Source organism: Vipera ursinii (assembly GCF_947247035.1).
Source record: "Vipera ursinii genome assembly, chromosome: 4".
Classification (NCBI taxonomy): Eukaryota; Metazoa; Chordata; class Lepidosauria; order Squamata; family Viperidae; genus Vipera; species Vipera ursinii.
This window is the reverse complement of record NC_139514.1, coordinates 22,419,775-22,491,863: the sequence shown is the minus strand read 5'-3', so window position 1 is coordinate 22,491,863 and position 72,089 is coordinate 22,419,775. Positions and strand designations below refer to the sequence as shown.

Genomic DNA, 72,089 nt, shown 5'->3' with positions numbered 1-72,089 from the left:
AGGGGATGTATTCTTCTTTATATTATTTGATTGGGGGCAGAGGTGGGCAACATTTCTAGGCTGTATTTGCCTTGGCTGGTATGTTAGTGATGCCTTCCAAAAATTAACGGATGAAAGACAGGATAAAAATTCAACTTTGTTTAATTTCCATGTCAATTTCATAAAACTGAATTTTAGTTTATATGCATATTTAGGTGTTGGTTGATCTCAGAAAGATATGAAGGGCCTGGTTATTAGTTGACCATTAGGAAATTCTAGAGCTATAGGCTAAAAAAAATATCCCTAAAGAAGGCAATGACAAACTACAGATAGACCTCATATAGCAACAGTAACTGGGACTGGAATTTCCATTGCTAAGCAGTGCAGTCATAAAATGCAACAACGTATGATTGTGCCAACTAACAATGGTAATTCTGGGATTTATTGTTGCTGTTGTTAATTCAATCACCAAAGGTCAGTAAGTGAGAACTTTCCATGGTTGCCATTTGCAACCTCCTGCTGGCTTCCTTATTGGATCTGCTTGTCTGAAGCTACCAGGGAAGTTTGCAAATGGTGATCCTGTGATCACAGAATATTGTGACGTTGCAATTGCAACCTGGGCGCAAAGCACCTGGATTGCAATTACATGATTGCAGGGATGCTGTGACTGACATAAGTATGAGGACCAGTAGTAAGCACCACTCATTCGGCACCATAGGTTTGGACAGTTGCTGAACAAATAATCATTAAACAAGAACCACTTGTACTTCTGTATTAGCAGGAATAGATGGTATGGCCAGCATGATCTGGCCATGAAATTAACTGGATTAAGCATGTTTCAGTGCTTTTTCTCCAAATGTGTATTTTAGAATGTCCCAAATAATTTGGTCCAGGAGACACAGTGAAGACTTTGGACAGACATAACCCCAAGGTCCCAATTTGTACACTTAGATTCTGCACCAAGGTCTTAGAAGCAGCCCAAACTATTTGCAACACTAAATTTTCCTGGTGAGTTTTCAAGCAAATATCACTTCACTCAAAGCAGAGATGAATTGAGAATAAAGAAAATGAAGGAAAGAAATGAAAGAAAGAAATGAAGGATGTTAAAACAGACAACTTAAATCTCTTGATGTATTTAAAATACTTACCTAATGTTTCGAGATGAGTACAATCAAACTATAACATATGCTCTTAAATGAAAGTTGTTTTTCCCAAGCACGTAAATGCAAGGAAGACACAAAAACAACAATAAAAGTGCAACCTTTTTGTAACCTACAGAATTTTCCTTCTTTGTTCATTTCACAAACCTGATGAGGCTCAAGAACAGGAAGCTTGTCCAAGAAAAGGCAAGAAGAGGTGAGACCTCATCCATAAATACCAAATCATATATTCAGTGGCTGATGATGGCTGATAATGTTACCTAGTTGCGTAATGAAACATCTGCAAGCAAAGAACTAAGCTCACAGAGCACCAAGAATTCCACAATTCAACGTATATTCTCTACATACACATATTCGCTATGTGAGCCATTCTGGGTGCCCAAAGAAATGCACATATAACAACCTTGCTTCATGAACTTCACTGGGTACCAGTTTGCTTCTGGGTCCAATTCAAGGTGTTGGTCATTATCTAGAAAGCCCTACATGGCATAGGGCCAGGTTACCAACAGAACCAACTTCGCCCACCCTTTGCCCCATCACATCAGCCCATCCATCTTACTCATTCAGGCAGGGAAGGTATGTTACAGATCCCACCAGTCAAGGAATTTCATCTGGTGGAGGTCTAGGTACAGAGCCTTCTCTGTAGTTGCCCCTGCATTGTGGCAGATCTTGTCCCCTTGAGGGGTGGAAGGCCCCCGACTCTCTTGGTTTTCTGCAGAGGGGGCAAAACCTGGCTTCACAATCTTTCATGGGGGGCACAGATAACCACGTAATCGTGGGGCTGGCTAGTTCCTCTTTAATAATGAACGTTGAGTGCCATATTGGAATTTTTACCTTTTTTTGAAGTTTATGTCATTATTCTATAATTTTTTAAAAAATAATAATAATCCCAACTCAATTTTAATGTTAATTTTTATACGTTATTTTATTTATCGATGATATTATATTGTACTCCAACAGAACCTCTCTTTGGTGGATATGGACAGTTTAGAAATATAAACAAACAAACATTGGAGCAAACTCTTAAAAATATAATAGGTATAAAATTTGCTAGGAGCAAATTTTTTTCTGAGCCCTTTTCTAGATTATCTGGACCCTTTTTAGCCCGGGCACACCACTGAAACGACATTGGTTGCACTTGTTGATGACCTTTGGAGGGCCCTCCTGGACCTCTGACTAGCTTTTGATCCCATTGACCATGTTGGCCTTCTGGACTGGCTTTGGAGGTTGGGAACAGGAGGCAGTGTGTTACAGTGGTTCTTCTCCTTCCTCCATGATTGGTTCCAATCAGTGATGGTGGGAAAGGAGAGGTCGAACTGTGGCCCCCTGCAATGTGGGGTGCCTCAGGTGTCAAGCGTCTCTCCCCTCCTTTTTAACGTCTGCAATGAAACCACTAGGGGAGGCCATCCGTGGGTTTGGTGTTCAGTGTCATCAGTATGCTGATTATACCCAATTACGTATCTCCAACCCTAGCCAGACAAGTGATGTGGTGATCCTGCTGGCCAAGCGCTGGAGGCTGTAAGGGTTTGGATAGGGAGGAGCCAGTTTTAACTCCAGACAGAACAAGAAGGATTTTTGCCTGCTCCCTCCAGGATAGCTGGTTTTTCATCTTTGACTCAGGTTGGGGTAACACTTTCTTGGACTGAGATGATACATAATTAGGGGGTCCTCCTGGACTGAACATTCCTGCTCAGGGAGCAGGTGGCAACCGTGACTGTGTGTGTGTGTGTGTGTGTGTGTGTGTGTGTGTGTGTGTGTGTGTGGACTTTGCTCCATATTCATCTTGTGGGCCAAATGCACTCTTTTTTCAACGAGGTTGCCTTGATTATGGCCACTCATGCCTTGGTCACCTCCTGTCTGGATTACTGTAATTCACGTACATGGTGCTGCCCTTGAATATCACCCAGAAACTTCAACTAGTCCAGAATGCAGCAGTGGATACATTAATGGGGGAGCACTAGGTTTGCCCATGTAATACCTCTGTTGCCCAAATTGCACTGGTTTCTTGTTTCTTTTCACTTGCAATTCAATATGCTAGTCATTACCTTTAAAGCCCTATATGGCACAGAGCCAGCCTATCTGCAGGAGCACCTTTCCTGAAGGAGATCTACTGGTCCTATCAGGTCAGATAGGGTGGGCACACTACTGATTCCTTTCCCCAAATATAGTCATCTAATGGGAGCTAGGAAATGTGCCCCTTCTCTGGTAGTCCCTGTCCCATGTAACATCTTGGCTGACAGGTTTCCACCCCTGGAGCTTCTTTAAGGCCTTTCAGACCTCATTTTTTTGCTGCAGTGAACCAGCCTCTTTGGAAACTTCTCAGCCTGTGTTTTCAAGAATAGAAGTGACCTCAAGGCAAGCAGCCTCATACTTATGGAAAGGCTAAGTTTATTATTATTATGGCTAGATGTTCAGACTGGATTTGGCATTTTTGTATTACTTTTGTATTTTTTGTTGGTTGGTTGGTTGTTTGGTTGTAGTCCACACTGATCCAGGACCCTAAGCCCAGATTTAAAAGATTAAAGATAGCAGCCATCACAATGACATACAAATTCTGCCCTTTCAGCTACAGGCCCCTTTATATTTTAAACACACACATACACACACACATGCTCCTGGCCCTTTTTTAAAAAAATATGTGCCCATTATGGAAAAAATCCACATACTGTATATGATGCTTGCTACTTATGCCACACATCAAATGGGAAAGGATATGCAATTTTTAGCTAATTTTTTTGTGGGGTTAGGGAGGGGGGAGGGTTTACAGGTTTGGTTGGAAACTGGGGGGGTTCCACCAACCGTTACTCAGACCAGGCCCAGGATTGATCACGCCGTGACGAGGCTTGGGTTGGGTGCCTCCGGGGCCCCGGAGCGGGGTGTGGGATTGCCTATTCCCACGGTGGTAGGGAATGGCAGCAGGTGTGCGAACAGAGGGACGCATCAATATCTGGGAGTGCGTCCCCACTGTCTCCAAGCGATGATGCGGTCTGACCCTCTGGTTTCGGTCCGTGGTTCCGGGAGCGAGGATGAGCAGCCACCTGAGCTCAGGCTCGTGTATTTTAATGCCAGGTCCGTAGTTAACAAGGCTCCTCTCATACGTGATTTGGTTGAGGAGGAGCATGCGGACCTGGCTTGCATTACGGAGACCTGGTTGGGCCCAGAGGGTGGTGTCCCTCTGGTTGATCTTTGCCCATCGGGTTTCCGGGTGCTACACCAACCTCGAGCTCAGGGTAGGGGCGGAGGAATGGCGGTAGTCATGAGGGAGACCTTATGTCCGCAGGAGGCCACCGTTGTCCAAATAGTCGGGTGTGAGTCCCTTCTCCTGAGATGTGGCCCTAGAGCTCAGTTGGGCTTGCTGCTGGTGTACTTTTCGCCTAGTCGCGCAGCAGCAGCCCTGCCTGAGCTTCTCGACATCCTCTCAGGGTTGGTGATTGAGTTCCCCAAACTTATGGTTTTGGGTGACTTCAATCTACCATCACTGGGGGGATCATCTGAGTTTCTTTCTTTCTTTCTTTCTTTCTTTCTTTCTTTCTTTCTTTCTTTCTTTCCCACATTTCTACTCTGCTGCAGTGTAGAAACAAAAAGCTAATAAAATCATAAAGCTGTCCAGAACAATTCTGTCTTGAAACTTCTGAAATGTTACAAAGGAAGGCAATATAGTCTGAGCTCAATCAGGAGGCTTTTCCATAGCAGACCTCCTTGCTTCAGTGCCCCCTCCCCCTCCATGAACCATCCCAAAATATGGGACTGATAGCAGTTTCTCTCTGTGTGATTGAACTGTTAAGGCTGGCGCTGGCTGGAGCAGGCAGCTCTGCAGATGGCCAGAATCCCAGTGACAGCCTCTTCTACAGAGGCATCCGTGGATGAGTGGTGGTAGGCGAGATGGCAGACGCAGCATCACAATGGAGGCTTCATCTCTCTCACACAAGAGTGCAACACTGATGCACACACAAGAGGGGTGGGATTTGCATGAGGAGGTTGTGCTTACCATCTTGCCTGTTTTCACTCCCTTCCCCCACCTTGATGATACACACCTGACCATCAACATTTAGTAGCAGACTCAAACAGTGGAAACACAATTTCCCATCAATTTTTGAAACAAAGGGGAAATTTAAAAATAAATAAATCAACTATCATATTCACTTGGTAGATCCTCTGAAAAAGTTTTAAGCAGATTGCAAGATATGAAATAATTTTGTGCGTTTTTTTTAATTTATGGTACCCATCTCACTATTAAGCAATTCAGGACATAAGGTTACAAGAAGGCTGAATATTAGTAAATATTTATAGTAAAACTTCCTTGCAGTAACAGATCAACAGGTGAATCACTTATCCAGCAAATGGTGAAATCTCCTTCACTGGATGTTGTCAAAGCAGAGATAATATTTTCATCTGTCGGAGGATGCTTTAACAGAGGAGTATACTGGTGAAAGGGTCTCTTCATCTCTAGCATTTTATGAAAAATCCAGATTTCCCCACAAGATACAGATAGAAACAAAGAAAAGGTAAAAAATCAAACCTCCCTGGAGACAAGTTCAATTCATGGTGGAGTTAACTACCAGCCTTTAGCCCCGTGCTGGCAAACCTATGGCACGGGTGCCAAAGGTGGCACGCAGAGCCCTCTCTGTGGGCACGTGTGCCGTCGCCCCAGTCCTAGGCCTTCAGCTGGGTTTTATAAAACCTTTTCGCTTTAGGCCTCTGCCGCCGTGTGCAAGAAAAAAAGACATTCAATCAATCAATCAATTTCAACTTCTCACGGGGGAAAAAAAAGATCTCGCAAAGTTGGAATTGATTGATTGAACTTTTTAGTCCCACCCAGTCTGCCGTTACCACTGCAGCCACGCCCACCCAATGGGCCATGCCCACCCAAAGGGCCACGCCCACCCGGCACCCGATGATACATAAGTGGGTTTTCGGTTGCAGTTTGGGCACTCGGTCTCTAAAAGGTTCGCCATCACTGCTCTAGCCTCTTAGAAATGTACCACTGGCCCTATACATGACATCTTGGCTTTGTAGATTTCCTTGAAGTCTTGAGTTCTTCAATTTCCACACAGTGGATATAAGCAAATTTATGATGATCAAAACATAGAACATCCTCATTTGGAAACAATTCAGTTAGGGGAAGAAGCTTCTGGAGACAAAGTAGCTGAGGTTTCTGTTCTATAAAAACTGAATTGTGACTTAGATGTCTTGTTCTGACAAACTTGTTATTAAAATATTGTTAATGTAAAAGTCAAACCTCCCTTGAGACAAGTTTAACTTATGATCGAGTTAACTACCAGATGATGGAGATATCCATCTTGGGATTTTTGACAACAGTACAGAAGAAATGGTAAGTGTGTGCATAATTGCACTGGCGTGCCTATCATCCCTGTCACATTTTGATTTTCTTGTTTGTTTGAATTTGTAATTTTTGTTTGACAAAATAAAATAAAAATAAATTTTTCCTCTTCTATCCTCTTAGAAATGTGCCACTGGCATCCTTGTATCTTGGCTTTGTAGATTTCCATGAAGTCTCAAGTTCTTCAAATTCCACACAGTGGATATTGGCAAATTTATGATGATCAAAACACAGAACATCCTCATTTGGAAGCAATTCAATTAGGGAAAGAAGCTTCTGGAGACAAAGTAAGTGAGGTTTCTGTTCTATAAAAACTGAATTGTGACTTGGATGTCTTGTTCTGACAAACTTGCTATAAAAATACTGTTGGAGAAAATTGCATGACAGTTCATTCTTATGTCCTCTACTCCTTTGTCGTTCCTTGTCTGCCTTATCTAAAAGTATTCTGGTATAATCTGCTAAGGATCTGATGTCAGCCATTCATGTTTGTTTATTTTAGATTTTGTTATCTGCCTTTATTATTTTTTTATAAATAATGCAAAGTGGGGCACTTTCTGAATACCCTTTCCTCCTCCTATTTTCCTCAAAGCAACAACCCTGTGAGGTGAGTTGGGCTAAGAGAGAGTGACTGGCCCAAGGTCACCCAGCTGGCTTTGATGCTTAAGGCAGGAGTAGAGCTCACCAACTCCTGGTTTCTAACCTGGTGCCCTAACCACTACTAGACCAACCTGGGTCTCATGGTAGACCAGGCCAAGAAACAGACACCCAAGGAATTCCAGGTATGCTACTTTATTGTTGTAATCTTGAAAGCCTGTGTGAACCATTTTCTGCACCATTACATTCTTAACCAATTCAAGACCAAACCAATTTGAATTATTTTTCTAATCTGAATTTCTTACACTACCTAGATATGAGTCAACTGCTTTTCCAAGTCTCTTCTTTATCACCTTTTCATACCTTCCTCAAGATTGTCTCTAAATTCCTTTGCATATGGATGCAGTGGTGCTGTGCCTGTGGTCTGTTAGAATTGTAAAAGGTAAAGGTAAAGGTTCCCCCGCACATGCGTGCTAGTCTTTTCCAACTCTAGGGGCTGGTGCTCATCTCCATTTCAAAGCCGAAGAGCCAGCACTTGTCCGAGGACATCTCCGTGGTCATGTGGCTGGCATGACTAGACGCCAAAGGCGCATGGAACCTTCCCACCGTAGCGGTCCCATTCTTTCAAACTGCCAGGTTGGCAGAAGCTGGGACAAGTAACTGTTATGCGGCACTCGGGATTCGACCCACCAAACTGCCGACCTTCTGATTGACAAGCTCAGTGTCCTAACCCACTGAGCCACTGCGTCCCTTGTTAGAATTGTAGAACTGTGCAATTGTGCTAGTCTGCTTTGTCAACAGTACAGGAAGTGCTTTCCCTTTATAGTCCTTACCAATTTAACACAAAACTGCAAAGCAAAGCAGTAGAGTGGGTGAAACCACCTTGCATGCATTGGCTGTAGAATAGAAGGTGGAGAAACATAGAAGTGGGCTTTTTTGGGTGGGAGGGGCAGCTTTCAGTCAATGTTGACCGCCAGCAACTGCCTGGAGAAGACCCTTCAATTTTCTTGGCTTGATTTTAGAAATGGCTTTGCCTTCTTCCTAGGGCTGAGAAGGAATGGCTGGCTTAAGGTCCTGCAGCTGGCTTTGAGCCCAAAGCGGAACTAGAACTCACAGTCTCCCAGTTTCTAGCATGATGTCTTAATCACTATGCTAAACTGGTTCTCTAGAAGTTGGCATTGGCTGCCTATATAAAAAAGAAAAGAAAAGAAAAGAAAAGAAAAGAAAAGAAAAGAAAAGAAAAGAAAAGAGAGAAATCCCCAAATAAAAGCCCTTCTTATTATTTCAGACCTTTTGTGACTTTGGTTGGCCTTAAAAATGTCACTCAGCTCAGTTATGACAGAATGGGTGTAGCATAAGAGGCTCCTGGAAGGAGATGAAAGATGGTGGACATCAAACAATCAGATCACTGGATTAAAGGACAATCCATCAGAAACTGCACCAGTAGAAGAATGTCAGCATTAAGTTTGCTGCAATAATAATAATAATAATAATAATAATAATAATAAGAATAAGAATAAGAATAAGAAGAATAAGAAGAATAAGAAGAATAAGAAGAATAAGAAGAATAAGAAGAATAAGAAGAATAAGAAGAAGAATAAGAATAAGAATAAGAATAAGAAGATGACCTTGGAGGTCATCTAGTCCAACCCCCTGCTAAGGCAGGAAACCCTATACCATTTCAGGCAAATGGCTGTCCAGTTTCTTCTTAAAATCTTCCAGTGTTGGAGCATTCACAACTTCTGGAGGCAGGTTGTTCCACTGGTTAGTTGTTCTAACTGTCAGGAAGTTTCTCCTTAGTTCTAGGTTGCTTCTCTCCTTGACTAGTTTCCATCCGTTGCTTCTTGTCCTGCCTTCAGGTGCTCTGGAGAATAGCTTGGCTCCCTCTTCTTTGTGGCAGCCCCTGAGATATTGGAACACTGCTATCATGTCACCCCTCACCCTTCTCTTCATTAAACTACACATACCCAATTCCAGCAACCGTTCCCTATATGTTTTAGCCTCCAGCCCCCTAATCATCTTTGTTGCTCTTCTCTGTACTCTTTCTAGAGTCTCAACATCTTTTTTACATCGTGGTGACCAAAACTGGATGCAGTATTCCAGGTGTGGCCTTTGACACTAGACCCGTTCTGTTGCTGTCCTAACTGATTTATTGTGGGACAAGTTAGGGAAAGTGTCTGCTGGATTTCCCTGGCTTTGTTTCTCATGCCCTGAGCATCACCTAGAAGTGGGAAAAACCACAACAGCTCCTTAGATTCCAGGAATTTCTTGCTCCTAGCCATTCTTCTTGAATGAGTTATGAACCTTTCTTTAAATACAGTGCCCATATTATCACAGAACCAGAGATGGGGACTGATCAGTGAAAGGTATAGTAAAGTTTAGTGATTTGCACCTTATCCTATTGATGTGGCCTAAAATCATGCTTCCAATTTTTTTTCAGCCACGTGATCTTACTGACACATATTCAACTATAGCTCCAACACCAACACCATTTTTATTGGCTAACTCCCCAATTTAAAAACATGTAGTAGCACTATTTAAATATAAATTGAATTCGTTCTTTTTCTTCCAGATCCCTATTAATAGCAAAAAAGAAAAAAGAAAATTGCTTAGCAATCAAAGGAACCTGTTTGTTTGTTTTTTTTAAAAAAAAAGAAAACACAAGAAAAGATGCAACAAAATAATTGCATTTTGGCAGCTTGCTTGAAACTCTTCTATCAAGAATCTTTGCATCTTCCTTTCCATCCGAATTCGGAGGTGGGAAGGAGCTATACTGCAGCCCAGCCCACCCCCACCCCCTCTAAATTACTGCTTTCCATAGGTGTTGGGATGGCAACACTCAGTACTTCTGATAGTTAATTATGGGGAACTTTGGGCGTCGTATTGCCTCTATATCTGAAAACGAGTAGGACGTTTCTCGCAGGAGGCCATCCGCTGGAATCGATTCGACTTTCTTGGCTGTTGCTTTCAATCGGGTTGTTGGAAGCAAGGTTAGAAAGCAAGATGCAGAACTTGGAGCCGCTTCGGAACACACACACACCCTTATGGAGAGGGTGTGTGTGTGTGGGTCCTTTAGACTTCCCTGAGCGAGTCTTCCTTTAAGGCAGAAGCTGTTCCTTTCTGAGCTACAGAAAGAGAGATCGGCGGTAGATCCGCTTGTTTTAACCGGAGCCTGAGGAGGAGAGGTTCAAGGTGCGCAAAAGCGAATGAAAAGACGTCTGAGCTCCGTCTGAGCACTGATGCCATGAGCGCATTTGTTTGGACTTAAGGATCGGGGAGCAGGACTTCACAAATACCGTAGCCTGGCATCACGCATCCGATTTCCAGAGAAGGGGCAAACCTTAAGAAGCTTCCTGACTTCTTACGGCTAATCTTCCTGGAGAGGAAATAGAACGGAACAGAACGGAAGAAAAGGAAATTAACCCAAGAAAAAACCAGGACTCATGAAGAGAATGAGCGCGGAAGTTACTGTCGTTGTTTCAGCTCCCAAGTTGGGGGAATGAAGAACGTGGTTAACTCCTCTTGATATATTTTCGGTGTGGTAGATTTTTTATCCTTTTTTCTACCTCTGCCTCTCTAATAGGACTCGGAGGATTCTAGGTTTCTCAGGTATTTCCATAAAGTGCTAGAAAAGTAAAAAAAATATATCCTTTCTGATGCTTCAGAAAGCCACAAAAAGTCTAAAGCAGGGATGGGCAACTGTGGCCCCTTTATGACCTGTGGAATTCCTGAGCCAGCCATGCTGGGAATTCTGGGAGTTGAAGTCCACAGGTCTTGAAGGGGCCATAGTTACCCAACCCTGCTCTATTCACCCAGCACAGGTTCCAGGTTCCGGGTTCTGGACTTAGACACCACATCGAAGTATAAACCAACAAATGGACTTGCGCAACCAAGTTGTAAAAACAGTCAAGCAAACCAACCAACAGAAACTACATTTAATATTAATGTTACCATCTGGTGTGAATGCAGCTTCTAGGCCAGGGGGTCTTCAAACTTGGTAACTTTAAGACTGGCTGGCTGAGGAATTCTGGGAGTTGAAGTCCACAAGTCTTAAAGTTGCCAAGTTTGAAGACTCCTGTTCTAGGCTTTTAACTGATACAGCTAAGACTTCTGTGTGAGCAGAGTGGGCAATAATGGGCCAAACCTGACCTGTGGTCTAAAATTTGGAGTTACCCAATAAAGCTGCAAACTTTTGGACTGCCACTAGATGACAGCAAAGCCAGTGGCAGTTATATCTCTCTGCTGCCTCTTTGTGGCCATCCAGATCTTTCTGGTCCTTATCAAGTAATCCTAGACATAATTCAGCTTTGGGTATTCATGTGCATCCAGTTGGATAGTCTGCCTTCGATGAGCATTCATTTAATGATTTAATGTTCAAGATGACAATGCCCTTCAAAAAAAAGTGACTTATGATCCACCTTTGAAGTTAGAATCAATGCACCAGCCCCAGAGTCATGTGATCTCACTTCAGATACCTGGCTTGCATTTACAGCAGTGGCAGCATCTTGCTGTCATGTCATCACATTTCCCAGAAGGTTTCTGTCAAGCAAAACTAATTGGGGAAGCTGGATTTGTTAAAAACCCTGCGATTCATTTAACGGCAGAGGTAGAAATCACGGTAAAATTGGATCTAGACACACGATGACCTGCTTTCTGATCACTTAGCAACTGAAATTCCACTCCCAGTAGTAGTGGTCTTAAGTCAAAGACTACCTGTAATGGTTAACGCACCCGGCAAGAAAATGGGAAACTGTGAGTTCTAGTCCTGCCTTAGGTACAAAGCCAACTGGGTGATCTTGGACCATTCACTTTCTCTCAGTCTAGGAAGAAGGCAAGAACAAGCCACCTCCAGAAATCTTGCCAAGAAAACTACATGTACTCACGAGTCTAACTCAAAGGCACTTACACACACACAAACTATCCTAGGAGGAATATGGGTGCACACTGAAGATTCAGGCCCATGTTCCTCTCTAGAGCAATCCAAGGAAACAGCCAGTCAAGTACTCTGAGGTCCTTTTGCTGAACATTCCCATCATATCTTACAGAGAGGCCACAGCATCTTCAGCTCCTTCTCCCCACTGCATGGCCTGGCATGAGGATATCACTAAGAGGCGAAGCCGGGATAGAGTTTTATTTTGGATGCTGTTGTCTACTCTCCTGACCTAAGTCTCCCAAATGGGTCTCTGAATCCAGGCTGCAGAGTTCACTCAAGCTGGAAGAAGGAGCCAAATCATTTTAGTGCAAACTTCAGCCTTCCAAAGGTACTTCTGACGGAAGGAAAGAAAAGACATGAAGAAGAGCTTGGCTCAAGGGACCGCAACTAAATAGTTGCTCCACTCTGATCTCAGGAAGACTGCCATTAACAAGCAATAAGTATAGCTTGTGTTTTGTCATTGGGGGGGGCAGAGACAATAAGTGACCAGAAACACACCCTCCCCCCCCCAATGTTACATCTTTTCCACATTCTTCCAAAGGAATTTGCTTTTTCTGGGGCCAGCAAACAGAGTGCAAGGAGGAGAGGGTCACTCTTCATGATGGGTTCTTTCTGTGACCTCTCTTCAAGCAAACTGAAAACCATGGAAGCATCACTCAGAAGTAAATCCCACTAGGCTGTGGCCCCAGAAGCCTCAGGTAGTTCGGAGCCAGCAAGCATGAAATGGAAAATGTGCTTTGGAGTGCATCACACTTTTTTCTTTAGTGTTACCGCTGCAAACCCTTCTTAAAGTTAATTCTGTATAAACCATTTTTAAAAAAAGAGTCAGATTGTGTAGAGGTTTGCATAGAAGAAGGTGCCAGGTCAGGTGATTTAAGGAGCATCATTTGCTGTCTTCTATAGAGTGGCAGGTCTTATGATTCTGGCTAACATACATGTTAGATGAAGAAGAGTGTGGGGGGGAAGCGGAGAGGAGTATGGATTCTGTGGTGGACAACTGCAGTACATTACAGTATATGGGCCATATTTATCTTTCTTTTTTTTAATTCACGGCAAAGCAGCAAGCCAAAGTTAAGCATCCAGATATAACCTGGATATTTCTCTTATACAGCGTTAGTTTATGGTAGCAAGAAATCAGAATGGTTCTGGTAGCAGGGATAACCAGTTTTATCCAAACGCACAAGCTTTTCACGAGGTGCATAAAGATGGCACGATCTGCCTTTTAACAACATTAGTTAGGGATAATATTTTCCTCCTTATTTTTCACTCATATGCAACATATATTGGATTTGGTCAGCAAGGAAGAACATGTTTCTGTGCTGGTCTGAGGTAGTATTGCCCTAAATGTCTACTCAGAAGTAAATACCAATAAGGTCAGCTCTTGAGTGATGCTGCACAACGGATCCAAGACAAGCCAAGGAAGCAATTACTACATCGCACAGTTTTGAAGGGGGAAGAGTTACCATTCCCAATAAAATCAGTTAGAATTATATCCATGGGCAGTTAAATTGAGAATAATATTATTTAACATTGAGTGGGGGGAAAAAATCTTCCTGATTCTGGTAGGAAAGTCAAAGGTGTTACAGTCTTCCAATTGAAATTAGTGGGAGTCATCCAAGGGGATAAAGCCAAAGCATAGGCAAACTTTCAGTGTGTATATACATTTCTATTATTATTATTTTTTGTAAAAAAAACAACTTTATTTTTGTGCCAGTGTCTTTACATAAATAAATAAATAAATATCTCCTGATTTTTCCAGAAAAACAATACAGCCGTAACCATAATATATTTCAAGAAGGATCATAAAATTGACAACGACAACAACAACAAAAAAAGAAGAAGCAAAACAGAAAGTTTAACACAAGTTAAATCTCTTGCTCTCTGCCCCAGCTTCCTAGTGAAATGCCTTCCAGCTTCTAAAGAAAACCTGTTAGGAAGCAGGATCTAGATTTTATACCCAGAAACAACCCGAAGGGAAGGGGGGGAAGGAGGGGAAGAGGAAGAGGAAGATGCGAGGCTGGGAGAGAACCACGCCCTGGGATTCCCCCAGACACCAGACAGAGGTAAACCAAGTTGACCTTGACTCTTCCCCGCTCTTCAAAGAAAGAGGGTGGTCGGCGCTGTGTCAGCCTCCGCTGGCTAATTACGGTATTGTTAATCTCAAGGAAGAAAAGCTGCCACGGAAAGGGAACCTACGGGGCTCCCCTTTAACCAACAGCTCTGGAACAGAGCGCGCTGGTGGCGAGCAGGGGCCGCGGGGCTATTTACACCGGCTCTATGGGCTCGTCCTTGTCCATCTGCGGGAGACCGGAGGGGCCCAAGGAAGCTCGTCGCCCGGACGGCGTCGTAGTCGTCGTCGTCGTCGTCACACCTTAGGGGGTGACGGCGAGTTCTCTCTCGTCCTTGCCCGAGGAAGACGGAGACATGGGCGAGTCCTCCTCGTCTTCGGAGCCCTTGGCCGCAGCTGAGAGGGAGGCGCACTTACAGCCGGGGGCGGCCGGTCCCCCAGCGCGATGGGAGCCGCCCTTGCCTTCTTTCTTGTGCTTGACCCGCCGGTTCTGGAACCAGATCTTCACCTGCTTCTCGGAGAGGTTGAGGTAGGTGGCGATCTCGATGCGTCTCAGACGCGACAGGTACATGTTGGAGGCGAACTCCCGCTCCAGCTCCAGCAGCTGCGTGCTGGTAAAGGCGGTGCGCATCCGCTTGCTGCTCGGCAGCTGGCCCGACGTGCTGTCTGCGGGGAGGCAAAGCGGAAAGTCAAGACCTGCAGGGCCGAGCCAATTTGGCCCGCGGGGAAGCCAACCCTAACCCCAAAAGGCCCCCCGAGCGAGTAGGGAAGCTTAGCGCGGGTGTGTTTTTACATCGCCACAGCCACGCTCTTGTAGACAGACCATGCTAGGAATCGTTGTTGCGGGTTAGCCGAGAATGCCATTCTAAGCCCCTGGATACAACTAAGCGCCCTTGAGATGCAGTTTGGACTGAGCTTGGAGCTACGGGAGCGACTATCCGTCTAACCTGCAGGATGAGCGTGACAAAGGTTCCTACAGAGGATCCCAGTCGGGCACTCCCCCCCCCCCCCCGCAAAGAGTTCCGCACTACTTGGTAGCTGTAAGTCATTACTCGGAAATGCCTCTACGAGTTGCCGGAGTGAGGGTTAGGTAGGAGGGTCAGGGTAGGTTGACTTCTTTTAACCTGTGAAGGTTCCTTGTAAATGCCGTTGGAATGACAGACCAAAGCACTGCGCTCCTTAGAGGTTGTGCAAAAAAAACACCCCTGTTTTTCGGGACAGCAGGCTGGATTGTGCGAAGCCTAGAATCTCCTAGAATTGAGCTAATCCTCAGCTAACCGTCAAGCGCCGGGCGCCGTTCTCTGCGCAGGCCCCCATCAATTCCCCGAATTCTCAACCATCCCTGCTGACAATTCAACTCTCTCTTCCGCAGTCCGGACTTCGTTTCTAGAACTGCGCTGCCGCTTAACTACGCAACCCAGTCCATCCCTTTAATCCTATTGACTGCGAAAGTACGGACTTTGGTCGGGGCGTCAAATGACCCCAGTCTTCAGCTGCATTTTCTCCTAGGCTGGGAAGGAACAGCAAAAGCTCCCTCAAGTATAACTCGCCTCCTAGGGAATTCGTGGACGTGTCCATGGTTTGGGGCAACAGTACAGGAGTGATTGGCCACTGCCTTTTCCGGGATGCTTTCAAACTTTTTATTCTAACCTACAGCCCCGGAATTCCTGGTGACCGAATACCAACCAATCTCGCTCCACTTCCGAACCCAGAGTATGCCAGCTCAGCCTCCCATCTGCTGAGACAACTTTCTTCAACGTCTCTGTTTTGCAGACTTTGGGCAGGAGGGAGCAGTTTTGTCCCGCTGCCTCGCTCCTCGCCCTCCTATTTAAAACAACTTCAATCTCCTCACACCTATTCTGAAAATCGCTTTTATTCGGAAGCCTATGGCGGGAAGCCACTGTACCCTGCTGCCAAACCAAGCGCCCATTGCATTTAGACAAGCGAAAACGACCTTCCCAGGGTCCGAAGAGCGAGAATCGGTCTCGCCGCTCCCTGCTGAAAAGCTTCGGGTGACCTACGGCGAGATGATCAGCCGTTCCCCCAGCCCGCCCCGGGCCCCAAACTACTTACCCACGGAGATGCAGTGGAAGTGTCGGGGGTCGGGCAGCGGGTAGGCGCTCTGGTAGAGGGCGGCTGCGTGGCCCCCGCTGGAGGCGGACGAACCTCCGGGAGACTGCCTGGCAGCCAGGGGCGAAGGGCAGTACTGGGAGCCGAAGGGAGGAAAGGAAGCCTTGAGGAGGGGCAGGGCGGGCGGCGGCGGCGGCACCGGCGGCGGCGGGTGCAGCTGAGAAGCGGCGGCCACGCAGAGGGGGCACACGCAGAGCAGGCCGGCTTTGCGCGCAGCCGACGTGGCCACGGGAGCCGCGGGACAGGCGCCTCCGGAAAGGCCGTGCAGTGGATGCGAGGGGTGGACGGCATAGGGAAAGAGCGGCGGGGGCGGCGGGCTGCCGGGAGAGACGCCTCCTTTCTTGTCGCTGCCGCCGGCTTCGCGCAGCACCAGCGAGTCCACCAGAAAAGATCGCGGCATGGCTCGGCCCGGTCCAGCCTCGCCTTCGCCTGCCGCCGGGTTTGCGAGCGCAGCGCCTCTTGCCCGCGCAGTTCTTCTCAGGGCGCTGACCAGCGCCAGTGGTGCTGAAAGAGCCGCGCGGCCCGGTTTAAATAGCGTCTTTGGGGGCCATGTGATGAAAGCTGCGCCGGCCCCCGTCAATAGGCTTTTTGTGCCGCGCCTTGGCACCGCCGCTGCACGCTCCCTCATTATGCCCCTTGTTCGCCCAAAGCGCTTCACAATGTCCCTCATTCTTGTCAACCCCACCCACGTTTCTGGGCAGCCTTCCCTAGTTAAACCCCCCCCCCAACCCACCCCACCCGCCTCCTCCCTCGTCCCACCGCTAATCCATTGGCTCCTTCGTTCTCCAGCCCCTGTTGCGCTTCGGACGGGGTCGTACAGTTTCCTACTATGCGCTGTGGTGGAGGTGCGGGATTTCGAAAAGCCTCAAATCTTGGGAAGTGGTGTGGACTTTTGTGAAGATTGGACCGGTGCATCGGCACTGAGTTACACCTCGTAACGTTAAAAACATTCATAGGCTCTGGAAAGAAGAGCATTTTCATCTGATGCTGAGTTGAAAGCAGAAGTGAACAGGTCTGCAACTAAATCAACAGTCTTCATTCCCACCGATGCCACAGGCACTTGGCAAATCTATGGAATTTGCTTCTGTGAAAGCCTATGTCCTCAGAACATAACTATCATTGCTTGATTATAAAATCCATCTATTTCGAATGTTTTGTTGGCAATTGATTTTCAAGTAAGTGGATGTTAATAGCAGATTTGGTTGAAAATTCCTTTATAAAAAGTTGGAGAGATCTAAAATTATTTATTTGTGGTTGAGCCCAGCTAATTTCCAATATCCATGCTTAAAATTACAGTGTTGTGGAAATTAAAAAAACACTATTACCTTTATTTCCTATTAACCTCTTTTTTCAAGTTGCATTTGTATTGAAATATACTTTGAACTAAACCTAGTAATGGACATTTACCTCCTTTGAAATAATTTATGTTTATTAGTCCACCTTGATTTTGTTTCACCAATTTAATAATCAACAAAATCTCCAACCTATATTTTACAGTAAAAAAAATTGGGTGAGGGCAGCATGATAGATGCTTTTTGACAGATAGCATCACAATTTAAAAATCAGAGCAGAAAGTAAATGAGATATTTTATTATTGTAAAAATACCATTTATACTTGGAGAGAGGGTGGAATTCCAGCTGCCATAATTCTGTCCAAATGACAGAACGGGGTATAAATGTTGTTAAGATTTGATCACAGCCCAGGGTTCTGATTTTTAATTTTTTGATGTCACATTTAATGTGTAATGTGTAAATAAATGTATTTATATCACATTTAATATGTAGTGTTTTGTTTGGAATTATCTGGCAAATGTTCATTTTATTATTCTCTATTTACTCATGCTTATGCAAGTTTTTAAGTAGTAAAATAAATATCTACCAAAATAGCAAACAACATGTTAATTAATAGAGAAGTTCATGATTCCATAGAATCTGAAACAGAATGGAGAAGAGCAAAGTCCAAGAGAGTAAAAGACACAATTTTAGCAGCATTAGTTAACTGGGGATGAAGATTAATGGCTTAAAAATAAAATCGTATGCAATAACAGTGATCCTTTCATCACTATTAATACTTACATAAATATGGACCATCCTACCTAGGCTCACTATAGCTTTAAAAATGCAAAGCCAAAGTGTTGCTTTTCCCTGGAGGAACCACCATGCCAATTTTTAAAAGAGAGGAAGCCAATTCAGTGAGCTTTCTTTCCAAGGTGTCACATTTTGGGAAGACAAGGTTGCAGCATTACTTCAAAACCAAGAATCTGGAATGTTTTCCCACAAAACCATTTTACAAAAGGGATGAAATTCACAGCGATTTCAGCCACAGAGTTCTGCTCACCTTCTCCTCTGGTGAGAATCCTCCATTTCCTGGAAACAATCCCCTTGATTTATTGAAGGGATTGCAATGTTAGGATGCTTCCTAATGCAGTCCAGCCTCTACATACCCTCCTTTCCATCCATTTCCAGAATCAAGTCTCCAAAATGATTTAGCGTGCATAAAAGAAAATCGTCCAACTTCCCGGTAACTCAAAAGCTATGAATGTCTTCCCCGCATATCAAGGATAAAAAGATGCTACTCCAGCAGACATATTCAAATAATGAGCAAAGGAAGAGAGACACTCCTCCCCCCCACCCCCACCCCATTCATTTTGGTACCAGTTACTACAGATTGTGGAGATTCAAATGTAAGATCTCAGAGAAGAGGGGGTGAGGAACAGAATTTGTGGGGTGATCAATTTTATTTTTAAGAGACAAATGCAACTATTGTATCTCCAATGCATATCTTTAAAACTATGGAAATGAAAAGCATGACCAAGAGCTGGGATTCTCATACTATTATATGCACTATTTGGCAATGCTGATCTATTTAGCTGAATCAAGCAGTGAAGTTGAAGTACCTTGGCAGTAAGTAAGCTTTAGTCTGTCTCTTCTGTTGTCCAGATCTCTGTTTTTGGGAGGTCCCAGCCAATGAAAGGATCTTTATAAAATTATCTACTAGAGACTCAGAATCAGACCTGATTTTTCTGCATACCATACCAATGAATAAGGGCCAGGGAGATATTGTCCATCATGTAGGTATTGCATAGCATTTAGATGCAGATCTGTTTTGGGAAAAAATGACATGGATATGACATGAACGTATTATTTGAGTGCCATTGGTCACTGCAACCATGGGGCCTTCAATGTATAATTAGACATCACTCCTGAATATGTAAGGATGCTTATGTCCTGGGTCAGAGGTATGAAAGAGAACATTCCATCCACTAGATGTCTGAGTCTGAAGGGACTGTTAGAAACATACAGCAACTGATTCCTAAGCAAAATCTAACTGGAAATCCATAAAAAAATCACCTTTTTTCCAGGCCAGTCCGAATTGATCATTACATGCTATTATTCCCAAACACAACAATTGCAATATGTTTTGGAGCAAACTTTCAGGTATATTTGGACATTAAATCAAATCCACATATAACAGAAGACACAACTTGAATGGAAAAAATGCACTTATCTGTTCAAAGCCAAGAGTAATTAAAGTCTTTTCTGATACTTTCATCTGCCTTCTCTTATCTTTGCTGTTTAAAATTACCAGCTCTCCAATGTGCTTGTTTTAACAGAGAGTGTTGCAAAGTTTCACTGGCCATAATTCAGCAATTTTGAATAACACCCCTTTCCAGAGGAAAACTAGTCATCTACCTGAATATTTCCCACTGAAATCAATGAGACTTAAGGTCTAACCTTGCTGGACTGAACCCACTTCTGTAAAGGAGAAATGGGAAAGATGACAGAAATACCAATGAACAGTGAGACTTACTAAGGGAGTTAGAAAGTTGTACGATTGAATTTTGCACCTAGAGTGAAAGCAATCATATAACTAAATTCGAATGTATAATTATTAGTCCCTAGGCCAGGGGTAGGCAACCTCGGCTCTTTTATGACTCATGGACTTCAACTCCCAGAATTCCTGAGCCAGCTTGGCTGGCTCAGGAATTCTGGAGTTGAAGTCCATGAGTCATAAAAGAGCCGAGGTTGCCTACCCCTGCCCTAGGCACACTCCATATCCTGAGACAAACTGTTAAATCAGAATCACACAGCTTCAGCTGGATGTCTTCTGAATGTTGTTGTGCAGTCTGATGCAAAATCTACTCAGAGATGATCTGGTCAAATACAGTTCCTAATCAGCGTTTCTCCTTTTGAGAATCCTCAAGAAAGGAGACAATCTTTGCAATTTTATCTTGTTGGTTTTTTTTTTATGCGTAGATGCCTGCTTGCTTTTATTTTGGACATAAACTAGCATAGATATGAAAATGCAGTTTCCCCACAACTTCATACAGATCTGAAACATACTTTTTTGGAAATAAGTTTCAGAAATTATACTGAACTGGACTTTTAAAATAAATACATCTGAATTCAAGAACTGCGCCTTTCACTTTTCTTTTTCTGTAAAGACAAAGTTGGGCCGGGAAAATAAGGCCATGTACAGTAGATATTTTTTTTTTCTAAATACCACATAACCATTCTAAGGAAAAGGGTGCTATAGCACCGAAAACTCCTGGCTAAACTATTCATGAATAGTTGGAATAAAGAGAAAATTTGGTCTTGTTCTATACAGCTGTTGTCTTCCAGATATATTGGTAGACAACAATATGCATCTTGTCCCAGTTTTTTTCCATATTAATTGAGGATAAAGAGAGATATAAAACAGCAACACATCTGTAAAGTGCTCAGTTTAGGGAAAGCCTTTTGAATCAAGTCTAAGAGTTATTTTTTTTAGTTGAATGAGCTATTCCTCTTAGACAATTGACCTTTATAGAAAGACATCCTAAAGTATTGCTGTACTTTCTGGATGGAACCCCAATCTATTAGCTCCAGGAGGGAAGGAGTTAACCCTTCTGAATGCAGACCAAGCCCAAAGCTATTGGGAAGAATATGAAGGGGAGAATAACCAGTCCCCCCCCCTTGTGCTCGCTCCCTCCAGCCGCTGGACTTTATTGAATGTCGCTGAAAAAAGTTTTGAATGCCAGATAAAGGGAGGCGAATTAAACTGTGTGACAGCAGAGGATAAGCAAACACAAAGGGAACTCTGTCACACTTTGGCCAAAATCCATGGGCTTTTTACCAAGCCTCTTTGCTATGATTGAATTAAGTAATAGGAAAACATTTTCTTTCAGTTTAGAGCCATTAAACAAAAACTTCAAAGCCAAGAGCACTTTTTAATGTGCAGTCCCCGGACAATGAAATCTCTGGTTGGCGGTGAAATATTGGAAATGGCTTCTTGTGCAAATTCTTGAAGTCCTTGAAGAAGGGAGGAGAAGAGGAGTCACAGGAAAACAGGCACTCTTTCTCTTGTCTTGATTTTGGAAGACTATTTGAGCCCTTGAAAGACAGGAATAGAGATGGAAGGATCCTTTAAAGGGCCTGGATCTGGGATATGGCATCAAAATGGAACCGTAAGAATTCCAAATCTGCTGACAGCAAGGACCACAGAAATGGTGCTTTCCTTGTCCCGGGATTACTTAGTACCAATGCTTTTTTTGTAAAAGAAAAAGGTGCCGGAACTCACACATGTCATACAACCCGCCTTGCCATACAACCCTACAAGGTTTCATCCAAAAAAGGTGCCGGAACTCCGTTCTGAGCGTTCTATGAGAAAAAAAGCCCTGCTTAGTACTGTTGTACTTTTCCCCACATTCTCACCCCCAAAACAGCAGGTGCATCATTGGAGGTGACACTGACTAGACCCATAGTCATCAATGGAGGTACAAGTAAGCTTAGTTGGAAGGAGTGCCTTCTTCCAGTTCTGATTGGTGGGACAATAACAGCTGCTTTTAGATAGGGCTAGTCAAGGAGGAGGAGGAGGAGGAGGAGGTGGTGGTGGTGGCTAACCTGGTCTCAATGGTTCAGGCATTTGGTACCTTACAAACTGGACTATTAGAACATAATGTAGGAGGAGTATCCTTCCATTGGAAAAGAAGTTCCAGCTAATGCTACAGTTAAGTTGCTGGAGATGACCTCCTGTCCCAAAAACGAGCTGTTCACTGCACTGGCTGACAGTCTGCTACTGTGCTAAATTTAAGGAATATACTCTACGTAGTTCACAATTACACCTATTGTAAAGAGCTCTTTTGTTCCTGAGTGAGTGGTGCCCCATAAAAACAACTTGCTCTGCTGCTCCCCTCTGATGTCTCATCACAACTGGCGCAATTTCACTTTTGCATTACTTCTGAATTGCTTTCTTAAAAGGTGTTTCTTCATGCAGCAAGCTGTGGGGTCTTCAGGAAATAGTAGGGATGCAAACCTGCAAACAAAAGGCAGGCTGTTACCACCGAGTAGAAGGCCAGTGTATCGTTTAATATTTTTCCCAGTTAGAATCAGTTTCTTCTGCCCTACTGAAAGAAATAAGTCAGCAGTGAGTTACAAACGCATTAAGAAGGTTGAACGTACATCCAGGTTTGCTTGGTCTTAAGGATGTCAGGGGGAAAAAGGATGACTCCTTTCCCGGTAGGATCAGAAGTCCACCAGCAAAGCAAAAGGTCAGACTTGTTTGTTTCTCACAGCAAGGTTGCATTAAGAACAAGTAGGCATCTCCCGAGCCTTTCACTCAGTGGGTTCAGACCTCTTTGTTGCCCCTCTGGCCTTTTCAGCTAACCTTTTACTTGCCTCTTCTTTTTCACACACGGGGGATATTTAGCCGTGAAAGGAGGGTCTTCAGTCAGCTTGTTAGTTATCATTATTATAGAAGCTTTCTGACCAGTACCATCACTGGGGATGCTCCAAACCAAATGTTTGTGTCATTTATTTTTTTATTTATTTTATTTTTTATTTTAATTCCATTTATATCCCGCCCTTCTCCGAAGACTCAGGGCGGCTTACAAGCTTAGCAGTAGCCTTCATTCTATGTATATGCCTGCTTGTTAGGGCTTTCACACACACACCCCAAGCGGCATTATTACAAAGTCAGCTTAATTGCCCCCAACAATCTGGGTCCTCATTTTACCTACCTCGGAAGGATGGAAGGCTGAGTCAACCTTGAGCCTGGTGGGATGCGAACCTGCACTAATTGCAGGCAGCTGGTGTTACTTAAGGAGGCATTAGCCCACTGCTCCACCAAAATCCTACACTTTTTCCCAGCTTCGTTTTCATCCCCAAATGATTTCAGGATCACATGTGTGTGTGTGTGTGTGTGTGTATCTGTGTGTTGGGACGGAATCCCTGTTTATTCTCTTTGGAATTTGAAGGAATTTAAGTAGAACAGGAATATTATGGAAATCCCATTTGCTTTTAGTTATAGCTTTTAAACTTAAGAAAAAATGTCTTTTTCTTAAATGATTTGAGATTGATCCACTTCTTTAGCCATGAAAAAGTTGTAATTTTTTACTTCAGACGAAAAGGAATACTTTCCATATTTATAGCCTGCTTTATAATGTAGGTAATGTATGATAAAATGTGCCCAATTTACGAATGATTATTAAAAAAAATGACTGCAAGATGATAGTAGGTGCAAGTGAAAGTTATATGATGCTGCTGTTAATACGGCAAGAAGCAAGTATTTTTAGAGAAAAATAAGTATGTGATCTAATTTTCATGTACTGGGCATTCATTAAAGCTGATCAGCTGCAGAATTTGCAGCTTTGCAGTTTGCTAAGTAAAGTTTTCCCCCCCAACCAAAGTACATGCAATTCTCAAAGATTTTTGGGTCCACATTCCAAATATCAGTACCAAAATATGCTTTGTATATAAACAGAAAATTAGGTATAAAATTAATGATACTGTAATGTTTTTTGAAAAGCACATACAAAGACTATTCACCAAAATTTATAGGAGAAGACTTAAAAATGCACAGCCCAGGGTGCATATCATTCTGTCACTTCTGCAAAGACTGGAAAAATTTGATAACAAATGTACTGAAAGCAAAATAATAGCTGCCTGAATACAAAAGAAAGAAAGAACTGTATGGGAGCGGGAGGTTACCGTATATGGGAAACCCCAAATTGATTATGGTGATTCATCAGTTGCAGAGGAAAGACTTTCTCTAAGAAAGAGGGTTGAATGAAATTTAATTCTATTATGGACGCACTTGAAACTGTCTCAGGGAAGAGCAGTATAAACACGGAAGTGATATGCTTAACTATGTTTTCACATTAAAGGCTATGCTATCTAAGTTCACCCTGAACTAGCTGGTGAAATAAAGTATTTCCATGTTTATAAGAAGCAACATTGTTGGAATAAAGAGTATTTTAAGCACCAGGATCTAAACAACCATCAGAAATATCAATAACATGGCTTTCTCAAATATAATATTCCACCTTTTATCAGGTAACAGTAAAAACTGCTTAGGAGAAAGCTCACTATCATGGCTACAAAAGATGAAAAATGATCTATATGCCACGTTGCTGTAAGAAAAACTGTCTGTATGAAGCAGTGGCATAGCGTGAGTTGTCAGCACCCGGGGCAAGGCAAGTGACGTCACGGCACCGCCGAAAAGACGCACCCCGCAGCAGCGTAGACTTTCCAAGAAGAGTCACGCGCATGCAGGATGCTTCCGGGTCCCTCTCAAGGGCGGCTGGGCGGGGCTCTGCCCTGCAAGAGCCGCTGCATTCAAGCTCGCACGTGAGCCCCGCTAAATAAAGCCACGCATGCGCACGAAGCTAGGCCGGCTGGCCGGCGGGTCCGTCTTCGCTCGGCCAAGCCTGCCGGGGCGCCTGCAGGGCGCTTGCGGTTGGCCTGAGCCTGGGCGGAGAGTTGGGCGCTTCTATTTATTTTATTCAGTTTATGTGGCCGCCCATCTCACCTGCCGGACCCGTTTCGCTTTGCAAGAAAGAGCAGCTCGAGAGCGGAGCCAAGCCGACTCTGTGCAGCCCTTGGGGCTCCCTGAGCAGCTCAGTGCGAGCGCGCCCCCCCCAGATGTTGCGCCCAGTGCGGCCGGCCCCCCCTGCACCCCCCACGCTACGCCACTGGTATGAAGCATTATGTGCACAGAAAGTGATAGACATTGTAATCTTTAGAATGACTCCATTAATAACTTGGTTCTTTTTGAAATGCCATAGTAAAAGGTGTTCTGCTTCGATTTAGTTAATTGTTCTCACTGTTAGGAGGTTTCTCCTTAATTCCAGGTTGCTTCTCTACTTGATTAGTTTCCATCCATTGTTTCTTGTCTTGCCTTCTGGTGCTTTGAAAAATAGGTTGGCCCCCTCTTCTTTCGGCAGCCCCTCAAGTATTGGAACACTGCTATCATGTCACCCCTAATTCTTCTTTTCACTAGACTAGACATACCCGGTTCCTGCAAGTGTTATTTATATGTTTTAGTTTCTTTGTCCTTAATCATCTTAGTTGCTCTTCTCTGCACTTGTTCCAAAGTCTCAACATCTTTTTTAAAACATGGTGACCAAAACTGGAAGCAGTATTCCACATGTGGTCTTACTAAGTTTTTAGAAAGCAGTACTAATACTATGCCTCTATTTATGCAACCAAGGTTTGCATTATCCTTTTTGGCTGCTACCACATACTGCTAGCTCATAGTTAAGTGATTGTCCACTAGGACTCCACAATCCCTTTCACAGTTACTGTTTTTGGAGCCAGATTTCATCTCATCTGTATTTGTACCTTTGGTTTTTCCTGCCTAATTGTAAAATTTTGCTTTCTCCACTTTAAATTTCATTTTGTTGGATAAGGCCCATTACTCAAGTCTGTCAAGGTCCTTTTGGATCCCAACTTTTGTCTTGTGGAGTATTGGCTATTCCTGTCAGCTTAGTGTCATCTGAAAATTAGATGAATTCCCCTTCTATTTCCTAGTCAAATCATTTATGAAGATATTGAAAGGTACTGGGCCTAAGACTGAACCTTGTAGAATTCCACTACTTAGTTCCCTCCATGTAGAGGTAGTACCATTAAGGACAACGTGTTGAGTTTATCAGCCAGTTATAAACTCAATGTGCTTCTATCCCACATTTTTCTAGCTTACCAAGAAGTAGGTTGTAGTCTACTTTGTTGAATTCCTTATTGAAATCTAAATATTCTACGTCCACAGCATTTTGCTGGTTTACTAATTTAGTCACTTTGTCAAAGAATGAAATAATATTGGTTTGGTTTGATCTGTTTTTAACAAACCCATGCTGGCTTCTAGTTATAATTTTATTTGTTTCTAGATGTTTGAAGATCTGTTTTTTTATTATCTTTTCCAGGATCTCCCCAGGTATTGATGTCAGGCTGATTGGTTTGTAGGTTCCTGGATCTGTTATTTTCCCCCTTGTTGAAGATGGAAATCACATCAGCTCTATTCCAGTCCTCGTGTAGTTCCCTGGTACTCTAGGATTTTTGAAAGATATGGTTCTGAGATAACATCTGCCAGCTCCTTCAGAACTCTGGGACGTAATCTGTCAGGACCTGGTGATTTAAACTTGCCAACATCAGACAGGTGGTTTCTTATCAGTATTTCTCATCTATCTATATCACCTATCTATATCTGTTAATCTATTTATCATATTCACTGCCTATCCTTTTTCCAACTCGAGGTAGTAAAATATTTTTTTATTAATATAAAAAGTTATGTCTTGTAATGTATATGCTTCACTTAGGAGTGTTCACAAAAATATCTAACATATTTTTTTAAAAAAGCACAGGGGTATGAAAAACATTTATGTCATTATTAGCATGTTGCATCATTGCTTGGAACATCCCAAGGAATAATTGAAAACTGATTATGGAGAATTGAAACAAGTTTTATCCTTTTCAGTGCTGAATGGAAAGACCTCTAAGCCAGTTTTCTCGATCTTGGCAACTTTACGTTATGTGGTCTTCAACTCCCAGATTTCCCCAGCCAAGATGCTGTGAGTTGAAGGCTCTACATCTTAAAATTGCCAAAACTGAGAAGCACGACTCTAGTCTGTCCTTCCTACATTGGAAGGTAGGTGTGATCTGATCAATTGTTCTAAGTAATTCTTCATTAGTTCTCCTCTCCTAAACATTAATTCCTTGTTAAAAAGTTGAAACTATGTTATGTTGTCCATCATTCCATGGTTTAGACTGCCCCCACACTCTTCACTTCCCTCTGCCTTCTTAGCCCCATTTGAACCATGGCATCAAATCTAGTAAATCCCAAATAGAAAAAAAACCAAGACTATTTGTATGAAATCAAGGTTGATGTTGATAAAAATAAAAGGGGGAGGAGCAGACACCAATTACTTGGCTCCCATATGAATTTTTTTTTACTGAAAATTTTCTAATTTTTTCCCCCCTACCCCATAAATGACTCTGGATAAAACATACTTCCTATTCCGTTCCAAATTCTGGTTTCTTGTTGCTATATTTACTGATGGGGAATTTTTAATTGTTTGCTACATTACTTAATTGATTTGATTATTGTTCCTGGAATCATATACAAATGCAACTAAATATACAAATGCAACTAAATAAATAAATAAATATGAAGGAACACTACATTCATACTTAATTAATTAGTTCGGTGATGTTTATACCCATATGAGTATGAAAGTGTTTATTTCAGCACACTGAGATTCTTTTTTGTTATAGGGTGCTTATTTTGATTTCTAGTTTTCTTCATTTTTTTCATACAGAAATGGAATTAAAATATTTATTACTGGTAAGAATATGATTGCACACTGGACTTCACATTCCATTAAAAACTAGAATTTTGTCACTGAAGCTTTGGATAAACATGAGTTGCTTTCTTTCAACTGAATGCTTAACAAATTCTCTGTGTCCTGCTACTTGAAGGAGTATTTGCTGCTCTCTGCAGGTCAAGGCTGAAATCGTCCCAGTTTTTAAAGATGAGGCTAATTGAGTTCAGTATGTTATTTTAAAAAATTACTGCTACTCAGGATTTTCAAGAGCATACAAAACATCCTACAAACCATTGCATATTCTTCTTAAGTAAACAAAAAAGACTTTTACCTATAAAGTGCTAATTAATTCTGAATCAAGGACATTTTTCTCAGCCAACTTGATGTTCTTCCAGTACTTCGAATTAGTACTTCTAGTACAAGGGGTGTCAAACTCAATTTCATTGAGGGCCGCATCAGCATTGCGGTTGCTCACAGGGGGCTGGGTGGGTGTGGCCTGGGTGGGCGTGGCCTACTGGGTGGGCGTGACTAGAGTGCCTATGGCCTACTGGGTGGGCGTGGCCAGCTCTACATCAACGGTGCCTATGGGGGCCTGGGCAGGAGTGGGACAGATCTGAGGGTCTCTGGCAGAAGGAGGGTCTCTGGGCCAGGGCCAAGGCAGCGGGGGCCGTTCCCTCACTGTTTCCAGGATGGCTTCGCGGGCCACATAAAACCGCTTCGCGGGCCGGATCCGGCCCCCAGGCCTTGTGTTTGACATGTCTGTATCTAGTACATCAGACCCAACCATCATGACCTGCTAGAAGCAATAGGGCCTATGCAAGTTCTACCTGGTCATGATATTAGTTGAGGCCATGTATAACTTTGCACGGAATTTGGTTTTTCTTATATAATGTTAATTCTTGGCATAGTTGTTTTATAATTTTATAAAGAATTTGATAAGGCTTTAAACACTTTAGGTAACATCTGCCTTGCTAAATAATTGACCTGTGAGGCCCACAACGGAATAAACAAGAGAGCCACCAGACGCAAAAACACAGCATAGTTCCAATTTTTCTTATAAAGAGGAGGGGAGATCTAGATAAGCAAGTCTAAAATGTAAAATTACTTAATAACACAAAAATTACTAAAGGTAAAGGTTCCCCCGCACACGCGTGCTAGTCGTTTCCTACTCTAGGGGCCGGTGCTCATCTCCGTTTCAAAGCCAAAGAGCCAGCGCTTGTCCAAGGACGTCTCCGTGGTCATGTGGCCGGCATGACTAGATGCCAAAGGCACACAGAGCGCTGTTACCTTCCCACCCTAGTGGTCCCTATTTTTCTACTTGCATTTTTACGTGCTTTCGAACTGCTAGGTTGGCAGAAGCTGGGACGAGTAACAGGCGCTCGCTCTGTTACATGGCACTCGGGATTCAACCCGCCATATTGCCGACCTTCTGATCGACAAGCTCAGCGTCCTAACCCACTGAGCCACCGCGTCCCTTGTCAAAAATTACTAGAATATTCCATTTTCAATCTAGTCTAACCCTCTGGTTTGGAAATTGGAGAACAAATTATCCCAAGAACAATTTCCTATGCAGCTTTTTCTGAGCACCTTCCATTCAGAAATATACTAAATGCCACCCTACAGAACTAAAGAAGAGGAAAAGAGAACTCCAGGGAATCCCAGCGTAATAGACTGGGGAGTTGAAATAGACTTCCCTAAACAAGGCAATGGCAAACTTCATTATTTTGCCAAGGGAACTACATGGAGTTATCAGATGTAGATCTTGAGATCAAAGGAGACCTGAACTGAAATGAGTTGAGTTGAGTTGAGTTGACTTTCACCACATTGGTCACTGAAACTGATTGACAAACTATTTTCCTTTATGGATTTCTCTACCCTTTCCCAAATTATCTGAGAGTCAACCATCAACACACCTTGTGGATATATCAGGGGTGTCAAACTCAATTTCATTGAGGGCCGCATCAGCATTGCGGTTGCCCTCAGGGGGCTGGGTGGGTGTGGCCAGGGTGGGCGTGGCCTACTGGGTGGGCGTGGCTAAAGTGCGTATGGCCTACTGGGTGGGCGTGGCCAGCTCTACATCGTTCTCATCAAGGGTGCCTATGGGGGCCTGGGCAGGAGTGGGACAGACCTGAGGGTCTCTGGCAGGAGGAGGGTCTCTGGGCCAGGGCCAAGGCAGTGGGGGCCGTTCCCTCACTGTTTCCAGGATGGCTTCGTGGGCCACATGAAACCACTTCACGGGTCGCATCCGGCCCCCGGGCCTTGTGTTTGACATGTCTGCTATAGATCCACAATTCACTATGAAAATTTTTTTCCTCCATTGTTCCCAAGTGTGCTATCAAATGATTTCATTGCACTACTTCCCAATTCTAGCATTCTGAAATTAGCGTTTGTAATATTGCAGGAAACAACATTTGTAGAGGTCTTGCAGCTTTCCAGGGGTCATCAAAAACAATATCCCAGAATGTGGTAATTTCATGTCCAGAATTTTAGTACTATCCTTGCCATCTGGTACCCCATTTAAGCAATTTGTAATGGAGAAAATGATAAAGAAGAAAGGAAATTCTCTCCCTGTTTTATTTTACTTTTTCTCGGAAAGGTCTCTATTGCTTTACAAAGCAGGTTATAAAGTACACAAGCTATATGTTAGACATCTGTTCATTTCCTCCTCTTCCTCCCTTTTATTCAGTTATGGCTAGAAATATTTGGAACTGCCCTCCTACCTCCACGAATTCCAGAGTTGCAAAATAACTAATTTGCTTAAGAAAAAAATAATTCTTTATGGGCCAAGATTCAAGGATCAGCCAGATCATCTGTGGACTTTGAGTCTTGTATTTCAGGACTGCTTCTGAATTTCCATGAGCCTCTACATTAAACAATATAAGTTCACATGTCAAGCATGATTACAACAGGCTCATCCCTGGCAGATATGTGGGTTTCGACACCCAAGAAACTTTAATTGGAATTAATTACTATGAAGTTTCTACTAGCAGCTGCATCATTTAATATGGAGAAGCAGCCTTTAATCACTCAGAAGAAACTGTTGCCAATACTCCTGAGATGAAGAGTTATGTTTTTATGTTGTTATAAGAGCATATTACAAATGCTCTTTTTTCAAGCGTAGTAGCAGCCAATATTGTATGGCAGGGATCTTCAAACTTGGCCCTTTTATGACTTGTGGACTTCAACTCCCAGAATTCCTCAGCCAGTGTGCCTGGCTGAGGAATTCTGGGAGTTGAAGTCCACAAGTCATAAAAGGGCCAAGTTTGAAGATCCCTGTTGTATGTCATATGCCTATCTCTTGCCAAAGTTGTATAAATTCCAAATTGATACAAGCGTGAAATAAACTTCTATATCTCATTAAAACTAACATACTTGTTTTCCAATAATTTCACACTTTATTTAAGATTAGAGGGCTAGTCAATCTCTCATCTACATGGTGCATCCATCCTCAGCCCCTCCCCACCTTTTTGCTTCTGGAATCCCTGAGATCATAAAGCCCAAATTTGAGTGTTGATCAACAAATTACACTAACATATTTTTCTTTTTATGCAAATAAAACTAAGGATTAAAACTAAGGTATTAAGCTTCTATCATGTTTTCAGTGGACGTAGTTCCATATTCTGCATGCATATGCCTATGCACCTGCACCCCCCACCCCCCACACACAGACATTAGGACTTTATTTATTTATTTGTGTCCCACTTTTTTATTTTTTACACATAACTCAAGGCAGCAAACATATCCAATACTCCTTCCGCCTTTTATTTTCCCCACAAGAACAACAATCCTGTAAGGTACCTCTCTTTGTTTGTTTCTCAAACTCTGAACATTGGTGTGCAGACCTCTGAGCCACGTTATGCATAAGAAACAAACAGTTAAAGCCCATAGTGCAAAAAAGACCTCAATCAGTGATCCAGTGCCAGAGCTGAAAGTTGTTGCGCACTCACACTTTTGTATTGCTACTTCTTTTTGCTTGATTCCTTCGATGAATCATTCTGCCTTATCCATGGATTACCATTGTCCTATATCTGCAGGAATGAAAATATTTGCAATGTGTTTAATCAAAATAACTGAACTGATTCTAGAAATAAAATTATACAGACTTGTGATTATTTTTTCCATCCTAATGGGACCAGAATTTTATCATTCATTCATTCATTCATTCATTCATTCATTCATTCATTCATTCATTCATTCATTCAGTCTTGCCCATATACTCCTTTGCACAATGTGACATTAGGCTATAAAAACAATAAAAAACACTGCTAAAACCACCCCAAAGTCTATTTAGACAGACATATGTTATAGTAATTGTGTTTTCAATTATTTAAAATAAGCCAGGACACATTATAAGTCTAACCTGTTTATAATTCACAGTTTGCCAGAACAAGATTTTATTTTACAGGTAGCCAGAGGAAGATTGTTCCCCCCCCCAAGTAGGATTTGTGCGATATGTTATGAGGGCTTTTTGGGGAAAGAAAAAAGGGCCACTGTATTAATTTTAAAAATGTATAGTTTATAACTGTTAAAAAAAGAAGCATAGAAGAGGTAATTTTATTAAGAAATGGAAGGATTTTACCAAATGTATATTGTATTTGAATACCCAAATCTGGTTTTCATACTTTTGATGGGAATCAAAAGCAAAGCGTAGCAATGAGTCAAGATACATTGTTGTTGTTCTTAGCGTTTATCCTGCTTTGCTGCAGAGTCCAATTATTTTGCACTGAACTTGTTCAGTTATTAAGATGTATTAATGCATGGTGCAATAAGGTGTTTGTAAAGTGCACACAGTCAGGTTATCACAGCATCAGCTTATCACAGAGTCTGATGATGATTAGGGCTCAGACTATAACAAGATTGCCCTTTTGGCTTCCATGTGTACTAGAAACTGGGCCTCTCTATCCTTGTCAGCACCTTAAATATGATACTATGTTGGCTCTCAAGAAGTTCAAATATATAATCATATTTCTTTATACTGTATTTGCTTCAACTTCTATTCCACTCCAATCATAACAATCCCCTCATAGCCTATATAATACATACAGGGTAGTTAACAATTCAGCTGGCTTGGTTGCTCAACACTGAGAAACTGGTGAAGCAGGCACAGCAGTGGCCGCATTTTCTGCATTGCATGAGAAAAGCACATTTTCCTTCGCCTATCCTGACCACTTTCTACAGGGGGACAATCGAGAGCATCCTGTCATACAGCATCACAGTCTGGTTGGGAAGCATTACTGCCTCAGACAGGAAGGCAGTGCAGAGAGTGGTGAGGATGGCTGAAAAGATTATTGGCAGTTCCCTCCTTTCCATCCAGGACATGGCACATAAGCATTGCTTGAGCAGGGTCCGTAAGATTGTCTGGAACACTACTCATCCTCATCACAACCTGTTTTCCTTGTTACCTTCTGGGAGGAGGCTTTGTGGTATCCATAGCAGAACATCCAGATTCAGCCATAGTTTCATTCCATACAGCATTAACCTTGTGAACTCTCAGGCGTCCACCTTCCATTATGTATTCAAGATGGACAGTGATTAATATTTATATGTTACGTATATGTAAGGGTGTAGGTCTATACATATGTTGTATATAGTATGTTTAAATGTGTGTTATGTATGTGTACAAACAATCAACAAAAAAAGCTTCTTTCAACATGTAAAAAACAAGAAAAAAGTGAAGGAAATGATTGGTCCATTAGTGGGAGAAAGTGGCAAGAAGGTGACAAGCAACAGAGAGAAAGCAGAACTATTTAACTCGTTTTTTGCATCCGTCTTTACACAAAGGGGAAAAAAAGCCCAACCTATCAAAAACAGTACCGTAAAAACCAGATTAGAAACACAAGTTAAAATAGGCAAGAAAATGGTAAGTGAGCACCTGTCCACTCTAGTCGAGTTCAAATCACCAGAACCAGATGGGTTACACCCCAAAGTACTCAAGAAACTGGCAGACGTGATCTCAGAACCACTGAACTATATTTTTCAAAGATCCTAGAGCACTGGGGAACTACCAGAGGATTGGAAAAGAGCTAATGTAGTTCCCATCTTCAAAAAATGAAAAATAAAAATAAAAATAGATCCAGGAAACTACAAACTTATCAGCCTGACCTCAATACCTGGAAAGATTCTGGAAAAGATAACCAAGCAACAAATCAGTGAACATCTAGAGGCAAACAGAGTCATCACCAAAAGCCAACATGGGTTTGTCAAAAACAGATCATATCAGACAAATCTTATCGCATTCTTTGACCAAGTGACAAAATTAGTGGATGAGAGGAATGCTGTGGATATAATTTATTTGTATTTCAGTAAAGCGTTTGATAAAGTAGACCACAATCTACTACTTGTTAAGATAGAAAAATGTGGGTTAGACATTATCACCACCAGATGGATTCTTAACTGGCTGACCAACCACACTCAACGTGTAATCCTCAATTTAACCACATCTACATGGAGGGAAGTATGCAGTGGGGTACCCCAAGGCTTTGTTTTAGGCCAGTACTCTTCAACATCTTCATCAATGATTTGGATGATGGGATAGATGGGAAACCCATCAAATTTGCAGATGACATCAAGCTGGCAGGAATAGCAAAAACTCCAGAAAATAGGCTAAGATACAGAACTATTTTGACAGACTTGAACATTGGTCACTATCTAACAAAATGAAATTCAATGATGAAGAAAATAAGGTTCTACATTTAGGCAAGAAAAACCAAATACATGGGTACAATATAGTAGTAACTCTGAGAGGGATCTTTTTCTTTTATGTCTACTTTATCCAAGATCTAAGCTTCGTACTTCTACAAAACTGATTACATTCATAATATCTTGTCACTAATGGGTCTTTTACTAACTCTCTCAATGTTTCATCATAATCAATCAAATCTATCATACTTTTATACCCATTATTTTGTCCTATGTGCATAGGAATAGTCTCGTGCTTGGCAGCCATTCACCAATCACCATTAACATTCATTCTTGGGTATCTGAATGTCCCATTCTCTCTTTTTATACTCTTGTCTCATTTCTACCCATATTTAATGTCACTAAACAAGAATATTTTGCCCCAGATCACATTTATTCAGAATGGTACGCAATTTTTCTTACAAGTCATCTCTGGTTCTTCCATTACTACCATTAATTAGAACATGCAAGATATTTTCAGATTATGACATAAGCCACCTATGTTTAGTCTCTTGCACAATGCAATGAACCTTGCAATCCTAGCTATTATGAGAGTGTTTCTACAGCTCCACTAAGGCAAGGGGTTTTTGTTTGTCTGGATCCCTAGACTGTTGCATGGTTGTTGCACTGTACCTCATTTGATGTTTCATGCACTTAGAAAGACATAACCAAGGATTTCATCATATGCTCATAATGATCTTCATCAATCATCACTTCAACAAAGGTAGTCATTTTTATATATATTAAACTTCTAGTTTCCCCATCAGACCTTTGGATTCCCCCCCCTTTTAATGGTGATCCAACCATCTGAGGGGGACAGGGAACCTCTAGTTTGTTACTGAATCAGTGGGGTGCATTGCTGAGCAACAATAGGGTCACTTTCATGTGGATGCTGCAGCAGGCAAAGTCTTCCAAGGGCAGGGAGAGACTGAATGTGAATTTAGCTAGTTTTGGATAAAGACGCCTTTCAGCGTCAATAAACACCATGAATGCAGCCACAGTAGAGTTACAACTTAATGAGATGAGGGGAAGTGCAGGGGGTCAGGCCTCCTCTCTGGGCCTCTGTCATGGTAATGAACTGGGCAGCCCGCAGCTGAAAAACTGCTGGAATTTTTATTTGCATTTCATTTAGTTGGAAGGAAATTGACCCAGATGGTCTACAAAGACAAGGGAAGGCTGGCAAATAGTCCGGCCCTGCACACTTTGCGAATGGCTCCCTCTTGTTTGCCCATCCTTTTCAGAGCCCAGGGCATAAAAGATTAAAATAGCGTGAGGGAATTGATTTCATGATTTTTCTTAAAGATAACTTCCCCAAGATTTCAAAAAGGACATTGGGATTTTAAAAAGCCACCCTAATTTAATCTGCCAGGACCTCAATAGTAATTAAAGGGAAGAAAAGCCAGGCTAATGAAGGAGGTGGTCAGGACTTTTTTGGGTGTTGTTGGTGGGAACCTTTCTTAATTAGGAAAAGCCCAAAAATCTAATGATGTTAATAGAGACAACCATGAACACTTATTGCAGAGGCTCCATAGCCATGGTCAGCTTTGATGATTAATTGTGCAAACAGCTGACTGTACATGAAAGCTTGAAATGAATTGCTAAGTCAAATGGTTGTCTGGGGCTAAAGAATATCAATGGTGTTGTTATCCAAAGCTGTTATTCTTACATAACTGCCATGTGGTTCCATACATGTATAAAATTTTGCATTTTGTGGTCATGCTTCTTGAAACAGATGCCTAGAGAAATGCAGGTGAAATTAATAATCTTTCTGATGTAATGTTATAGAAGCAATACCTTAGAAAATTCTGCTTAGATTAAGGGCACAATGAGATTTTGACAACTTCCCTGACCATCAACTAAAGGCAGTTTTCTATGTCCGGTCCAATAATAAATATTTAGCAATGTATTCCATTTTTATAATGCTGTAATCCCAGGGCTGTGAATGATATAAATATAAACCAAGGTATTGTGACAAAACATCCACCGTATTGTAATAAATAGTAGTAGACAAGAATAATATAGATTCCTGCTAAAATATCCATAGCATTGGTGCAAAGAGCTGTGAGTCTAGCGCCAGTCAATCAGCAGGCCTCTGCATTTTGTATCAACTGTTGAGTTGGAGTAGTTTCCTCTAACGTAGAGTGCAGCGTAGCAATCTATATCTGTAATAATGAGAGCATGAGTTACGGTTACAAGAGCCAATCCTACCCAATACGATTGCAACATGCACCAGCTGGGCAAACATTCCCCAGGCAATGTCCGTTACTTGCCCATTCAGCAGGAGGAAAGAGGGATGGAACTTGAGAGCTTCTGCCAGGTACAGCCTGAATTTTAAAATAAAAGCACACTATAAATTCCCCAACACATTAAGAACCAGCTTTTCCCCAGGCAATTCAGGCCAGCTGATTAGAGTCCCTCCTGGTTAATTGTATTCTGGATCTTGGTCACTTTTTATATTCTGCATTTCACATTTGTATTTATACACTGTATATGTTTTAATGTTATGTGGTTCTTTTCTGACTCATTGTTTTTGTTTTTGGATGCCACCCAGAATCACCTGGGGTTGGGTGGCCTTATAAACTCAATAAACAAACAAACAATATTTAAATAAGTGATTGTTTTGAAACGTGTACTGGCTGAAATAGTACCAGCTGAAAAATTAACCTAACACAACCAGAAAGTGATTATTTTTCTCCCAGGTGGCCTCTGCTTTTAGCAATATATTTGAAATTTTCCTTAATCTGTACAAACAACTGTAGAGAAATATTGAATATAGATATTTAAATTTTCTCATAGGACAGTATAAAACCAACATTCCCCACTGCAACTGATTCAACTTGCAGTACTAATAGAACATTTCCTATTTTATAAATGCCCTTCAAATGTTATCGGTTCTGATAGCAAGTTTATTAGCCTTGCTAGAACTAACAACTTGCAGCCTTCTAAAAATATGGACATGGAAAAGGGTTGCCAGACCCTTGAAAGGCCAACTTCAGCCTTCCACTAAAAAGCAAAAGAAGAAAGGGAAGCAAAGCATCAGCTGCAGCTGAAGCTTTTAAACACCTCTCTACCCCATCCCTCCTCCTCCTCCTCCTCCATATAGCATCATTTCACCTTTTTAACTCCAGCCATTAAATTATTGTCATTGAACTGGAGTCTACGCGGGTGATGGATGCTTCTCTTTTTATTGTAATGTCATTCTGAAGCTCCATGCTTTCAGCACCATTCTCCCTGGATGTAGATGGAGGCAGTAGATCACGGCTCTATGTCATGTTTTGTCTTGCTTGAACTACAGATGAGGAAAGAAGCCTGGCAAGTGCTTTCCATCACCGCAGACCCACAGGACCAGACCAGAAACTCATGGCTGTCTTTCATGCATGTGAGTAATGGCACATCAAGACCAAAGTCTTACATGCCAATGCATTTCTTGAAATTTTCACTCTGCACTCTGCATCTCTTAGTATGGCCTTCATTCACACGTGACGTCCTCTCAGAAGTGACTGGCCTGATCTATTGGGTATATAGCAATACAGGGCAGCTGTCAGCCTGTGTTTGGTAAGCTGTAGATTAAGCAGTACAAATCATGTGATAGGCTGGTGAGCTACTGCCAGCATCTAGATCTGGGAGGACGGGTACTGAACGGTGAAGCTGAGGATATGAGCCTCCTGTACACAGTTGAGAGGAGGAACTTCAGCAGCAATTGCTCTGTGGTAAGTAACTTGGTGCTGCAATGAAGCACGGATACGTAGCGAGTATATCTTTGGGGAAGCCCTGTTTTAGGTAACCTTGAGGCACTGCTGAATGTACAAACTGACAGAGCTTGCCTCATGTAGGCTAAGCAAAAAGGTTTATTTTATGTGGTTCAGCGAGCTATATAAATTTATTTAAAATAAATAAATCGTTGTGGAGATATGTATTTAAATATTTAAATAAAGAAGCTATATAAATGTTTTACATAAATTTAAATAAATCTTGTATGAAGCCCATACCTTACTGCTAGTTCAACAAACAATGGTTAAGTATGACTGTATAGTTAAATTATGAATCAAAGTACTTTCTGCTGTGCTTCACTCTGCACTCCACGATCGACATGCATTAGTAGTCCTTTCCTTTCTTTATTACACTTTTAGGTTATTTTTCCTCATGGACCCAGAGACTATTTGTTACTGTGTTGTTTATATGCAAATTCAATACAAAGCGATTAATAATGGGCTAGACCAGGGGTAGGCAACCTCGGCTCTTTTATGACTCATGGACTTCAACTCCCAGAATTCCTGAGTCAGCATAGCATAGCTGACTCAGGAATTCTGGGAGTTGAAGTCCATGAGTCATAAAAGAGCCGAGGTTGCCTACCCCTGGGCTAGACAAAGTGATTTATATATCCTATATACAAGATTTTTTTCTGCTAGATATTCAACTGCAAGACAAATCTAACAGTTTGTTACCTTATTTGGTTTAGGAAATCAGAACTCTAAATAAGTGTGGAGAAAGGAGAGATTCTGAAAATTCTAGCTTCATGTCCAGTTTTCATTCTATGAGTAGTTAGACACCAAGTCACATTTGCCATTGCGCCCATAGTAACTTATGGAATTATATCTCAATAGTATTGTGGAATTCCAACACTGTATTGTCCACCATATGAGTTAGTCCGCTTTTCTTCTCATTTTCTGTCACAAAGACATTGGATATAATACATGCTGTGGCTGAACACATTTGTAGACCAATGATTTGGGAAAGCTGACCTGTATATATCTTTTTTTTTTACAAAGGTCTCCTGGGTATGAAATATGCAATGGATCCTCTCATCCAACTCTGCGCAGAGTGCAGGAAAACCAGTTAAACCATCCACAAGAAGTAGCTCTCCGACCTCTTCTTAAAAACTTCCAGAGATAAGGAGCCATAACTTCCATAGGTAGACTGTTCCACTGTTCCTTAAATCTTACAGACAGGAAGGATTTCCCCGCTTATATTTAAATGAAATCTAGATAGCTGCATAGTGACAGATTTTGTTTTCCTGGGCTACAAGATCACCGCAGATGGGGACTGCAGCCAAGAAATTAAAAGACACTTGCTCCTTGGGAGGAAAGCCATGGCAAAGCTAGACAACATACTAAAAAGCAGAGACATCACCCTGCCAACAAAAGTGTGTATAGTCAAGGCCGTGGTCTTCCCAGCTGCAATGTATGGCAGTGAAAGCTGGACCATAAGAAAGGCTGAGCGCCAAAGAATTGAGCCCTTTGAACTCTGGTGCTGGAGAAGACTCCTGCCAGTCCCTTGGACTGCAAGGCGATCAAACCGGTCAGTCCTAGAGGAGATCAACCCTGACTGCTCTTTAGAAAGCCAGATTCTGAAGTTGAAACACAAATACTTTGGCTACCTAATGAGAAGGAAGGACTCACTGGAGAAGAGCCTAATGCTGGGAAAGGTTGAGGGCAAGAGAAGAAGGGGACGACAGAGAATGAGGTGGCTGGATGGAGTCACTGAAGCAGTAGGCGTGAGCTTAAATGGACTCCAGAAGATGGTAGAGGACAGGAAGGCCTGGAGGAATGTTGTCCATGGGGTTGGGATGGGTCGGACACGACTTCGCAACTAACAACAACAAGAAGAAGATAGCTGCAAGTTATACCCATTATTTTCAATCTCCCTCAATTTTCTGTCCCAATAGAAAATAGTTTTCAACCATCTTCTTTGTAGCATCCCTTTATTTATCCGAATCCAGGTATCATGTCTCACTTCAGTTTTTGTCTCCCAGCTCCTTGCATTCACCAGCAGTCATTTGAGTTTGGACATTGGATTTCATTCAGCTCCGCCAGGTTGATGTTGTACTGTATAATATCCATCAAGACATAATTTTTCTGAGAAAGCACAATGAAATAGTAGTTTGGTGCCTCCTTTTGCTGTTTCTAGTTGCATTTTTAAAAAAATTCCTTGAATTCTTTTTGCTGCCATCTATCCACTGTTGTCATTATTGGTTTGTGAACATGGTTCAGTAATTGGAAACTGGATCATTAAAGCAAATAACCTATAAGATAAGGGGCAACAGGAGTACTACAATTCATTGATAATAGTGAATAAGTTTTGAGTGGAGTGACTGAATGTGACTTCATATGTGCTGTGTTCAGAGGAGCTGATCTAACATAAGCATTCCAAGAAGAAATATGTATAAGAAATATAACTATAAATATCTAAAAAGATATTTCACTGGGCTAGAGATCCACACATCCTTAATCCTCTGTACTGAACTGTATTTGGATTTGGGGAGCAATTCAAAGTTCTAGTTGTCTCCTTTGAACTAGCTAAGTCGTTACATGGCTTAAGAATGATATGTGAATGCAGCTGTTTAGTATATAAGATGCTGTTTTTGTATTGGTCTTTAAGTTGTCTCATTTATTACAGTGCTGAAGGAAAACCAAGACCAAAGGGAATACAATCTAGAAAGGGTGACAATTATTAATACACTTAGTCCTTGACTTACGACCACCATTGATCCCAAAATTTATGTTGTTAAGAGTGATAGTTGTTAAGTGAATTTTGCCGTGTTTTACAACTTTTCTTATCACGGTTGTTAAGTGAATCACTGTAGCTGCTAAGTTAGTAACACAGTTAAGTGAATCTGGCTTCCCCATTGAATTTGCTTGTCAGAAGGTCACAAAATTTGATCATATGACTCCAGGACACTGCAACCGTCATAAATATGAATCAGTTGCCAAGCCTTTGAATTTTGATCACATGACCATGGGGAGGCTGCAACAGTTGTAAGTGTGAAAAATGGTCATAAGTCACTTTTTCAGTGATGTTGTAACTTCGAACAGTCACTAAATGAACTGCTGTAAGTCAAGGACTATCTGTGATGTATTAATAATGACATACTATATGTTTATATGGTATAAGCAGGAGAAACCCATCATCTGGGTGTTTTGAATGTGGTGCTTTGCTAGCTATGCTTTGTAGGTGGATGTAAAAGCAGCATACATCTTTTGTTAGAAGAACACTGAAAGAAAAACTTTCATTCTATGTTAAGATCATAAGACACTGGAGAAAATTTATATGGCCTTCTATATAACTCACAGTTCCAAAGGCTATCAGACATCCTTTTCTATACAATATATAGTTCAAAAAGGCAAAAAAAAAGTACTGCAAAAAGGGTTTTGTATGGGAACTTTAACTTCCCATCCCATTTGACTTTAAGTCTTTTAAAAACAGGTCAAATCAATGAATTTAATGAAGGCCACAGAACACAATAGCTTTGCCTTGCATTTTGACCCAGATAAAGAAGAGTCAGTCTAGGTCAAAAAGCTTTAGCAAAACTTTAAGTGGTTAGTACACAAATGTGACAGAATGTTTAGAATCTCAGAGTCTTGCCATTCCCATTGACAAGCAGTTAAAAGTATTTGAAACGGCTGCATGAATGAACTTCGATAAGGTAGAGCCATTGTCTTCCATTGTTCCTTGCTCTTCATACCAGAACATCTCCCCCAAGAAAAGAACAAGAGTCAATGAATGTATAATGTAGTCCCACTTTTACTGGATTTCTTTGGACTTTTTGTGGGCTGTTCACTCCATTTAAATGCCTTGCTACACATTAAAATCTTTCCCAAATGACTGTGACTGTTGAGTCATCCATGTCCGACAGAAAAGCCTTTAATGATGCCAAGAAAACTATAATGGGTTGGGACACAGATTAATAGAAATGAAGATTTAAATTAGCCATCCTCTGCCTTTCTCACAAAATGAATTAAAAAAAAATCCACTGATATCAGGTTGCTTAGTTACCATAGAGTTAAATATTGAGAAAACAAAATTTGACAGAGGAAAGCTGGGTGTAGATTCATATCCAATGTTTTCTTTGAAAAACAAATTTGATAACAAACCCCCCCCCTCTCTCTCTCTCCGTCCCTCCCTCCCTCCCTCCCTCTCTCATCTTGTGGGACTTTTGTACATAACAGTTTTAAATAAAATAAACGTGTCAGAATCGGGGGGGGGGGGGAGGAAAGAACTAAAGATTCCCACAACTGTTTTTAAATTTTCTGCCAGATGAAAAAGTTGCTTTTCCCATGCAAGCAAACCACCTCAGCAAAAAAACCATGTTCTTGTTATTTAAAACAATTTTGCAGGGTCAAAGACTAAATTGCTCTTTTATGTATATTTTGGATGGACTGCTCCAAAGAACCATATGTTGATTTCACATGTGTTCTGTAGTCTTGAGCGCCATGGTTTTTGGAAGGTTTTCCCTCAGTAATTTTCTATAGCTAGGTTTTTATTGTATTTTACTCTTTTGTCTAGTTTTTTGTGTTTAGGAAAAAAAATCCCCCTTCATTCATAGAATGGCAACTTTCTGTCACCCATCTTTGACTTTTCTCCTTATGTCTGCGGTAAAGCTGTCATTTACTTTTATTCCCCCTCCCTTCTCAATATTTGACAGCCAAAAGCCCTTGTCTGCTTTTATGGCTTTTTGTTCACATTAATGACATAACCTGTGCAAAATGGCAACAGCTCCCTCAATCTCTGCATGTAAAATTTGCAACATTTTTTGAGACGGGTCAATGCCCATTTTGGGGGTCCTTTTCTTTATGTGAGGACCGTGTTAAAAGTTTTTGCAGATGTGAGCCTGTGACTGCATGCAGAGATGGGGGGGAAAAGAAAAGAACTTGCTATTTTCTGATTGCCATAGTAACTCAAGCATTCCCTGTGTGTGTGTGTGTGTGTGTGTGTGTGTGTGTGTGTGTGAAAGGATTTTTTTTTTGTTTTTGTGTGCTTTTTAAAAATGCTTTCTTTGGATTTTGGTTTACTTTTGGTTTACTAGATCAAAACAATTAGGTTTGATTTCCTATGCAATCAAGCATTCTACTGAGGTATATGGCACAGAGGACAATATGGCTTGTATAAAATAAAACCATTTAAGTATAAAATAAAACTGGCTTGAATCTATTTTGTTCAGGATAACAATGGCATTTCCCAAATGTCTCTCTGCTACTATTTCCTTGGAGTACTAACAGAAAATTCACCTAGTTGAAATATAACAGAAGACATTTCAAAAAAAGTGGTGAATGAGGTTTCAATAGGTAGAAGGTTCTAGTGGCTATGAAGATAGGTTACTAAGGCTACAATGAGCACAATCATATTATGGAGTAAACCTATCAGATACTGTGGAACTACAGCAGGGCTTTTCAACCTTTTCACCCATTGTACCACTTTTAGGATATTACAACATCCGAGTACCACCAGTCGCCTAGCAAGGTGTCAAAAACTTGATGACCAAATAAAAAAGGAAAAAAGTGATGAAGTATAGGTAGTCCTCGACTTACAACAGTTCGCTTGGTGACTGTTCAAAGTTACAATGGCAGCTGTCTTCCTCCTGTCCGAGGTTTTCATTATTGTGAGCATTTCTGTTGAGGATTGGCAGCGAGGGTGGGGTGGGTGGGGGTGTTTGGTTTTTATTCCCCCATCTGCTGGGTGGCTGCAGCAGGTTTTGGTCACTTCACATGACCCTGGGATACTGTTACCGTCATAAATATGATTCAGTTGCCAAGCATCTGAATGTAAATCACAAGACCCTGGAGATGCTGCAACATTCCAGCTGATTGGTGCTTCTTCTGGGCTCAGCGGAACTGCCGGGATCAGCGCCAAGCTCCAGCTGGAGCCTGGCGCTGATCCTGGTGCTCCCACTGAGCCCTGACAGCTCCAAAGAAGCGCTGATCCTGGCGCTTCCGCTGAGCCCTGACAGCCCTGCAGCTCCAGCCATCTCTCGCTCAGGCTTGTGCGGTGCTGCCACTGGTTCAGCTCATTCCCCTTCCCCGCTGCCATTTTTCTAGGATAGTCGTGTACCACCTGCCAGGTGCCAATGTACCACAGGTGGTACCCGTACCACTGGTTGAAAAGCCCTGAACTAGAGTAATTATTTCTAGAACATGCCTTACATGGAATTTGAGAATGGGAATAGGTAAAATGTAAATGAATATGCCTCCATACTGCTCTCCCAATCAGCATGGCCCAATCCAATTTATTGAGTTCAGTATTTATTGAGTTCAGTATTATATGCCTACCTTATTCTGTACACCGCCCCGAGTCCCTCGGGAGAAGGGCGGTTTATAAAAACAAATAAATAAATAAATAAATAAATAAATAAATTAAACTCTAATGTGATTTGTTTCAGCTGTTACATGAACTTACCCAGCCACTATCATTTGCAGACCATCATTTATGAAAAAGAGTATTATGTGAATACAATCAATTGGGTTGATTTATCTGCAGTATGTCAACCCACTCACACTCAACCCAATGGATTTGGTCTAAGTCTACATTCCCTTTCCTGAAAGCCTCTGTCACTGAAATCCAGCGATGCAACTTGTGTGCTGGCTAGATATGAAGCTGGAAAATCCATCTTTTGAAGTCAGGAGCAACAGTTGCGGAGCTGATGAGCACAGGAGTAGACTTGAAATAGCTGTGCTTCTTTTGCGTCACTGGGGATAGGGATTCATAGATTGCAAGAGATACTAAAGAGTTAAATGCTTTGTGGGCAGATGGAATAATCCTCATTTTCCCCCAACTTAGCTCTGTGTTTAAGCTTGATTGTATTGACACCTGCACCGGGAGGAGGGTGATGAGATGCTCTTCTTTTGTCACTTATAATAGCTCATCATGATTGTTCTAACGTGCTTTTAAAAAGAGAAAGAGAGAAGGAAGGGCAAAACCCTAATCTTCCCCTTGGTGCTAGTGACAGTCAACAATAGTGAGATAGTTTGTTTTCCCCCAGTTCTTCTCTTACCCTGTCCCTTAACCTTCCATTGTCCCCGTAGCCACAATACAGTGGCGTCGCCCGGCTGGTTAGGGGGCAGTTTCTTGTACTGTACTGCCCTGTGCTTGTGTTCAAATCTTCCTTATTCAACTGTTTTTCAACTGTTTTGAAGATTTACATTTTTAATGGCTCATTTATGTAATCCCATAAATAGAGGAGCAGCAAAAGCAGCCCCCACACACAAATGAGAGAATCGGGGGGGCCTAAGAGGAAAAAAAAGCCGCTAGTGGGGGTCACCAGGGGTCTCAGCTGCAGAAGCCTTGATTGGTATCAACCCTCATAGCCACTGTGGCAATGGACTTAAGACCACCCAGTCAGCCCCCCCCCAACGGTGCTTTGCCAAGGAACAGGACGAAACTTCTATAGTTCAGTCTTCCCTATTTATAGACTTCTACAGCAAAGACTCATTTACCTTGTTGCTTTGACAGCTGCATGTCTCCCACAAAAAAAAATATGTTGCCATGATTAACTTGCCTTTCTGTTAGCAAGCAGCTGAGGTTGTCAGGGTTTCCTTACATGTCTTTCCCCACCCTGCCCCCCAGTCTCCCTTAAGCACCACATCCCTAGGCCTGCTGTATTCCCTTCGGTAGAGTCAGTGAATTCAACCACCTGTCCAACGATGCAGTTTGACTTCCTGGACAGAAAATTAAAAAGGAACTAATATTCAATGACTCTCCATTCTTCTGCATTGTCTTCCTGCTCTTTCCTGCAGTACAAATCTTTGGAGAATGTGAAATGCACTCAATAGATTTACAGGGGTGGAGAGACCAGATAAATGGCAATTTGATGAAGTTAGTTTATCTTTAATAGCTTCTTCCATTTTCAGTGCAACTCTATCTAAATTGTAAGATTATTGTGTTACACAATAATAATTAACAATCTTCCATCACTGCTTTGCTGTAGAGATTCAGACAACAAAATTAATTAATACTATATGAACTGTTGATCGCAATTTTTAAAAGATTACAAATTCAGGTTGTAATGTATTAATTATATTAAACACTTCTGTGAAAAGGGAAGTATTTGTTCCTTATATCAGTTGATTTAAAATGGCCGTTTTGAAAACTTTCAGAGATCACACTATGAATATGATATATTTACAATATTCCACCTGGCAATATATACAATTGAAACATGCAATGGTTAAACAGCATCACATGGATACTTTGGCAACCTTGAAAGTATCTGCAATATTAGGATCATTAAGGTATACAGTTCTTGATTTGAAACCAATAAACCAATTTTATAAAGAATTAAAAAGCAAAATTAAAAATTAGTATTATGTGAAATGAAGAAATGGAATATCCAAAATTGGAAAATAATTGGGTCCAGAAGCTAAAACACACTTTCTTTAATTTAAGAATGAAATTCACTAATCAGAAACTCTTATTTATATCAATTGAACAATTTAACAGATTTTTTAAAAAGGTTGGATAGTAGGTATGGCATAAGAAATGTTAAGAAGTTTTAACTGATATTTGGTTTTGTCCAGTTATAGGTTTTTTTATTTCAACTGACATATTAATATTATTATAAACATATAAACACGATGCTGAAATATATTCCTAAAACATGGAATCTGCCATTTCATGAAAATCTTAGACTCCTTCAAATCTGGCAAGGAGGATAATTTTATGTAAACTGAAAGAAACCTATCCTCTGGTATTAAGGAATGATTTCAGAATATGATTAGCTATTTTTTGAAAATGGTTTATGTTCCAAAAATGAGAGCACTGTAAAACAATATGTTCCTATATCATCTAGTTTGAATGATAAGGTTATGAAATGGATATAATTTTATGTGTATCAATAGCAAATGGATATTACATGAATCTTTAAATTACTTTTCCCCTTTGCTGTTACATTTGGTTTATTTTAGTCACTATAGCATTTTTCCCCCACAACATATCTCTGTCATTTCTCTTTATCTCTAAAATAAAAATTAAAAAATTAAAAACAAATAGATAACAAAAAACTTCAAATGGCAGACTGGGTCTTTTTCTGCCAGTACACTCTCTCTCTCTCTCTCTCTCTCTCTCTCTCTCTCTCTCTCTCTCTCTCTCTCTCTCTCTCTCTCTCTCTCTCTCTCTCTCTCTCTCTCTCTCTCTCTCTCTCTCTCTCTCTCTCTCTCTCTCTCTCTCTCTCACACACACACACACACTATCTATCTATCTATCTATCTATCTATCTATCTATCTATCTATCTATCATCTATCTATCTATCTATCTATCTATCTATCGCTAGTTGGTGGGTGAACATTATTCAAGATTTCATAGTGATATGCTAGGTTATATTAACCATATTAACCATATTGCCATAAGTAAGGCACCATACAGCAAGACATTTGGCATTATTTCATTTGGAAAACACGCATGCTTCATTTCTCATCAATCAGGGATTGTCATATAGTGGGACCCAGGAAATGTGTCTATTCTGTACTTATGCCTGCCATTTGGAGCATCATAATTTTTAAGATGTTCCAGTTCTGTTCATCTTTCAGAAAGCCTTGAACATTTAATTGTTATTCCTGGCAGGGAAGTCAGGAGACTAATTGAGTCCACATTGCTGGGGCATGGTGTTTTCAGCAGCTGCTTTGCATTTAGTTTGTTATGATATGCACTTTTAAAAAACTTTTTATTATCCACTCAGAGTCACATTAGTGAGATGAAAGACTGTATCAGTTAATCAATCAATCATCAATCAACCAATCTTAATGGTAAATAGGCAGCTGGTACCTTTTATTTATTTGTTAAACGCTTGCTGTAGAAATGAAGTAAGCCTAATACTTCTCCTAGCCCCCTTGTTTTTAAAATGCAATTGTTAAATATTCCCAATGACAAGTGTGAGCAATAAAAATGCCATGACAGGAACAATTCTACTTTACGGCCACTGCTGAATCATGTTCACTGGTAACTTTTTCTTTATCATAATTGGTTCCCTAGCTCTCAGTTCAGATGACATACTAAAATGGCCATAGGAAATGAAATTCTTGGACATAATTCCAAGGAACAGGAAGTTTCAGGGACTATCAGAGGTTTCCTAATAGTGGCATTAATAGAGGCATAGACCAATGAGTATGCAACTAGTGTGCCAATCAGAGGATTACTTCCTGCCTGATGTGAAGATTGAGGATATCACACACCTTCTAGATAGTTCAGTAGCAGAGGTAGCATAACAAGGAACTGGTACTTATGGTGCACGCCAGCACCAGAGACATAAGAAAAAGTAGGTTTGCGTCTTTATTGTTGGGTAATATTTTCTGATTCCACTCTTCCCACTAAGCCTCTTGCAAGGACAGACAGCAATAGTGGAAGAGAAAACACAGGTTCTTTGTCTCTGCCTAGCATAATCACCATAGAAAACAACCGCACCCAATATAAGGGTTTAGTAAATCACAAGCTTGAATAAAGCAGACTAGGCTATTTGCGGGACCGCTTCTCCTAAGAGTTTCCCCCTGTTCTAACAGGCCAGATAGGATGAGCACCATGTCCTTTCTCTTTCATGGCGTCATCCAGCAAGATCTAGGAAGCTTGCCTTTTCCAAGGCCTCATCTAACCTCTGGGAAATTCTCCCCTCTTTGATTTTCCCAGTCTTCTGGAATGCCTTAAAACTAGCTCTTCCTCCAAGCATTGGGATAAATTAAGGCTGGAGCACAGTGACTGTGGTTGCTGGTGTAGCAGGGTGTTGGGGCTTGCGGATTTGGTTTTGTTCTTTAAGATGGCTTTGTTGTCTTTGTTTTTACTGCTGTTTTTGTGAGCTGCTCAGAGTCGAACTAGGCCGCCACATACGTCATGTCATACGAACAAATTCATTTTCAATTTCAGCACATGTAGATGAGCATCATTTTCCTAACCAATGTAAGCAGGAAGGTTATTTAAATTAGCGATCAGCTACAACGGGCATGTCAAACTGGCTGGATGTGTCACGCTGAAACCACGCCCACCCATTGCTGGCCATGGGGAAAAAGTCACGATACGTCACACAACGCCACACGACGGGAGTTTGACATGCCTGAGCTACATATCTTGCAGCAATTTGATTTCAGAAAGATTTTCCAGTGTAGAAAATATAGCAAGAAAATTATCAGGCCCCAAAGCAGCAAATAAAATAGCAAGTTATAGGCCACTTTTACGCACAATACACACAAAATATTTTTTTTTATCTTTTATTTTATAACCTAAAACTTGGGGCTCTGACCAAAATGTTATAATGAAACTTGTTGTGGAATATTGTTTCAGTTGAGAAGACGATTGAGGAAGGGGTCTTGAGCAGTTCTTAGTCATGTACGCCCTGGATGATTCTTGGTAGTTTTGCTAATCAGTCATACTCTGGCTTTGTGTTGGGCTTCGGCACATTATTTAAGGTCATCCTAGCATGCTTCTGTAGATCTATTCATCTGTGTGCTTATTTATAAAACTTATGTCTGCCTATCTTATATGCATTAATCAGTGGCTCGCAACAAAACCAATAAAATAGCAATAAAATAATCATTTTCTGGATAAGGCTCATAGAGGTCATATGCTTCTTCTTTCAGGTTCGGCTAGCACTATACAGTATATCTGCATGTCCAGTGTATGTTATCCAGTTGTCTTCCAGACTTTGTTGTCTGATATCTGGTTTTTTAGAATCTTCCAAAGAAAAAAAAGATTTAACCAGATCCTGAGCATGTTCCTTCATATCCTAGGATGCTGGAGATTTAAATCTGCTCAAAGTAAACAGATAAATTGACTGGTTGATTTTTTAAAATTTTATTTTGAACATACCTAATAAACCCTTTTTGTAATTTCTAGTATTTTTGCCAGCCTTGGCTCATTCTGAGTTTTAAATCAAAATGATTTAAGGTTTCTCTTAAAATCAAGAACTCTACTACATGGTAACTTCCTTTCAATGCTTCGGCCAGCTAAAGTCTTATCTGGATACTAGGCTTGAATGAAATTAACTGAATAGCTTTCTGAGTAAAAACACACAAGATTACACTATTATACTGTTTGCATATTGAGTTAAATATGGTAAGACTGGTGTAGTGATAAATGTACAGATGAGTACAGCTGAACAAATGTAGTCCAGCTTAGCTTGATATCTGCCTTAATGAAACTAGAAATAGAAACATAGTACCGGTACTTTAAGGTCATTAATGCCTTAAATGGATTTTTGGTTTCTACCAATAAAATAAACCCAAAGTCTTGTATTCATATTTCACATTAGCTGATCCGTAGAATGGTTACTTGACTAGTTAGGTACATCTATCAATAGGCAGTACCAAGTGTGCAACACATTTGATACTAGCAAGCTTTGTGATTTAACATTTATACTGGCTTTAGCATCTTGATTTAAAACTGCTTACGGTACTCTTCTTTCTGTAACCTGCCAGCATCTGATCTAACCTGTCAATTACTGTATTTTATAATGATTAGTTTCTCCTACATGCTTTTTCTATTCTTATTTTATCAGTTTCCACCAGAAGCAATCTCCCCTGTTTTAGCCATTCTGAATTGCAGCTTAAAAGGCCTGGCAATTGTCAGCAATTTGTAATTATCTTTTCACTTCATCAAGCCTGTATTTTATATCTCAATCAGGTTTTGTTAACTGTCCATACTTCTCTAATTAATTTGATTCTGAGTTTATCAGTTATTTACTATTCAGGCTGTGTAATCAGTAGAACTGAAGGTGGATTTATAATATTATGCTGAATGGATGTGAATTTTAAATGGAGCAGACACAATTAAATATATGCTGAAACCAGTATGGTACCTGCAGACAGCTGAGGTTATTTTCACTTTTATTTCAAGAATGATTGTCACTAACCAGTTACTATTTAATTTCATTATTTTCAGGAAAAATACTTGAAATATAATAAAGTACCAATTATATAATAAGAAAACCATAGAATTTGACTCAACTATACTGCAATTTCCAATTTCAATATGCTTCTGCAACTTACATATTCAGAATTTTAAAAATAGAACTCCCGAGATAGTTTTAATTATCTCTTAATACAGAAATGCTTCGCTGTATTTATTAGCAATGAAATACACAGCATTTTAAGTAGATAGATTCAAAACACTAAAACTTTATGATTAGGAAAAATTATGAACTCAGACATCTAAATCAAAAGAGAACTTATTCCCTGGTGTTTGGAAAAGTAAATAAATTCTATTATGAAATGAACAGACAGCTATTTTTCACACAGAATTCCATGTCCCCACAGGCGCTCTGTTATTTAATTAACTGAAGCTAAATAGTTTATAATATTCAGATACCATATAAATCTTTTTTCATGTTAAAACTACAGCAAATATATTCAAATTGAATAAAGTGAAGGCCTAGAGAATTATCAAGATCCATATCTAAGGAACAAAAATGAATAAATTAAAATTGTATTAAGAACTTTTCTGAACAGAGTTGCAAAGTGTATTTACATATTGTACTACATAGCAGGGGGAAAAAACCATTCCTTACTGCAATGGAAGCATTGGGGCAGGTTCCTTCACAATGATTCTGATCAACATCAAACAGAGAAATCCTTTCTATAGGCAAAGAAGAAATATAGACAGCTAAAATAGGCTGCACACATTTGAGCTAAAAGATCATTTCCAAAATATTTGAGCACAAAAGTCTTTAACAACCATCAAAATTTAATTTGGGATAGTATAGTAACAGAAAGGAAGCACAGAATCATTTTTTTTAGGTACATAAAGATTCAACTCTAAACTGTTACAACAGACATTTGTACTAAGCAATACTTTCAAGTCAAAGATAAATGAGCATTCCCCCAGAGTTAACAGCTTAATTAGATTCTTCGACATAAAGTTTTTCATTATTTGCTGGATTGCTTTTCATACTTGTCCTTTGTGTTCTGGTTCCTGTGCTTGTATCTGTGCCTGTGCCTGGGAGGAGAGCAGCTGACTCTTCTCCTAGACCGAAAACTAGGTTTGTAAGGATGCATTCTCTGTCTCTTTGGTTTGGTTTCTTCCCTGCTCTGACTTGGTTCAGAGTCTTTATTTTCTTCTTGATCTTCCTGTCCCTGGTCTTGCTCTTTTGGTGACTGCAATGTGTTCTTAATAGTATTAATAAGAAATCTTTTATTTGTACTGGCAAGGGGGCACTTCATCCTGTAAAAGTATCAAAAAGCAGTAGCATAATATCCAAAATATACAAAAAAATAAAATAAACATTACGAATATACAAAATGAGTACTACAGCTAATTTTCTTTTTTGACTTCCCTTGTATGCCACCTAGTGTAGACTTGAAGTACAGAAAGAAGCAGTCAAGACACATGCATTTTATCATAGGGTTGCCAAAAAAAATCAAATACTTAATTTCTTCATTAAAAGATATAGAAAATCTAGTAACATCTGCAAATCTGTTACAAATGTAATTATAGCCATTCATGTGGCAAAATAATCTCTAGTAGAAGCATGTGGCACAAAAAATTGTTACGACATAAACCTTTGTGCTTTACTGTAAAAGATTTAAGTTTTTCCATTGGTATATTCAAACAAGGAATTTAAATCCAACATGCTTCAGCCATTTGATTCTTAAATTAAGTATATAACCAAAAACATTCTTATAAACCACTCATTTTTCCTAATACTTGGTATATAATTATTTTCATTCTTATACCAAATTGAAATTAAAATAACTGCAAACCAATATTCTCTCAGATATAAGTGACAAATATGTTGCAACTATTAAAAATCTCATGCTACTTACTATCAGACAGAATTACTATTTTCAGATATATCCTCTATTTTCCCATAGTGCCAAAAAATATTAAGTAGCAGTAGGTGGGAAAAATAGACTTGCTGGCTTCTTTTACTGAAACTCTTCTTTCTTTGCGTTCAAAAAGAGGATCCCATCTTAAAAAAATGACTTTGTGAGCTATTTGCTTATGTGTTGACTATGCAACCATAGCGAATTGATGGAATATGACAATTTCATGTGATTTATTTTCAAGGACTAAAATAGTAATCATATCGTGCTGATTATTATGGCACAACTTAGGATCCAAGAATGTAACATTAGTTGCCAGAGTATTTTGATCTGATAAAATTGGGACAACCAGTAAAACTTGTTTTTACAGCTCATCAATCCCACAGTAGCTATAAGGAATTTTCACTGGATATGAGGCTCTGCTGCCTTATTCTGCCCTGCCTATTACTGACAGTGAAGAAGAAAAGTACTAGCAGGCTCCTGAGAAAGTTTTAGTAAAATTGTTTCTACACTTGCAATCACATGCCATAAACTCATCCAAGAGTAACACCGTTATCGGAGTCTCCAGAATACCAGTATCATCTACTTCCATTATAAAACATAAGTGCTTCTGGCGGGTGGCAAAGTGGGGCCTCTTTTGAAACAGGAAGAATGGAATGGAATTATTTAGATTATATTCTCTTTCTTCCTCTCTCTTACCAGAAAATGTATTCAAATATTTAAGACAAATTCAGCTAAATACCTGAATATAATAATGAGCAACATTATTTCTAAACAAGACTACACATAAAAGAAACTTAATTCTTATTCTTAGTTATGTGTATACTTACCAACAAAAAATGCTATATTTTAATCCATTGGTGAGAAATTTATATGACAATGCTCACTATGCATTCTTACTCTAGTCCCTAGTGAGACTTATTTATTAATGCACATTTGAAATTGCTATTTTTAGGGTTTTTTAAAAAAGCATATATTATTTTATAACATTATTATACTTAATTTGAAGAACTTACCAGCCCATGGGCCCCATTGTTTCTGCTCTAGTTTTCCCACGCTTGGCTTCTGTCAATAGCTCTTCCACTGCCTTCCTAAATGTTAAGAACAAACATATTTCTTTCATCTAACAGTAATGCAGACTATTACAATTCACTTAAGCTGCAGTCCCTGGGTCAAAATAAAACTGTAATCTTTGAAATTCAGGTTGCAAATAATAATCTTTCATGTTCTAATTCCCATGAGTCACTGGACAGACTTTTAAGGTATTTATCCAGGTTGTCTAGAAAGCCAGTTAGGTGTATGATTAAGGTGCCAATCTACAAGCAGCCTATAAATTTAATCCTCCTTTAGGCACAGAAACCAGCTGAGTAACTTTGGACTAATCATTTCTTCTCAGGCCAAACAACCCTCACAGAGTTTTTGTGGTGGAAATATAAGGAGAAGCCATTACATTTTAAAGGCAGGTTATAAATATAATAAGCAAATGAGAGTACATTAAAAGAATGCCTAAAAGATAGGAAGAAATCCATAAGGATAGAATTTTGGCACCAAAGAAATGCTAAGTATCATTTTTATTAGATATTGTTGAAACTGAAACATCCCAGAATTAGAATTCTTTATTTAAAAGAATATAAAGATATGCTCAAATTTATTTTATCAGATTTGAGAAACCCTTACTTGACTCTTCCTCCACCTGATACGTATAGCTGTTCTGGGCAAGGGCATACACTTATAAAATGGGAAAAGTTGTTTTAACCTTAGTTATATTGAAATTGGTTAAAATCTTATATGGGCACTTAATTGGTAACAATTATCTATTGTGATTATGAATAATTTGCCCATTATTGGGTTTTTGTCTGGATTAATTTTTCTATTAGAATTACAGCATGTATTTTTATTCCACTTTAATTATCCTTACATTACTTATCCTTAATGTAACTTTATAGACGGGGGGATAAGGTACCCCCAGGTAACCCAAGTACATCTCCTTAAAGTACCAAACGTTTTACAGTCTATTTTTAAGTGGGAAGTTGGAATGCTGATCCCAAGATAAGTATTATTTGTAAGAATATATCTAGCTTTCCCATAGTTCTCCAGGCACTGACAAACATTCACCCGTAATATGGAAGGTGGAGTCATCATACTTTACTTTTCTTGCTACCTAATTGATCACTCATCTGAATCTTTCTAATCCTGACCTTAATGCTAATAATTGTGGAAAGATGATTTTAATTAAGATTGCTCTAAGCGATGGTGGAGGCTTTAATCTTAGGACTGAGACATTTCTGTCGATTACAATAATAAAAGTTTTAAACTGATTTAGGGATAAGGAGGGTGAACAAAAAGGTATGTCCTGACTTCATCAAATACTGCCTTGCATTTTACCCATTTTGTTCAGCCTTCCAAGAATTTCACAGGAAAAAAACTTTTAAAATAGGTTGCAATTTCTGATATTACAAAGATATTTTATAAGAGAACTATGATAGTGTGTATTCCATTTGTGTATGTACCCATTTATCTCTTTTAAGAGTTAAAGTAGTCTGCAAGATAGAATTGGAGACTTGTGAACAAAACAGCATTTCAGCCTATGTTAACATTAAGCTCCTTTATTTTTTTCTTCCCTAGTCCACTGTTCTCTAGCTGTAAATTAAATGGTTGTTGAAACTGAAACATCCCAGAATTAGAATTCTTTATTTAAAAGAATATAAAGATATGCTCAAATTTATTTTATCAGATTTGAGACAACTAAATGGTTCCGCCCCAGGCGCCTAATGGACCCTGCACGGTTCCAGATGGCGCTTGGGTCTGTACCTATCGCCCTCACTCACAGCCCAGTTGATGCCTTGGTGGATGCCTTGGTGGATCTTTTTTAAATTTGTTTTTAACTTTTGTACTGGTTGTTTTAAATGCCCTGTAAACCGCCCTGAGTCCTTCGGGAAAGGGTGGTATATAAATTTAATAAAATAAAATAAATAAAATAAAATAAATAAATGGATCACACTGAGGTTTTACTCCTTGCCAATACTGTATCTTGAATGTATCAGTCCAACACATATTATTTGTTGGTGGATACAGGAAATAGCATGTTGGCTTGCAAGATGGCTCCCAGCATGCTTAAACTTTAAATAAAATCAGGATTTAGGTATATTTGGGTATACAAGCAAATACGTGGCAACCTTGACTCCTACTGCACCTTACATTAGCAGGGAATGCTATATGTGACATAAGTACAACCAAAGGAAATGCCCTATTCTCCACCTTTTTACTAAAACACGTAAAAGTTACAATTGGTCAAAGTTATGCTAGGCAGTGGAGGTCAGTATTCATGAACCTATCTGTTAACAACCATGGCATATAGAATCTGAAGAAAAAAGGACCATCAGGTTAAATGAAGTGGAAGATCCTTGTTTAAAATGCTATTTCTATAGCAATAGGTAAATACTATTCTACAGAAAATCTGTGCTGGATTTGTTTTCTGTGGTATTAAGTCTTCTTTTTTTCTCTTTTCTATAACAGTTAAAAAATTGGGACTGTTATCTTTGAAACATATCACAAAATATGTTACGTGAATGACAAATTTTCTTTACAATTGCCTGATATTGGCAACACTAATTTGGAACTCTTGTCTCTATATGTCAAATGCTGTATTATGGTCTTGTATATTATTCTGGAATTTTTCTTGTTTAATTTATTTGATCCCCTGATCTGAAGTTCTCTGTCAGCTATCTCCTCCAATACTGTTTGCCTGTTCCTATTTAAAGCTGCAAACTTTTTTTACATAAAAGATCTGCTTTCACCTTTTGGCAAAATCTGATTGTCTATATCTTATGAATCCAAAACGTCTTTGGCACCGTGTTAATAGCTTACAGTTCCACAAGTTGAACAGTGTTGGACTAAATAGAGCCTTGGTGGAGCAGTGGGCTAATGTAACACCAGCTGCCTGCAATTAGTGCAGGTTCGCATCCCACCAGGCTCAGCCTTCCATCCTTCCGAGGTAGGTAAAATGAGGACCCAGATTGTTGGGGGCAATTAAGCTGACTTTGTAATAATGCCGCTTGGGTGTGTGTGTGAAAGCCCTAATAAGCAGGCATATACATAGAATGAAGGCTACTGCTAAGCTTGTAAGCCGCCCTGAGTCTTTGGAGAAGGGCGGGATATAAATGGAATTTTAAAAAAAAATAGCTATCCCAATTCCAAATTCTCCATATATTTCCTATAAACATCTCTACATTTGCAGCCTAGTTAGAGGGACAGAATTGGGATAATTCAGTTTATGCTTTGGAACTGTTTTATCTCTTTCCAGGGGTGTCAAACTCAATTTCATTGAGGGCCGCATCAGCATTGCGGTTGCCCTCAGGGGGCCGGGTGGGTGTGGCCTGGGTGGGCGTGGCCTACTGGGTGGGCGTGGCTAGAGTGCATATGGCCTACTGGGTGGGCGTGGCCAGCTCTACATCATTTGCATCAAGGGTGCCTATGGGGGCCTGGGCAGGAGTGGGACAGATCTGAGGGTCTCTGGCAGAAGGAGGGTCTCTGGGCCAGGGCCAAGGCAGTGGGGGCCGGTCCCTCACTGTTTCCAGGATGGCTTCGCGGGCCGCATGAAACCACTTCGCGGGCCGGATCCGTCCCCCGGGCCTTGTGTTTGACATGTCTGCTTTAAACTGACAGGAACCCTCCTGCTTGAGCTCTGCAATTAGATAGAAAGTGGCATCATCCCCTTCCCCCCCCCGTTTAATTTTAGGAACAGCAATTAAAAGAAAGCACCACATTAGTCTTTCACTCCCTCCTTGGACCCAATGTTTCATTATGGACAGGGGAGGACACTGGGGATTTGATCCCAGAGTTAAGGCTAGGCAACTAAAAGGCCTCCGGCAAGTCCCGGATCAAAACCTGTTCCAGGCTGCAATTCCCCCGATGACCTGCAGCCTTAATTCTGGGGAACGAACCTTTGCATCAGCCCACAACTAGGCGGTTAGTCAGTGAGGCAGGATCACTTACTGAGTAATAAAACACAGCCTCCCACCGCTCCAGGCTAATCTGGTGCCCGTGATGTCGGAGTACAATTCCTATAATCTTTGGGCCTAGTTGGGGATGACGGAAGTTGTCCCTCCCAGTCATCTTGGCCAGCACCAGGTTTGAGAAGGGTGCCGGCTCGCCCTCTGCTTTAGCACCCGCCCGGCGGGCACGGAAAGGAAGCATTGCACCTTCCGTTTTTTCCCGCCGCCTTCAAATCTCACCTCTCCAACTCAGCGTCGTCCGCCATGGCGTGCAGCGGTCGAAGAGACCCGCTCTCAAGCTCTCACCGCCACCATCTTGCTCGTCTTGCCGGAAGCGCAGCGGCAGCTCTAGCCGAACGCGGGCGACGAGAAACCAACAGACTCTCGCGAGGACTCCGAAAGGGGCGGGGCTCAGCAGCAGGCAGCCCACAGCCCCGCCCTCCCCAGCAAAGCTCACCCTCTAGCAGTCGAGCTCAGGGGTAGGCAACCTCGGCTCTTTTATGAGTCATGGACTTCAACTCCCAGAATTCCTTAGCCCACTGCTCCACCAAGGCTCTATTTAGTCCAACACTGTTCAACGTGGAACTGTAAGCCAGCGTTTCCCAACCTTAGGAACTTGAAGATGCGTGGACTTCAACTCCCAGAATTCCCCAGCCAGCTATGCTGGCTGGGGAATTCTGGGAGTTGAAGTCCACGCATCTTCAAGTTCCTAAAGGTTGGGAAATGCTGCTGTAAGCTATTAACACGGTGCCAAAGACGTTTTGGATTCATAAGATATAGACAATCAGATTTTCCCAAAAGGTGAAAGCAAATCTTTTATGTAAAAAAAGTTTGCAGCTTTAAATAGGAACAGGCAAACAGTATTGGAGGAGATAGCTGACAGAGAACTTCAAATCAGGGGATCAAATAAATTAAACAAGAAAAATTCCAGAATAATATACAAGACCATAATACAGCATTTGACATATAGAGACAAGAGTTCCAAATTAGTGTTGCCAATATCAGGCAATTGTAAAGAAAATTTGTCATTCACGTAACATATTTTGTGATATGTTTCAAAGATAACAGTCCCAATTTTTTAACTGGTATAGAAAAGAGAAAAAAAGAAGACTTAATACCACAGAAAACAAATCCAGCACAGATTTTCTGTAGAATAGTATTTACCTATTGCTATAGAAATAGCATTTTAAACAAGGATCTTCCACTTCGTTTAACCTGATGGTCCTTTTTTCTTCAGATTCTATATGCCATGGTTGTTAACAGATAGGTTCATGAATACTGACCTCCACTGCCTAGCATAACTTTGACCAATTGTAACTTTTACGTGTTTTAGTAAAAAGGTGGAGAATAGGGCATTTCCTTTGGTTGTACTTATGTCACATATAGCATTCCCTGCTAATGTAAAGTGCAGTAGGAGTCAAGGTTGCCACGTATTTGCTTGTATACCCAAATATACCTAAAGCCTGATTTTATTTAAAGTTTAAGCATGCTGGGAGCCATCTTGCAAGCCAGCACAGCTGGCTCAGGAATTCTGGGAGTTGAAGTCCATGACTCATAAAAGAGCCGAGGTTGCCTACCCCTGGTCTAGCTGATCGGAAGCGGCTCCTCTGAGTGTAGGGGGCGGGGCTGCTGCCGCCGGAGCGGGCTTAAATCTGACTGGAATCCTGCGGAGGGTATTGCAGATGGTACTGGAATGTACAGTAGTAGTCCTGTCTGTTGAGGGATGTTTTGATCTGATACCTATTGGCCTGAGATAGTCTCATTAACTTAACACAAACTTGTTTCTCTGTCAAGTGACACAGAATTGTAGTAGCACAGGGTTTTTGCAGTGAAAGCTGGACCATAAAAAAGGCTTGAGCGCCAAAGAATTGAAGCCTTTGAACTCTGGTGCTGGAGAAGACTCCTGCGAGTCCCTTGGACTGCAAGGCGATCAAACCCGGTCAGTCCTCGAGGAGATCAACCCTGACTGCTCTTTAGAAGGCCAGATCCTGAAGCTAAAGCTCAAATACTTTGGCCACCTAATGAGAAGGAAGGACTCACTGGAGAAGAGCCAAATGCTGGGAAAGGTTGAGGGCAAGAGAATGAGGTGGCTGGATGGAGTCACTGAAGCAGGAGGTGTGAGCTTAAATGGACTCCAGAAGATGGTAGAGGACAGGAAGGCCTGGAGGAACGTTGTCCATGGGGTCACGATGGGTCGGACACGACTTCGCAGCTAACAACAATACACATACCATATATGATGGATGGATGTAGATTTAAACACACAGATCAGACAGTTAAATCATATATAAACACATCCTAGATATTTATACACACACATACACACTTAGATAAATAGACATAAATAAATAGACATGGGCCCGGATTATCTAAGGGAGCACCTGCTGCCAGCGTCAATTTCCCATCGTCCTGTGCACTCCCACAGGGAGGGCCTCCTCAGGGTACCGCCGGTCAAGGATTGCCGACAGGTGATCCACAGGAGGAGGGCGTTCTCTGTGGGTGCGCCTGCCCTATGTAATCAACTGCCAATGGAACTCCGGACTGCCCCCGACCTTCGTTCATTTTGCCGGGACCTAAAAACCTGGCTCTTTGAGCTATCTGGTCTGGACTGAGGGGTTTAATGTTTTAAAATTGTGATTTAATTTTTGTGGCTAGACTTAATTTAATTTATTTTAATTTTATATTGGATTGTTTTTAAATTTTGCCTTGTAAACCGCCCTGAGTCCTTTGGGAATAGGGCGGTATATAAACCGAATAAATAAATAAAATAAATAACATATACATGTACCTACCCATATATACCAGGTATTTATATGTACACAAACTGGATAGATAGTACGTATACATTTAATGTAATCATTTTAATTGTTTTTAATTTTTGTAATTGTATTGTTTTTTTTTAAAAAAAACCTTGTGAACCGCCCTGAGTCCTACGGGAGAAGGGTGGTATATAAGTTTAATTAATAATAATAATAATAATAACATGCACCCACAAACAATCTTCCTTCCTTCCTTCCTTCCTTCCTTCCTTCCTTCCTTCCTTCCTTCCTTCCTTCCTTCCTTCCCTATTGATCCATTGGTTGTGATAGCAAATGTACTTACTGCATTTAGTTTAACTTCCAACAAGGGCAGAACACTCCTAATTAAGCTACATCTATTAAAGTTAGTTAAGCTTTGGCCAGTAATTATCACATCTGATTAATTATGTGCCACCAAGTCATTTTCAACTTCTAGGGATCACAATGCAGGGCTAAGGGATGTTGGAGGGAGGTATCTGGATTGCATTCCCTGCATTCCCTCAGAAATTGCATGCCGATGGGAGTAAGACAAACCAATATCAGGTTTTTTTTCCCTTAGAAGGGTGCCAGATCTGAATTGATTGTTAGCAGAGATCTTTAATACAATGTGTAAAGTTCTGTAGCTGCAGCCACCTCAAAATTCAGTTATATCCAATGATACCAGAATCCTACTGAAACTCACACGATGGGAAATCACAACCTATATATCAGTACTTGCGTGTTCTATCAAAATCCTGTCTATTTACAGAACACAAAATATGAAAATCAAAGTAAAACATGAAGGCTTGCTATGTTTTGTGAGTTCAGTCAGCAGTTAGATGCAGGATTTACTGAGCTTATTAGAAAGATAACTCTCTTAATCATTGCAGTTACCCATGTTTAACTGAACTACTGTTTATTGCATTAGCTCAACTATATGGATTCCTACTGTGTGTTAAAGCATAAACTAACTCTGCTACATGTGGTTGCAGATTGCACATGAATGACAAGCTTGACAATCACATTTTACTCAGGTTGTTAGACCATTCATATTCTTCCTGTAGGCCAGTGTCTCAACCTTGGGAATTTCAAGATGCATGGATTTCAACTCCAGAACTCCTCGGCCAGCATGCATTTTAGAGAAATCGGGGAATTGAAGCCCAGAAACATTGCTGTAGGCAAATGACAGACTGCATACAAAACCAGATACTGGCCTTAGATCAGGGTGGGAGATACGGTATGTAGCCCTTCAGAGGTTGTTGGAAAGCATGATCCTTCACTTTGGCCAGGCCACTGAGGCTGCTGGGGTAGAGTTTAGCATAGAGAGGGCTATACACGACCCATCTTCCTTGCACATCTGTTATTGCAACTTTAATGCAGCTCTCATCATTTCCATCCATAATAATGGAGGGTGGGTACCCGGTGGGAGTTGTTATCTAATAAGGCTGTTTAAGGCAGGGGTAGGCAACCTCGGCTCTTTGATGACTCATGGACTTCAACTCCCAGAATTCCTGAGTCAGCAGATTTTTCCTCATGGACCCAGAGACTATTTGTTACTGTGTTGTTTATATGCAAATTCAATACAAAGCGATTAATAATGGGCTAGACCAGGGGTAGGCAACCTCGGCTCTTTGATGACTCGTGGACTTCAACTCCCAGAATTCCTGAGTCAGCTGACTCAGGAACTCTGGGAGTTGAAGTCCACGAGTCATCAAAGAGCCGAGGTTGCCTACCCCTGCTTTAGGGGAAGACTGCGTAGTTTTCCTGCCCAAGTCTTTACTTAGGTATCTGCTTCTGCATCTTTAAACGGAACAAACCACTGGCAACCATCTGTAAACGTCTCGCGCAAAGATATACGAAGGCTTTCAAACTAACCATCAAAGGGAGCTTTTACCATAATACATTTTAGGGTTGCTCCGCCAAAGAAAAGAAGCCACCCGTCCTTTAGAATCAGGCGCCTAACAGAGACAACCTCGGCAAAACTGGAGATTCCTGTGGCCTGCGCACCGCATCCCGCCCGGAATAGCCTCCGATATGCTACGAGCTCTCTCTCTCTCTCTTTTCGCCTTAAGGCAGAGTCGTTCTGATTGGATGGAACATGCCGTCGTTCGAACCGACAGAGAAAAAGAAGTCTCCTTGCCGCGCGCGTGCGGTCCCGTGCCGGCGCGCGCGTGCGCGGCCAAGAGAGTCGCGCTTGTTGAGTGCAGCTCGGAGTTCTTCTTCTTCTTCTTCTTCTTCCCTGAGCTCGGCGCCGGCGGAGGAGGCAGGAATGGAGCCTGGAGGAGGAGCTAGAGCCCCCAGCCCACGCCACTCCATCTGCGGCGCTGGGAAGAGCTAGTCGGCGTCAGTCTCCTCCGGTACTGCCCCTCGCTCGGAGCACGATGTCTGGGATCGTGCAGTGAAACCGGAGCTTTTGCGCTCCTATCCGGCAGGGTAAGTTCAGGGGCCACCGATCCGACCTCCAAGTTCTTCTCTTCTCTTTTCTTTCCCCCCCCCTCCCGACTTCCTTCCCGCGATTGTTTCGCGTAGCAGCATCAACGCTTGCAAGCTAGTTTCGGAAGAGATCTGCCCCCCCTCTCCGATCCCTAAAGCTCTGCGCTTCCAGAGCGTTCGCTCAGCCGGTTTTCATCTGGCAACCCCTTTGCTTTCTGCAGTGGCTACTGCCTGTGTCTAAGCTCCGCTGCCCAAAAAAAGCCTCTGGGTTTAGAGCTTTCCCACAATCTTCCTTTTTTTGATTTGCCTTTATACCTCCCGTCACAGTTTTGGCTTGCAGGCTCGGGCAACCTCTACCTGTGATTTCTTCCAGGCGTTTGTCTTCCACTTGGATTTGTTGTTTGGCAATGTACTAAGCAATTAAGCCTCCTGGTCCTCCTTCCCCAGGTCAGCCTAGAAAGGGCTCATAACGACTGCCTACATATAGGGGTGGTGGAGGGTGGGGAGAGGCCCACCCTTTCTCCCGTACTTAAGGATGAATGAATGAATTTCTCTGGTGGCCAAAAATTGGTTGTGGGGTGACAGGATGCAGAGTTTCTTCCCTCCTCCCCTATCCAAAGTTATATTTTCAGAGGAGTGGAAGTAAGCAATTTATAAGCATTTTTTTTCCACAGTGAAGTATTTTGCACGGTATACATCATATGCTCTGCTGCCCACTTCTTTCACTGTAGGTTTTCAAATTGCTGTTATTTCAAACCATTACTTCATGGGAAAAGCTCAACTCCCTCACACACTCGAAGTAGGAGCTCTCCAAAGTTTATTAGACTGGGTTCTCCAAGGAAACACCAGAATTGTTTGCTCTGCTTCCTTTCTCTGGTGAGCTGTAATGCATATATATATAGATTGATAGAAGCTGCTATGGATTCTTCTGCTTGTAATATTGGGCTTTTAGGATATCCTCTCCTATTCCAGTTAATCCATTGCCCCTTGCTTTTGTAAGAAGTTAAGATGAATCTTGTGCTTTGCTGGGGCTGGTGCAGTTGTGGTCTCACCTTTCTATTCTAGTCTATCATTTCCTTAGATGTGAATGAGAAGTGAGAGCCTCTTGTTGAACTGCCTCCCTTGATTTTGTCTCAGTTAATTGAGTGTTTATAAATGCTCCTCTTTGACCTAAAGAAGCTCAGAGAACAAAGCTGGAAGAACTTTGAATCCACAGAGGCATGAAACGATTGGCATTCTGTCCATTGGCAGAATATGGAGGATAATATGTGCAAGTGAGTCCCAAACACACAAAACTTTCTTGCTGGGCATCCCCCTTCCCCCGCCTTTTTGCAGGAAAATGTTAAGAAACAGTGTATAATCTGAAGATGGTTACTTAAAAGATTTAATCAAGAAACGATGTGCATACCGAAGGCAAAGGTTAGTTTTTAAATTATAGATTGTGGGTTTGAGTGAAAGTAATAGGTGATTCCAAGGATAGGCTGCCCCATGGAGGCCTACAGCACAGAGCTGGTGAGAGGAATATGACTGGCAAAAATGCCCCAAATTAATTGTTACAGGGATGACATACTAGGTCAGAATCTCCAAATTAGAAGACTTAAGACTTTAATGCTTTAAGACAGGGTGTCAAACTGCCGGCCTGCAGGCTGGACACGTCATCTGGAAGCTGCGCCCACCCCATTGCCAGCAATGGCAAAACTGTCCCAATACATTGCACGACGTCACGTGATGTCGCAAGTTTGACCTGTCTGCTTTAAGGCAAGTCCCTCACATAGAAATAACTGACAGAGAACATGAATCTTAAGGGTAATTACCAGAAACATATGTGAAATCTATTTTTTTCCATGAATTTATGCTCACTTCTTAAGAATCATTTGAAGACAACCTAGGAACTTTGCTGAAACTGTATGGATCTTGATCTGATCAGGACAAATCTATATGCACTGGCTGGGTGCCTTGTAGCTTAGAACAATGTGTGAAGTAACCATTGGGATTTATTCAGTAAACCATGGCTAACCACAACAAACTCTAATATTTGTGAATCTAGTAATAGTTGGGAAAAACAACAAATATGTTTGACAGCATATTTCTCTTTTAATGTTTAATGTCCTTATCTCTAGATTGTATTAAGGCACATGGATCTAATAACTGACAGTACATTATGGTTACCAGTATTTCTTAAAATACTTGAAGATCCATTGCTAAGAAACCACAATAATATAATGGATTGGAGTATGTAACAGTACTTCCATATTGGTTCTAAGAGATCAAATTGCCCAATATAAATCAGTATGTATTATCCAACTTGCCCTCCAGATGTTTTGGGTTATAATTCCCAAAATTTATAGCTAACATAGCCAAAGGGAATGACTGAAATTGTAGTGTAACATAACTGAAGATGCTACATTGAAGAATGTTTCCTTATGTATCTATTCCAGGGATGTCAAACTCGCAACGTCATGTGACGTGTCCCAATGTGTCGTGACTGTTTTTCCATTGCCAGCAATGGGGTGGGCACGGTTTCGTCATGATGTATCTGGCCGATGGGCCGGCAGTTTGACACCCCTGATCTATACTGAAACTTAATAATATGTAGATGGTTTTCTCTTACTAGGAATCAGAAAATGCCCACCTTTGAATAGTGACTCCTTTCTTGAAGCCATTATTCTATATTTGCATTCTTAAGTTTTGCTTGGGATAAATAATTGTAAAATTTAGATTATAAGAACTGGCCATGAGAGTCCAGATAAAGAGTAGTAGTATATCCGTTTTCATTGAAGAACTTATCTCCAGGTAGAGCTGGAGAAGAATCCTTCCTGGACAAAGGTCAGCAAAGCTTGGGTCCTTTTTAAAGATGACCTGCATGTCTCTCTCAAATTCTTGAGATCTTAGGCAAACAATCTCACATTTCACATGTCTTTACCAATTTTTACAACCCTCAAGGACTTTTTGGCTATCTTGTAATCACCCTTTGTAGTCTCCTGATCTGGAGAGATTAGTGGGGTAGGTAGGACTGATATTCCTGAATGAGACTGGATGGATGTAAGGAAGCTTCATATTTCATTTTAGCAGTGACTTTTATAGTAGTACTACTTTCCTAGTTTTTGCTACAGATGTGATGTTTGCTATATCCAGGCATTTTACTTTGCTTGTTTTGTACTTAATGATGACCTTTTGTGGTTCCCAATGAATACAGAACTGCTTGATTTTCCATGTTTACAAATGTTGTATGGAGTTTTGGATTTTTACTGCATATAATCTGGTTCCTAAAGTATTTTATTTCCCCCTGCATAACTTCACCTTGTACGTGTCACCTATACTTTTCAGTATGGTATCATCCAATATTTTTCACTAACCTTTTATTCTTTACTTCCTGCAAGGGTACTCAGGAAAATATTAGATAAAACAGGATCCATGTCAGACTCCACTAGATAGTTTGCCCTCTCCACTTATCCACAACTTTCAAAGTTTATTTTTGATAAAGATTATTATACCTATCAAACAAATGATTCATTTAACTCTGCATTCTGTCTATCGATACTAGACATAGTGAAGCCTTGGGAAAGGCACAATTGAGATATATAATAACATCTCAGTTTTAGTATTCCTTGCCATTTACTGCAGCATTTCTGAATATGTTTACCTACAATTCTTTTCAAGTAATTTATTGACATGTTATGAGTAATGAATTCCATAGACACAGTTCATGAAAATTGGTGATATAATGTTCTACCATTTTATGATGGAGAATTTCTAATATTCTGTGATACAATTCCTATAAGCTAAATGGTTGCAAGGGCCTCCAAGTTAACGGTGTCTCCTCAGTTATCAAAAGGTTGCCCACCTTGATCTAGTTCCAGTTGCCCTCCGGGTAAGATTCAAGGTGCTGGTGATGACCTATGAAGCCCTAAATGGCATGGGTCCGGATTACCTTAGGGAGCACCTGCTGCCAGCATCAGCTTCCCATCGTCCCGTGCACGCCCACAGGGAGGGCCTCCTTAGGGTTCTACCGGTTAGAGATTGCCGGCGGGTGATTCCCAGGGGAAGGGCGTTCTCTGTGGGCGCGCCGGCCCTTTGGAACGAACTGCCGATGGAGCTTCGGACTGCCCCCGACATTCGCTCGTTTCGCCGGGACTTAAAAACCTGGTTGTTTGAATTGTCTGGCCTGGACTGAGGGATTTTAAATTTTAAATTATATTAATTAAATCAAATCAAATTAAATTAAATTAATTTTAAAATTTTAACTTTTACTGTTATTATTAATTGTGGGCTTGTACTAATTTAATTTCTCTTTTTGTACTGTTTTAACTGCCCTGTAAACCGCCCTGAGTCCTTCGGGAATAGGGCGGTATATAAATTCAACTAATAAATAAATAAATAAATAAATAAATAAATAAATAAATAAAATAATTTTATCTGGACGGTTAACTGAGATTTTAATGATTTCTCCTACGTTCTGAAGCAGGTAAGATGTCATCCTCAGTCATGTTTTCCTTTCTTTTTCTATCCTTTTAACCTATTTCCTAACTGTAACGAAACTTTCAGAAACCAACCCACAAGCTTGGAGAACGAACCTTCTTCACCCCTCATCCTACACCCGAGCTATAGATATTCACCACTATTGCAATCCATTTCCTAACTGCCTGTTTTCTGATTACAGTATTTGGGAAGGCAGAGAAGAGGTTTATCTGCGGAGAAAAATCCAACAGATGGGAGGAGCTGGATGTACATAATCTTTCCTCCCACACTCCTTTGCCTTTCTCTTCCCACTCAGGAAAGTTTGTTGCTATCTAGCAGAAGGTTGTCTTCAAGGGAGAGTTGATTGCTGGATGATGGTTAACCACTCCTCTAATTACATCATTCTCCCTTGCTCATATCCCTCTCTCACCTCTTGGCTGGCATTATGTAATGCTGGAAAGTTCTACCTGAAGCCACAAGGTGATTGGTTCCTCTGTCCTTGGTTTGGGCTAAGCAATTTCCTTGTGGTTTGAAAGCCAGTCTTTACAATTTTGTGAATTGTATGACCTCAGCCAGATGTGCTTTCTTCAGTAAATCATGTTTTAAAAAAATTCTCAGTAATGACACATGAACCCACGTTATGAGACTGGTCACACCGTTGGTTTAATGAAGGAAAACTTGACTTAGAAAGAGGATGGTGCTCCTTGTTTAAATGCACCTGTTGTCTTAGATTCTAGAGAGAGTTGTTAAGCTTAAATTGTCTTGTCAGTCAGCAGTGTGCTTGTGAGTGTCAGTTGTTTGTGTACAGACAGTTACAGATGTGCTTTCCTTTTTGGGAGAGTAGCATATCACCGTTTGCTTGGATGACGTTCGATAAAACAGTTCTTAGACGTGGGGGGGGGGGAAAATGGAATTACTCTGTGTGTGGGTGGATGAGAGAACAGCTGCAAGCCAGCCACTGTTACAAGAAGAGAATTCAGGTTATGATTTTACAGTCCTGGCCAAAAAGAACCAACTCTATTGCACTGGGTAACCTTATCTTGAACATGTTGAACTCATAGTTCTTTGGGAATTTTAGTTTGAATGTATCCACATCATGATTTTACAAGCTCTTTTTCTCTGGCACTTTTTTTTCCTTTAAAATTATAGACTTACAGTGTTCTATTTTTCTATTTCTAAATGCATCTTTCTGGGTTGTTAGAAAAATTCTGTTCGTATTTCGTTAATTGATTGAATGTTAGTTATATAAAATTGGCATAACGGAGGGCCGTTTAAATTATTGAACGTATTTGCAGTCATTCAGACACAAATCTGTGTTCATACAAATGTTAGCAAAGGTTTCAACGTTCATGATTTTATCTTATACAAAATATGAGCAAATACTGTATGTTTTGGTTTCACAGTTTTTTCTCTCATTGCCTTTGCCTGCTGCCTGATCAGTGGTAGATGATCGTTTGCTTTTGTAGAAATCTGCTGTTAAAGTATTTCTGAGCTTCTTTTCCTTCCTTTTCATGTTACATTATATTATTATAGGCCTTGTTTTGTTTTTCTTACCTATATAGGTAGTCCTTGACATATGACCATAATTGAGCCCAAAATTTCTGTTGCTAAGTGACACAGTTGTTAAGTGAATTTTACCCCATTTTACAATCTTTCTTGCCACATAAATAAATCACTGCAGTGGTTAAGTTAGTAACCTGGTTTTTAAGTGAATCTGGTTTTCCCATTGACTTTGCTTGTCAGAAAATTGTATTTGAGAGTAGGAATCATTGAAGTTCTGAATAATCTTTCAGGCAGTAAGATTGTCTAATTTTTTAATAAAATATAGCAGGGCTGTTCAACCTTTTCACCCATTGTACAAACTTTTAGGATAAGGCAATATCCGAGTAGCACCAGTCACCCAGCAAGGTGTCAAAAACTTGACCCCAAACAAAGGAAAAAAATGATAAAAGTACAGGCAGTCCTTGACTTACAACAATTTGCTTAGTGACTGTTCGAAGTTACGATGGCACTGAAAAAAGTGACTTCTGACCATTTTTCACACATTATGACTGTTGCAGCATCCCCAGGGTCATGTGATTTACATTCGGATGCTTGGCAACTGATTCATACTTATGACGGTCACAGTGTCCCAGGGTCGTGTGATCACCTTTTGCAACTTTTTGACAAGCGAAGTCAATGGCTGGCAGGGGGGGAGCTCATCACTCAGGTTGCAGGGTGCCTGTGAGGGGGGAATCCATGGGTCTCTGGTGGAGGGGGGTAGGACTGGGGTGGGTGCCTTCCTTCTTCCCTCTCTGCCATTGTCCCTTCCTTCTTTCCTCCTTCTTTGTCCCTTCTTCCTTCCCTCCCTCCCCTCCATTGTCCCTCCCTCCCTCAGGTTGCAGGGTGCCTTTGTGTGTGTATGGGGAAATCGATGGGTTACTATTGTGAGTGGGCAGGAGGGAAACCAAACTTTTCAATAGGCATGTTACTGTTTATACTCTGAAGGGCAAATATCCTTCCTTTCTTCCTTCCCTCCCTTTGTCCCTTCCTTCCTTCCCTCCGCCTCTCCCACTGTCCCTACCTTTCTTCTTTCCTTCCTTGTTTTTTTTTCTTTTAACTTGATCGTATTTAATAATAATAATAATAATAATAATAATAATAATAATAATATGGTAATAATAATAATAATAATAATTTTATTTATATACCACCCTTCTCCCGAGGGACTCAGGGCGGTGAACAGGGCAGATATATAAAAAATACAAAAATACAAAAGTTAAAAGATAATTAAACATATGCCCAACTAAAAACACTAAATACATATATTAAAATGACAATAAAAACCCAACCCATCCCCCATCAGGCCAGGCCGGCTTGTTCAAATAAGAGTGTCTTCAGATCGCGACGGAAGGAGCGAAGGTCGGGCGCCATCCGGAGCTCAACCGGCAACCGATTCCATAGCTCCGGGGCGCCCACAGAGAAGGACCTCCCCCTGGGGACCACCAATCGACATTCTCTGATCGGTGGCACCCTGAGGAGGCCCTCTCTGTGGGAGCGCACAGGGCGGAGGGAAGTTGATGCCGGCAGCAGGTGCTCCCTAAGGTACTCCGGACCCATGCCATGTAGGCATGAAGAAGTTCTTTTTTATTCCTCCACCAACCTCGGTTCATTCTCAGCAGTTCACAATTCTGGGCTTCTTCTTTGGTCACCTTTTTGTTTTTCTAGTTCTTCCCTATGATTTTGGGGTCGCTTCTTCTCTTCTTTTCTCCTCCATTCTCTGAGCAATTGTGCTTTCAATGACTCCAACTCCCCCACCCCACCCCACCCTGTCTCCTTTCTCCATTATTTCCTCTTGCTACCAGGCACTCTCGGTTTAGGAAAACCGCTTTCTGAAGTCCAAGATAGGGAGGTATCAGACACAGTCACGCTTTTGTTGCAGTTGCCCTTAAAGTCCCGAAATTAAGCTTATTTTGCTTCCATAAAGATCATTCTTTCCCATGCGGGCTTTGGCTGCCTCAAAAGGCGTGAGGGGCTTTGCTCCTTATTGGAGACGTGCAGAGGGGGCGTCAGGGTGGGGGCAGAGCCTGGGGTTGGGCGGGTGGCACCCAGTGGTCTCCTTGGGGATGCGCCTATTGGAAAAGGACGGTGGCGGCAGCCACACAGAAGACAGGTGCAGCGCTGAGGCGACGGACGGAGCACAGTCTGGGAGGATGCGGCGTCTCCGCAGCCTCACTTCGGAGGGGACTCGCTACCCGCCCACCTCCGCGGCTCCTTCCCCGGGCGCTTCACATCCAGCTCTACGGCAGGCCTGCAAAGAGCAATGGGAGAGGAGCGGGCCAATCACCTTACCGGCAACTGGGACTCCGATGCATCTTCCCGGCCATATGTGCCTTGGACGGGGGTGCGGTTCTCCCAGGGGACGGAGCACCCGGGTGCAGGGCAAATCAGGAGCCCTGCGAGGGGGCAAGCACTGGGAGCCATAATTGAAGGCTGAAATGCCTTCAGCTGTAACTGCTCGCACATGTTTGTGTGTGTGAGAGCAGGGATCAATGCTGCTTTCAAGGTGATAAGTGCTTCTTCGGGGTTCAGCAGACACGCCAGGATCAGTGCTGCTTTCCAGGTGATTGGTGCTTATTTGGGGCTCAGCAGAAGCACCCGGATCAGTGCTGAGCTCCAGCTGGAGCCTGGCGCTGATCCTGGCGCTTCCACTGAGCTCTGACAGCCCCGAACAGCTGGAAAGCGGCACTGATCCTGGCGCTTGAGCCCCGAAAGCACTGTGTTGGCTTTTTTAGCAGCTGCAGCACATTGGTGACTCATGTTTAACTGATTGTCCACTAGGATTCCAAGATCCCTCTCACAATTACTACTGTTGAGCAAGGTACCACCTATACTATACCTGTGCATTTGGTTTTTCTTGACTAAATGCAGAATCTTAGTTTTCTCACCCTTGAATTTAATTTTTTACTGAACTTTATA

General features: G+C 41.3%; 2 protein-coding genes across 2 annotated transcripts; both read right to left on the bottom strand.

The window, feature by feature from the left end:
- Positions 1 to 14,379: 14,379 nt before the first annotated feature.
- On the bottom strand, positions 14,380 to 16,923 carry GSX1 (GS homeobox 1; the record flags this gene model as incomplete). Its single annotated transcript, XM_083363062.1, has 2 exons — positions 16,149 to 16,923; positions 14,380 to 14,741 (listed from the first exon to the last, which is right to left on the bottom strand). Exons 1-2 carry the CDS (start codon positions 16,873 to 16,875, stop codon positions 14,380 to 14,382), a joined length of 1,089 nt encoding a protein of 362 aa, XP_083219188.1. The 5' UTR covers positions 16,876 to 16,923.
- A 34,097-nt stretch (positions 16,924 to 51,020) lies between these two features.
- Positions 51,021 to 58,316, bottom strand: POLR1D (RNA polymerase I and III subunit D). The gene is made up of 3 exons (XM_083363061.1): positions 58,204 to 58,316; positions 53,986 to 54,060; positions 51,021 to 52,367 (listed from the first exon to the last, which is right to left on the bottom strand). Exons 1-3 carry the CDS (start codon positions 58,227 to 58,229, stop codon positions 52,073 to 52,075), a joined length of 396 nt encoding a protein of 131 aa, XP_083219187.1. The 5' UTR covers positions 58,230 to 58,316; the 3' UTR covers positions 51,021 to 52,072.
- Positions 58,317 to 72,089: the final 13,773 nt, after the last annotated feature.

Bases quoted from the DNA above. Each gene is read 5' to 3' on its own strand.
- POLR1D (XM_083363061.1), bottom strand. From the start codon at position 58,229: ATGGCGGACGACGCTGAGTTGGAGAG. The intron at 54,061-58,203 runs GTGAGATTTGAA...CTTAACATTTAG, and splicing joins GACGACGCTGAGTTGGAGAG to GAAGGCAGTGGAAGAGCTAT. The intron at 52,368-53,985 runs GTAAGTTCTTCA...ATACTTTTACAG, and splicing joins ACAATGGGGCCCATGGGCTG to GATGAAGTGCCCCCTTGCCA.